The sequence below is a fragment of the Malus domestica genome, chromosome 13, assembly GCF_042453785.1.
Source record: "Malus domestica chromosome 13, GDT2T_hap1".
NCBI lineage: Eukaryota > Viridiplantae > Streptophyta > Magnoliopsida > Rosales > Rosaceae > Malus > Malus domestica.
In genome coordinates this window covers 32,278,140-32,350,228 of record NC_091673.1, presented here as the reverse complement: position 1 = coordinate 32,350,228, position 72,089 = coordinate 32,278,140, and the positions used below count along the sequence as shown (strand labels likewise).

General features: G+C 38.6%; 1 protein-coding gene across 1 annotated transcript; it reads left to right on the top strand.

Annotated features, from left to right (window-relative positions):
* Window positions 1-40,291: 40,291 nt before the first annotated feature.
* Window positions 40,292-42,840, top strand: LOC139190939 (uncharacterized). Its single transcript, XM_070811431.1, has 4 exons — window positions 40,292-40,502; window positions 41,342-41,558; window positions 41,757-41,887; window positions 42,722-42,840. Exons 1-4 carry the CDS (start codon window positions 40,292-40,294, stop codon window positions 42,838-42,840), a joined length of 678 nt encoding a protein of 225 aa, XP_070667532.1.
* Window positions 42,841-72,089: the final 29,249 nt, after the last annotated feature.

Genomic DNA, 72,089 nt, shown 5'->3' with positions numbered 1-72,089 from the left:
CGTGTAGTGACACTAAGACAAGTATGTAGGTGCTCATTATGAGAATGAGTTCACTGACACAATCAAATGAGAGTACTTGCATGGAGGTCTACTCACATGTCAAGCAAGTAACTCTACTGGTTGGAATAATGTAAGTAATCATTTGACCTGAGACATCATAGTTGTCTTAGGGATACGTTGCTGATCATTTGATAATGAGACGTGACCACATCTCATCTTGGATGTGTTCTATGCATTGTTGGGGTCAGTGATTTATTCTCAGAGGCATGTGAATGATCAACAACGGATATCTAATCCTCATTATGAGAGGATGAATACTCTAAGATATGATTCAGGAATCTTCGGCCGAAGTATTGAGCGTAATGATGGAAAGTGTTCCTATACAACTCAATAGAATCATATAACTTGATATAATCACATTGGGGGTTTGATATTAAATATCCATACCCTAGTAATGTGATTGTGAGTATTGTATTAGAGAAGGATTGAATTACATTGTAATTCCAACTGAATAGGTTCTCCGAACAAATTCTACATTAGCTTGGGTAGCCATGATATATGGTTAGGTGTCACTCATGGCTTGTGAGTTCTTCTAGATGATTAAATAAGTATTCATCAAAGAAGAAGGATAATTAAAAGTAAGTTTTAATTCACTAAGTGATTGGATAAATAATAATCAATTGGATTGATACCAATCACCTCACTGCCTTGCTAATTAGAACCTAAAATGATTTTACACCGAAACACCCTTGTGGTGAGACAACTAAAGGATGATGGAATTAATTAATTGGATTACTTAAGTGTTATGATTAATTAGAAAGTCTAAAGAAATCATATAAACGATAAAAGATCGTTTAGGACTTAAAGAAAAGTTCGGGTTCATTCAGGCCCATTGGAACCAAACGAATTGGGTCCTTTTATTCAAGCATAGAATGACTTGAGATGATGAAAGCCCAAAGTCCAAACCCACATTAAGGGGGCCGGCCAATCAAAGTGACATTAGGGTTTTTTGTGTGTTCTTTTCATCTAGAGAAAACAAAAGTCTGTCTCTCTCTACACACCATATAGCTGGCCACCATAAGGGAGAAATAGCTAATCATCTTTTCTCCTTTTTGGTTATTCCAACATCCATCTCACTACACTAGTGGTTGTGGATCTTTAGAGGTCTTCTACTTTGGAGACTAGAGGAGAATCAAAGGAGCTCTAAATCTATCAAGGTGGAGGAAGCAAGGAAGGAGGCTAGACTCAAGGAGTTCCAAGAAAAAAGAGTTTGGATGTGGTCCATCCTTGGTCTCAAGTCTAGATCAAGAGGTATAAAACTATACCTTCACTTTGTTCTTCAATATTTTCATAGATGCATCATATATGAACCTATGCTTCTTGAAGGGGATTTGCATGACTATAGCTTCGATATTATGTGATAACATGCTTCTGTTGCAAATGTATATAAATTTTGAATTGTATATGCATGCTAGTCACTAGAAATCCCACATAAATCTCATTATTTCCCTTCACATGGTTGGGATAATCCAAGTAGTCCCTTGACCTGAGGCATCATAGTTGTCTTGTGGTTAGGTCCTTGATCTTTGACTATGTCAAAGTCACTCCATCTGAGGGTGTCCACAACATAGTTGGGGTTAAGCCACTTAGCCATGGAGGCAAGTGAATGGGCAACAAGGGATCTCTAACCTTCAAACTGTTTGAGGGAGAATACTCTATGATATGATTAAGAATCTCTGGCCAGAGTATGAATGAGATTTAGGAAGTCGTTCCAAATCACATTCAAGGTAATCATATAAGTAAATGAATCACATCGGATAGTAGACATGAATAAACTATCAAACCAAATAATGTGGTCAAGAGTATTGTATTAGAGAAAGACCGTATTGCATTGTAATCCTAAACTGAATAGGTTCTCCACCTCTTCTGATTAGCTTGGGTAACCATGACATACTGCTAGGTGTCACTCATGGTTTGTGGAAGCCCTAAACGTGTATAATCACTAAAGGGATAATTGAAAGTAAGTTTCAATTCACAATCGATTTGAAAGAGTTCTAATCGCCCCCTGCCTCTCTAAAAGGAACCTAATGGATTGTACATCGTGTAAGGTAGAGATTGAAGAAACAACAGAGATGAGTAAGGATAATTAAATGGTTTAATTATTTATGGCTAGGATTAATTAATATGTTAATTAATGAAATGAATAAGTTGGTTATAGACCTCGGGTTAGTTTTGGGCCTCAAGGCCCAATGGGATTTGAATGTCAAGCCCATTAACTCAAGTTGTATGACAACTTGAAACCACAAAGGGCTTGAAAACCCAATGAACCCTTAAAGGCCGGCCATATAGAGAGGGGTAGTGAACTTTGCTTAATTACAAGATTGCCACTCCATTGTGAGGTGGTATAAAGGCAACTTTATAGCCATTTCATCCTTAGGGTTTATTTTGGAGAAAAGATGAGAACACAAGCTCCCTTTTCTCTCTAAGAGGCGGGCCACCCTAGAGGATTTTAGCTAGCAATCTTACTTCCTCTAGGTCACTCATCTCTTCTTAGAGGTTCTCAACTTTGGGAACTTGGAGAATCCTTTCATCCATCCTTATCCAAGAAATCCATCGAGCTAAGAAGCAAGGAATGAATGCCCTCTCCTTGGGTGATTACCCTTTGCTTATGCAAAGAGGAATCAACAAAGGTATAAAATTTCTCAACTCACTTTGTTCTTGAGTTGAGTCTTCGTTCACATAACTACTAGGCTTTGAATTTCATGGATAATGTTTTGTTTTTGAGTGCATACAAGCATGATTCCGACTTTAATTGTTAATTGCATGTCATAGATGTTGCTCAAATGAACATGTTTTTCACAAAATTTCCTTCACCAAGTAAGATGTCGAACATGCTCTGATTTAGACTTAGAGTATACCAAAATATCGTCAATAAAGACAAAAACAAACCTGTCCAAATATGGCTGGAATACTCAATTCATTAAATCCATAAAAGTTGCAGGTGCATTAGTTAACCCGAATGGCATCACAAGAAACTTATAATGAGCATAACGAGTCCTGAAAGTTGTCTTAGAAACATCTTCACTTTTAATTTTCAATTGATAATAACCAGACCTCAAATCAATCTTAGAAAACACACAGGTGCCTTGAAGCTGATCAAATAAATCATCTATATGCAGCAACGGATAACGGTTTTTAATTGTTACCCGATCCAATTGCCTATAATCAATGTATAACCTCAAAGTCCCGTCTTTCTTCCTCACAAATAACACCAGAGCTCCCGAGGGTGAAGTACTAAGCTGAATAAAACCCTTATCAACTAATTCTTGCAACTGAATCTTCAATTCCCTTAATTCAGCAAAAGCCATTCGATAAGGAGTTAAAGATATAGGATTAGTACCTGGAAGCAAATCAATGGTGTACTCCACGTCTCGGTCTGGCGGCAATCCAGGTAAATCATCAGGGAATACGTAAAGGATATGCTTGACTACTTGCACATCCTCCATACTGCTAGAAACATTATCATTCAACACTACATGAGCCAAATATCCCTGACAACCTTTCTCTAACAACTTTTTAGCTTTTATGGCAGTAATAACACCATGCCTTACCCCACTACGCTCGCCCACAAAAGTAACCTCATATAATCCAAGACGATGAAAAGTAACTGTTTTCCCGTAGCAATCTATATTGGCACGATTGTAATGCAACTAATATGTGCCCAAAATCACATCAAAATCCACAATATCTAATGAGATGAGATTAGCTGGCACAACTACATCCTCCACTAAAACGGGACATCCTGGATATACACAACTAACATAACATATATCCCTTTTAGGCATCGCAAACTCTAAATCATATTCAAGAGGTGTAGGATGAGGTTGTGTCAACTAAGCAAACGTATGAGAAATAACAGAATGCGTAGCACCACAATCAACTAATACTCTAGCAAAATGACCAAGAATATTCAACGTATCCATGATCAAATCAGGATTATTCTGAGCATCTTGCAATGTCATGTGGTGTATACGTCCTTAGGCTTACTGTCGTCCCCCACGACCTCTGTTATTTGACCATAACTGCTAGATCCTGAAACTTGCTGGATCGGAACTGATGGTGGCAAATAAGGTTGCTGGGGCTTCTACTGATTCTTAGGACAATGCATAGCCCGATGCCCCATTTGACCATAAGTAAAACATCATCTACTACCCTGCCTGCAATCCCCAAAATGTCGACTATTACATCTACAACAAAACGGACAACCAGAACCACCAGAATCTCTCTGCCTATGAAAACAAGGACTTCCATAAAATCTACCACCCTTCCTTTAACCAGTGGAACACCAACTCCCATTGGAAGAATTGGAACTAGCTCTACCTTTCTTAAAGCTCTGAGTCTTGTGAGGTCTCAAAGATGATTGACCTTTACCTGTATCATCTTTCTTTTGATTTCCATCCTTTTCTTCCTCCTCACTCTTACTAGGCATATTCTCTTAATCTTCAATTCGTAGCAAAATCTCATAAAACTCTTGGTAAGTAGCATAGGAAGCTGTGATCGCACGTCATTTCTTTCGAGTACCCAACCTAAAACGACGGAGCATCTCAACTGGATTAGCAGCAACCTCTGGGTGATAGCGAGATAAATTAGTAAACCTCCTGTAGTACTCATTAGCTGTCATATTCCCCTGTTTTAGGTGCGTGAATTCTTGCTTCTTGAGATCTATATATTCTGGATGAATGAATCTCTTCTGAAATAACTGCTTAAAAACTTCCCAATTAGCAGCTTCCTTTGGTGACAACTGATAAAACTCTTGTCTCCACCGGGATACAGGCTCCTAACGTAAAAACTAGGTAGTCATCTCAACCCACCTATCCTCCGGAAGATTTCCCTGTCTATGCATCAAACGGAAAGTCTTCTCAAAATGATTAAGCCATTTCTCTGCTCTCTCATGTCCTTCATTACCCATGAAATTACTTAACTTCAAATTATACATAGTCTTCAGGGGAGTCCTCTGGGGAGGGCGAAATGATGACTAAATAGCATTAGCTATAGCTTCCCCTAACTGAGCTATATTAAGGAAACTAGACTCAGCTGAAGGATGTGGCTTTCTACGAGGCAACATGGTTCTGACAAAAGGCACCAAGATAATTAGAACATTCACAAGATATGCAGAACTGCCAAACCTAGGCTCTGATACCAAACTGACACACCTCGACCTAAATCGAGGCATGCTAGCCGTCACGTGAGGGTGACATAGCCATGTGCACAATGCGGAAGCAAAATTAATATAAGGAATGCAAATAAACAAAAACCAAACCAACTAGAGCACTAGATAAGAATAAGGGCAAGACAAAGTTAAGTGTGATTGCACAACCAGAGCATAAGTAGCCTAAGTGCAGTCCAGCAGGACGAATACTAATTATACAACACCAGAAGGTGTGAGTGGCCAAAACAAAGCTTTTCAAAACTATTATACTTATCAAAAGTAGTAACACCTCGCTGTAAAACTTGTATAATTCCCAGAAAATAGCATGCATGTTTATATTTCAAAACCAAATTCAAAATAACAATTCCACAAATATAGCTTGTCAAATCTCAGCAAGAAATAAGTAAGCCACTTGAAATAAACCAATACGAAATGGTATGCCAGCCGGAGTCACCTAACGCGACCTATACGGCTGGATCTATAACTCATCAACTAGTTCTCTGCACACAAGTCGGAACCACCTAATGTGGTATGTACGACAGGCTTGGGTGTAAATAAATACACTCAAGTGCTATGGTCACGTGAAGGCTGTGCGAAGTATCGCAAGTCACCTACGAGTTGGAACCACCTAAAGTGGTCTGTACGATAGGCTAGCACCTGCCTTGGATCCAAGGTGAGCGTGTAGTGCTAGAGGTGAATGATCACGTGAAGGCTAGGCCATGTCCTTGGGCAGAGCACTAACACCAGGGTGCAGGATAATAAGCTCGAAATATATCTCAGCACTATTATACTCACTACCATCACTACCATCACTACCATCAATATACTCAACTGAAGCTTACCTGAGCGTCCGCAGTATCGAGCAACAATATATATAAACATACTAATGCACAATTAAACATAGAGAGCATTTGACATGGCATTTCAAAATGTCAAACCATTTAATTAACTTTTCTGGGAAAAATACCAAGTGTGTGTATATATATATATATATATATATATATATATATATATACTGAAAACCAAAAGCCCACTCACTGGTATGTAGAAGGGTAGTAGCCTCCGAGTCTCGCTTGACTGCACTCTTCCTCAGGATAGGTCTCACCTATATGTGAAACAACTATTTAAACGTTATTTTAAAGCACATAACCAAAACTAGGTAATAACTTCTCATACATTGCTTGATTGGGGTGTTTGAATATATAACGTGGCCTACTCAGCCTCAGGAACATCCTTATATTTTTAGAAAAATTTTCCGATCACCCACCCGCCGTCACACAATGGCCAAGGCACGTGCTTAGCACACCAAGCGGAACAGTTAACGCCATTAGGGAATATTCTGTTAAAATATAGAATATGCCGTTAAAGATACCTGACACCGTTAGAATATTCCGTCAATTTTGACCAAATATTCGCCTCCTTCTTCCTTGGTTTGCCGGAGTCCGGCGCCGGCGCCGCTGCGATCGTCGGTTTCTAGAAAAACTTCATACCTTAATATCTCATCCAATTGTCAACCAAACTTCATGAAATTTGTCTCAAAACGAAGCTCTAAATGAGTATAACATATTCTTAGCTTTCTAAGATCCAAAAAACCACGAGAAGTGGTATGAAATTCCTTCACTATTCTGGCTAAACCTACAACTTTGCAAACCCTTGTAATCTGACGTTCAAAACTTTCCAAAATTTCTCCCAGAGCTTCATAGAGTAGTTCTAAGACTTCTTCGAGCCTCAAAACGCCATGAAAAATACACAACCACCACTAAGCAACAAAGCCCTCGTCGAAGGTTATGGGTTCTCGGGTTTTTCGAAGTCCTCATGTTCCAACCAAAGGTACGATTGTGATCCTGAGCTTGCAAGGAACCCAAAAATCACGTCCACAACCTCAATCCGTGCATGAAATGGTTGGTTGAAAGCTTGTCCGTACAATTGTACAGAAATGGAAAGAAGTCCGAGAGGGAAGGAGAGAGAGAGAGTCAATGAGAGAGTGGGTGTATGTGTGTGTGTGGTCCAGGTTTGGCTACTCAAACAAAACAAATAAAATTTTTAAGTTTCAATTGGGTCCAAAAAGTTAGGAAGAAAATGAATTGGTCCAAAACCATAGCCCATTTACACACACACAACTCAATGCTCAAGGGTATATAAGTCATTTCACACCATCGATAAAATATTTCGAGACGGGTTGTGACAAACTTTATTTAATGGTTAGAACAAAATTCAATATCAAATGAGCTCAATAAAACTTGCCCAAACAAAGTAATTTATCAAACTTCCAATTTTACCCTTAACATCAATTTTGGCCCCTAATGTCAAACCCTCACTGTTGGCTCTACCTCTCATCAAACCTTGTTGGTGTTTACTTCAGCTTCGTGGTTTTCAACTACATGGCTTTTTTCAACTCACAACAAGAAAACCATGAAAACCTTGCTTTTCAAGTCCATGGTATTTTCTTATATCTCAAATTCTTTTTTTTTTTTGTTTGATCTTATGTTTGATGGAGATGTTGAATACAGGGTGGCTCGATATGATTATCTTGGGTTTCTCCTCTAAAGCTTCATAAAACTCCTCAACACCACAATTTTTTCTAAATTGCTCGAAATCAATCGACAACACCGCCATCATCCTTCATATGCACCAAATGCCATTCCAATTACTAAAAATGCAATTGATGGCCAATACCAAGTAATAGGTGTAATCAAATTATATATTTTGTGTGGTTTAACAGATTTAATAGAAGGAGGAGGAGAGAGAAACAAGACCTGGGAAAGGAGAGCCTGTCCTGGAGTCATGGGGAAGAAGCCAATGAGCGAGTATGTGAGATTGAGCCATGGCTTCCAGTCGTCGAGCTCGATTTGCGCAAAGTAGAAGAGCCAAAGGTGTGCAAATTTCCCCACAAAACCCTTTATTTGTTTATGGCACACAGAGAATCAAGCTCATCAATTTAAAGGTTTTTTTTTTTCTAATTTTTTTAAAGTTCTAAAACCATTTGTCTTCAAATTTGTAAAACCCACCATCAATTTATTTTATATTATTTTCTATGCAATTTCTCTATTGTGGCTGTGATTTGACTTTTGAATCTCAATAGATATGCTGATTGCAACTTGATTAGAAAATTAGTCTTTAATTTTCTTCGAAATACGAAGTGTATTCCTCTTTGTTTTTCCGTTATTCTACTGGTATAGATCCTCTAATTTAATTTATTTTTTTAAAAGCAGTTTGAAGGAATTAAAATGTCCTATTTGGAGTAAGTGATCCTAGTTTAGCAAATTGGCAGCAACCTGAACGAGATTGCATGCCTCTCACAGCAGTGCAACTTGGACCGATTTATCCTATATGAATTGCTTTACAAATTGTCATATTTAGAATCCAATATGTCCCTAGCTATTCAAATTATGTGTATTTGCAATTTGTAAAATTGAAAGCCCCTACATAAAAACTGTAAATTAATAGAGCATTCAAACAAATCAGTGAAAGATACACATCCTATACTTTAACATTAGAGTAAAAATTATTTACTTATTTGTCTAGCATATGAGCGCGTTGCGTTCGTAATTGAAAAAAACAGTTAATTATAATTCAAAAGAATCATATTCATAAGGAAAATTTGCATCAATGTCAAATTTAAGAAATAGCGATAATATCAATGTTCAGTTTCAAAAATAATGTAGTAGCCATGTTTATTTTCAGAAATAGTGCACTACCCATGTTTAATTTCAAAAATAGTCAGTTTCAGAAATAATGAACTACTCATGTTTAGTTTTAGAAATAGTGCAGCAACCGTGTTTAATTTCAAAAATAGTGCATTACTCGTGTTTACTTCACGCGCCGCCATGCGACCCTGTGCTCCAGCCACGTGCCACCATGCACCGCCGCGGTACCGTCGTACTCAACATCGCGATTTGGTGAGTAGACGCGTCGTCAGAGCCACGCACCGGTGTGGTGAGGTTAATAAAAATTAATGGAATGTACCTCTATAGTTCGAAGATTCCGTTAGAGTTAACGTAATTTTAGCTCCTGCCGTCAAAGTTAACGGTGATCGTCATTGGCCGCCGAAACTACAGAGAATAAGCCAGAACATTGTCAAGGCCTCCCCGAGCTCGATTTCAACGATTTCACAGTCTAAAAGCAACTCAAAACATGAATTAAGTTCTAGGGGATTACCTAAATTCAAATTTGGACCAATTGCCTCAGATTTGAAAGAAGTTGGCCGGAGTTCCTCGCGCATATTCTGGAAAAATGCACCGAACAAATGCATGCATTTGAACAAAGATTTCAAGCGTGATTTTTAAGTTAACAACCCTTAAAAAAGGATCAAGAACTTACCGAAGTGAAATGTGGGAGATTTCACAGAGAATTGAACCTTGAACTCGCCGGAGTTCGTCCGTTTACTCTCGTCGGAAACAAAAAACATGAACGCAATGTGGATGCTGAGGTTAGCACATCAATTCATTCCCAAAACCTCATGAATCTTGTCACCATAAACCAAGAAATGGAAACAAGAGGAGGAAGCTCCTTAGCCGCCTTCGAACTCGACAATTTTCACCGGAGTTCATCGCCGGAGTAGAGCAAACATGCATAGAGAGTTAATTCGTTTTAAACCCATAGATTTAAGTATGAAAAGCACCAAACAAAAATGTAGGTGGTAAAGATATTTACAGATTTAGAAATGAGTTTCACCTAAGTTCGAGTTTATGAACTCAAGCTCTTGGCTTTAAAGGTAGATCACCCCACGGTGCTCCGATGGTGCATGCAAGGGCATCGCTAGGTTCCTTGAGTCTTAGGAAATCCAACTATGTAAATTTTGAGGTCGATTTGTGAGGGAGATGGGGTGAGGGGTGAAGCTCTTGGAGCTTAGAGAGAGAGTGTTCGAGACTTAGAGAGAGAAAGAGAGAGAGAGAGTGTGTGTGTGTGATGTTCGAGACTTAGAGAGAGGAAGAGAGAGAGAGAGAGTGTGTCTGTGTGATTTCAGAAATAGAAAACTTCATTTTAATCCCTAAATAAGATTGCTTTTTCAATAATACCGTATGTAAGATTAAAAACTAAAAATAGTCCTCCATGTCAGATTATAGTATTCCATGTCACATTTAATCATTTTTTAATAAATTTATTGCATTTTTAGTTTCCCTATTTACCCTTATTACTCTTTAAAACCAATTAGAGAAACAAATATATAATTAATTTTTCAAGAATGCTTAATTAACTAGATCCATAATTAACATGTTTGTTATAACATAAATCTCCATGTGTTATTCCAATCAAGGAACCCATAAAACTCAGAAACCATGATCAAACAAAAAAAACCATAAAACTTACAAACCAAAAATCTTGTTGTATTCGGAAGAAAGGAGAAAAAGGGGCTTTTAGATGCCAAATTGAAGGTGAATCCAAAGATAAATGAAAAAAAAAATACAAATTGAGAAAATAGAATGTGAGATCACAACTTAATTGATCGTACCGAATTAATCGGACATACACTATATAGTACCTAACCGACAATACCGAATGGATAAGACCTAATTGATAGTACCTAAATGATTAAGGTACATTCATATAGGTACTATGATTTAGGTGCATTCATATAGGTACCATGATTTAGGTGCATTCATATAGGTACCATGGTTTATGTGCATACATATAGGTACCATGGTTTATGTGCATTCATATAGGTACCATGGTTTATGTGCATTCATATAAGTACCATGGTTTAGGTGCATTTGACTTGGTACTATGATTTATGTGCATTTGACTAGGTTATATGATTTAAGCACATTAGGACATGGTTTAAGTGCATTCGATTATGTAAAATATATGATTTAGCTATTTATATTTCCTCTGTGCTTGTGATAATGAATAATTTGAATTAGGTATTTGTTAATTCTTGTAACGTATCACTGATATTTTTTTGAATTATGTTTATCATTTTAGAAAGTCAAACAATAATCAATTCCAAAAAATATGGAGCAAATTAAAATCAAATATTTAATAGGGGCATTATAGGAACCCAAAAAACGCATTAAATATTTCAAAACAAGAAAATATAAATTTTAATATTTATGCTGACATGGAAATTTAGTCAAAGGACTATAATGAATATATAATCTAACATAAGGTTTTAATTGAATTTCAATCTTTATTAAGGATTAAAATGGAGAAACCCCTTTCAGAAATAAGAAGGGAGAGAGAGGCTGGAGTGGGATAACCCTACTTAAAATTATTTTAAGTGAAATTACATATTTGCCCGTCTATTTACTTTTAATTAAAAATAAGCCCTCGAGGTCTCAATTCGTAATTTGTTTTCGAAGTAAAACTACCGTACCAATATAAATTTATGAAGCTTAAGAAAGTATGAGGATAGAATTCTCGAGTCGAGGCTTGATAAATTAATTAAGACACCCACTTAGGGCAAACTAGTCGTTTCACATGTCTTGGGAATAAAATACAATATTTTAATAACAGGAAGGCTTAACCTCTAGACCGTAGAGTTTGTCACAATGAAGCCCGGTAATGAGGCAAAAGTCATTTTTTGTGAACCAAGTCACTTCACAGCCTATTAAATATATGAGCCTTTCTAAGTTTTTCACCCCTTCATTAGCCATCTATGGAGCGAAAACTCATGCACCAATCGACCGATGAAGTCCAGTTTATCGACATGCTGTAAGTGGTCAAAGCATAATGCCCTAAAGGTAGCAAGTTGTTCATCATTAAACTTTTGACGCATGACTCTTAGCACATGACTTGCTTGAGATAGGTTGTTAATCGTTCCCCTACACGATTCTTCCTCTTTTGTTGCTAGTTGAACTCCTTAACTTGCAATCTCTTGTACGCATAACAATATAAACATTCAACACAAATTCAACAATACATACCCTTAACACAACCTATCAACAAGTTTTCATAACAACACATCCACCGTGAACAAAGCATACATAAGCAATATCCAGTTAATCCATATAATTAAAGAAGATTTCATCAACACAAAACCCCAACTCAACAATATAACTTCAACAAAACAAAAGTTAACGACATAACCCTTATACACAATCTCTCAACAACATTTCATCCTATATTGAACCCAAATTTCCCAAAAATTCCACAAATATCCACCACTTCCACTAATTTCATCAACGAACATGCGTAATCAACCTTAAACACTACTTAACTAGTCAAAATTAACAGAAATAACAAATTTTAATTCTAGGGTTCCATTTTCAAAACTCACCAAATTTGAAATTGACTTCAGGGAACCAAATTTGACGTCGGTTATCATGCAAGAACTATGAACTCAACCCGAATCAAGCAAGCACCACATTCTTTTGTGCAACCAACTGCACACCCTCGAACCAAACTCGCCTGATTTTCGTTGTGTGGAAAAGTGAGGACAGAGATGACAAGCACATCATAACTACGACTATGTTTCGAATGACAAGGAAATTTTAAAACTAGAATGAAGTTTTTTATGGAAAGGAACTTCCAAATCGCTCGCAGGAGATGGAAAGTTTTGGACGTTAAGAAGGTAACTGTTGTCAGGGAGAAGTAGAGTTTAAATTTTTAAATTTTTAAACTATTGTCGGATATGGTTTTGAATTAATGAAGGGTCATTTATGACATGGTTTACCATAAGCTCATTTTGATAGATTTTGATTTCAACCATTAAAATTTGATCCAACGAACCTAATTCGATTTGCAAAGTGCTGTCCACACCTTAGAAATGGCGGGAAAAAAAAGTTTAGTAAAAACCATACATATAAAAATGACTAGGCACTTACTTTTATGAAAAAGAACGTGCATATTTGAGAGAGAAATCTAACAACCAACTCCAATTTTATCAACTACACCTACAAGAGGATCCATAATTCCAAATTATGGGAAATAGAGAGAATGAGATGATGATGCAACAAAGAAAGTACGCCATATGATACAAATATAATATAAGAAACAAAGCCCTATGGGCTCCAGCATCAACCACGTCTAGAAAAGCTTAAATCACAAACTCCAAATAAACAATTAACAATCCATCCTGACCATCTTACTTCATATTGGGGAAATTATTTTCTACTCTTTATGCATATATTATAATCCAAACAACTATTTCTCTCAAGCTATCTAACAATGAAACAAATATTTCTCGAGTTATCTAATCATGAAACAAAAGGAGTGCGAAAATCACTTCTTAATTAAAACACAATTAACACAAAACTTTAGTAGCGTAAAGTTATAACTAAATATTGCATTAAAGTGACTAATTTAATGAAGGATGAGGAATGTTTGACATTTGGGGTTTCATAAATGAAGAAGAGGTAAGCTCAAAGCTTTCAAAGACACTCTCTCTAGAACAAATTCTGCAACCCAAAAGAAACCATAAGCAAAATGTTTTATGCAAAATGAATGTTTCTTTTTAGATAGCAAGGACAAGGACACTTGTCAAGCTAGAAAAAAATTTGGGTAGATCAATGGCTAAAAGCTGGTAACCAGCAAAAAGGTGCCAACAACCATGTGGGTTGTCTTAATTTGTGTACCCAGATCAAAAAAGTCAACGAGCAAAACAAACGAGACAACTTAAACTAGTCAGAATGTATACATGAAATGCACATGCATGACCAAATCTTTTGGGGTGAGATGTGCCACAACCTTGGACGTATATTCCCAGTAGCAGCAACCCATAATTAGAAAATAGCCTAGAACTAGGTTGAACATGTGGTACAATTACAATATTGACAAGAAAAGCCAAACATTAAAGTTTAGACTTCACAAACTCCCCATTTGGCTTTCCTTGACAAAATACACCAAACCTATTGTTGGATATTTGATTGGGTATTTCAAAATACAACTCATCAGTCAAAGCAATTCATTAGTCATGTTAATATTATTCTTAATGATTTCTTTTTATCTTAATTTCAGTTTTATTTGCAAACCAAAACTGATGTATTAAAGGAGTTTAATGTTGGGGCACTTAAATCACATTTTATCTTTGAAGATTCCAACTTGATTAACCCATTAATTGGGCAATTATTTAGTATAACATTTTACACCGTTTTGATTTCTTATAAATATTCTCTTCTATTCATTTTCCTAAAATGAGCTCCTTGTTTGCCATCTATCCATTATTGATTCTTCATTCTTAAAAGTAATATCCTTCAAGTTTTATATACCAAAGGAAAATCAAGTTGTTCACCCGATCCAAGTATTGCAAGTGTATGCTTACAAGGATCATAGGTTGTTGTATCCTCGAGGGTAGGGTGCCATAACCTGCTGCACCGAGACATTGTCTTAGAGGGGCAAAATCTACTCCTAAGGACAGTGATTACACGCCTTAACCTAAAATCTTGTTCTAATCAAGCATGGACGAATATCATTTCTACCCTACAAAAGATAAGTATTTTATCGCATTTGGTTTATTTTATTTGATAAATTATGGTAATAATATTGTAATATACTAATATTAATTTTATGCGATTTGTTGTAGGAGAAGTAGCACCCGTATCTCTAATATTTCCAACAACTATAACTAATTTCATTCTCCCACACTTAAGAAAAAGAACAAGGACGAATCCTGTAAATGAACAACTCTTGACAAGAACAAGTGAAAATTATCATGGGTAAAAATCTTGCAAGGTATGTAACACAACTAAAAATGTTTCTCCCCCATTTTGTCATGGTAAGACAGAGTGTAGGAGGAATATGGCACGCAATTTCCAAAAAGGTGGCAACTAACACAAAGCAAGAGCAGCAATAACATAGCAAATAGGAATTAGTAATAGAACAAACAAGCAAGCCCAAACAAAGTGTAGCAACAATTAGACTAGTAACAAATAAGCACAAGTAATTGAAGCAACTCCCCCAAATAGGATGCATGCGATGGAAATGAACACTCCTAGAAAAGATGCTCTTCATATAGACAAACTCTCCCATAAACCTAGACACAGTTCAAAACAAGCACTAACAAGGATACCCTTAAAATATTTCACTTTTCTGACAAGGGATAGTAAATCAGCAGAAAATGAAGACATCCATTACAAACATTTTTTTTTGCAAAAGCATAAAACAATGTACCCTAACATATTTGTGCAAACACATGGAAAGGTAGAGATCAAGATGACAGTTGTAATCTTTGCACCAATAAACAACAGCTAAACCATAAGCCATGAAGGGGATAAGAGAAAAAGTTTGAATATCTATGCTTCCAAGAGACATTGATGAGAAAAGTGTTTGACAATGCAATTCTCAAAAGACAACTTTTTAAGGTCATACAAAGACAATAATACGGAGATGAACACTTGCTCAAGATGCATCTATGATGTATCAAGGTAAGGAAATAAAATTGATGATAGCCATCTTGAAATCATAGAACCAAGCACTTAATCTGAGAAGCAATTTCAAAGCTAACCAAGCTTTTAATAATCCATTGGCTTTAAGAAACAACACTTCCTACATAATATGAACAAAGGGCAAGACAAGCAAAAAGCAAGACACAAGCCTTGGAAGAAAAAAGAACTTTGGTGAAGAACTTTGAGTGAGGCACCAATTTGAGAAATGCCAAGGTCATTAGAATGAAGGTGAATATTTGATGACATACCACTTGATTTTTCTAAAATTTGAATCCATGACCCGCGGAGGGGATCTTGAAGCACAACCTCATGACATTGCATGGAAGACTAATTCTGATAGGCTTTTCCAAATTTTTTATGACAATACTTTTCTTTTTGAAGACACCTCTTTCTTACAACACTATCCCATTAGAATTTTATTTTATTGTTTTGATTTGGGGAGAGGGCAAAAAGAAGATGATAATTGACACTTGGTTTAGATTATAGAGTAAGTAAAGTTACCACCACTCAATTAGGACCAAAGCAACATTAAATTCAACATTACCACCAGATTTGAATGAGTGAGAAAATGATTTTTCAGATGCCATCTAAGAGAATAAAGAGAATCTTTGACATCACAATGAATAATTACCCAAGGTTAATCCATGAAAATCTATCAATATATGACAGTAAAGAGATGCACACATAGAGCAAAATGACATTATATCTAATTAGTTAACTGTCTAAACAAAAATATGCATAGAGACTGGACAAAATATTCAACTCTTCGAAGCAAAGCTATACAACCTATTTAATTCACATCACAAAGACCAATAGACCGTCGAAGATCTTCGTACCTTCAATTATCTAGGGCTTTAGTGAAGATGTTAGCTATCTATTTTTCAATTGGCATAAAGCTTAAGGTAAGAACATTACCTTCCACAAGATCTCTAATGAAATGATGTCTTGTATCAATGTGTTTGTTCCTGAATGTTGGACAGGGTTCTTGGAAATGTCAATAGCAATCATATTATCACAATAAACAAGAAAAGTGGATTGAGAGATACCATAGTCGATGAGCTTTTGCTGCATCCACATTAACTGAGTGCAATAGTTTCAAACAACAACATATTTAGCCTCAGCTATAGACAAGGAGATTCAGCTTTGCTTCTAGTTATGCCAAGCTACCAGATTATTCCTAACATAGAAGGCCCCCCCAAGGTACTATTTCAATCATCATGCACCCAGCCCAATAGGCATCACTGTAGCCAGCCAAGTTTGTGTTAGTGTCATGAGTATACTGTAGCCCAAAATCAGTAGTCCCTCTCACATATTTGATAACTCTCTTGACAACCAATAAATGAGACTCCTTGGGACAAGTTTGAAACCTAGTACACACCCTCACAGCAAAGGCAATATCAGGTGTACAGAGTTTGGTCAAGGAGAAAAGAGTAAAGTCCCAATCATGCTTTTGTACAAAGTTTGGTCAACATTCTTGCCACTTAAGTCCTTGTGAATTTTGGGACATGTACTCATTGGTGACCTATTAGCCTTTGATCTTTCAAGATTGGATTTCTTTACTAGATTCTTGGCATACTTGGCTTGAGAGATGAAAATGCCATCAACTTTTTGCTTTACTTGAAGTCCAAGAAAGTAGTTTAGTTCTCCAACCAAGCTCATTTCAAACTCATTAGTCATCATATCAATGAATTGCTTCACAAGAGGTAGAGCCAACAACAATATCATCTACATATACTTGAGCAATCACAACATGAGACGTCACCTTCTTCATAAATAGTCTTATCAATAGAGCCACGAATATAACTGTGAACACGAAAATTTCCTGAAACGAAAGCGACAAGAACAACGTGCACAAATAAATATTTGTATTTGATGATTTTGGGTTACAATCTCTCTCTAATTTGATCCTCTGATTCGATCTCCGTAAGGTGTTGATTGGTGGGTGTTTCGTTGATCCAAGGGCCGTCGAGGCTTAATCTTGGATGAACAGTTGGAAGTTTCTTCAAAGGGCCGTGGGCTTGATCTTTGAAGGTGGATTTGAGCGGATCTTCAAGGGCTTTTGGGCTTGATCTTGAAGAAACAGTGATGAACAGATCTTCAAGTGCTTTTGGGCTTAATCTTGAAGAACGGTTGGATGTGTGGATTTGTCGACGTTTGTTGATCCAAAGGGCCGTTGGGGCTTGATCTTGGAAGAACGATGAACGAAGAACACTTTCTTCAAGGGCCGTTGGGGCTTGATCTTGAAGGTGGATGATTGTTGATCCAAAGGGCCGTTGGGGCTTGATCTTGGATGAACGGATGATGAACGATGGTGCTTTCTTCAAGGGCCGTCGGGGCTTGATCTTGAAAGAGCGATGGACGAAGAACGAAGAACGAAGAGAGCTTTCTTGATTCTTCGGGAACCTGGATGCTTGAGAGCTTCGGAGTTTCAGAGCTTCAGAGCTTCAAGGTGTAATATGAATTGGTTCCCCTTAAATGAATGAAATGGGCTTGTATTTATAGAATTTTCCAATGCCTAATTTTGAATATAATATCCCAGATAAAATAAGTTGTTTCTGCCAGGTGTTGACACGTGTCCTATTTGATGACTTTTCCAACTCATTTCAATTTTCGTTGAGTCACACGCTACGTGTAAAATTTATGTAATACATGAGCGTTGACACTTTGATTTATCGGTCAACATTTATTTACGAAATTTCGATGTCTACAAATGCCCCCACTTCAAGGCACGTCGTATACATGTGCTTGTCACGTGTAGGAGATGCGTTTTGAAGTCCCTTACTGTAGATGTCGATCCAAGGGCCGTCGAGGCTTGATCTTGAATTGGGCTGGAGATTTCTTCAAGGGCCGTTAAGGCTTGATCTTGAATTGGGCTTGAGATTTCTTCAAGGGCCGTCGAGGCTTGATCTTGAAGGTTGAAATTGGACCACAAGGAGCTTCATGTGGTAGATGGTCTATGGCTTTGGTAGTGGGTGAATCGACACGTATTTTGTTGCGCTTTGTTGACTTTCCACAGCTTTGGTCTTGAACTGGGTTGAAGGATTTTCTAGATTCCTCCAATTGTTGATTTTCCACAGCTTATTCTTGAACTAGGTTTTGATTCAAGGGTGGTAGACACTTAATCTTGAATCGGGCTTGTGATTTCTTCCAGGGCCGTCGAGGCTTGATTTTGAATTTGGCTGGAAGCTTCTTCAAGGGCCATTGAGGCTTGATTCTTGAAGGCTGACTCGAACACGCGGCAAGCAGGCACGAGGTGAAGGTGACGACTTGTTGCTTTGTTCAATCTTTCTAATTCACACCTGAGTAGTTTGGTCAACGGTATGATCTTCGAGATTGATGGGCTCTTCTTCCAATTGGTGACTTGGTCTTTAAGGATTTGATTCAAGGGTGGTGAATCGGCACGTGCAGCCCACAACGCCTAGTAAGTCGACCCAAGAATTTGAGGGTCAAAACGAGTTCACCGTCCTCAGGAAGATGCGGCATCTTCTCGAGTTCTTCATCTCAGACTCTTTCTGCTGAGTTGACTGTGCATGCTGCATTCTTCTCTGCTTGTTTCTTTAGGCAGATGTGGCAGCTTCTCGAGTTCCTCAGTTCGGACTCCTTCTGCTGAGTTGATCGTGCAGACCGCATTCTTCTCTGTTTGTTCCTTCTGCACCTTGTCTCCACATGCTGCAAGGTATCATTTTCACTTGCCTTATCTGTCCTCCAAGCAGATGTGGCAGCTTCTTTGAAAGTATAGCAGCAGTGGAAGGCGAGTACTCGAGAGCAGTGCTAGGTAGGCAATCAGGGAAGGGTTCCAAGCAGTCGGTTCCTTACCCGAGTTTGAGTGGAAGTTCCGGCATATTGTTTTCTTTATCCTTGTCTTTGTAGGTAGGAACAAGGACAAAGGAAATGACAGGGAGAGTGCATGATATGAGATACTCTTGCTTTCTACCCTGGTGATATGAGATACTTTTGCTTTGGAGTCATTGGCTTGCAGAGGTACCCCAAGGAATAAGGAACACTGAATGACTCGAGAGGCTTCGTTGGGAAAGCATCTTTGGACATGAAGAAAGACTCTGTATGTCTGCCTTGCTATGGAAGGCGAAGGTAGACAATTATAGGAAGTTCTTTGATACCTGTAGAGGTACTATTCTTTCACTCGTGTTGGCAACCAATGCATGATTGATCTATATGGCTTCACGTGCTTTCTTCTTTATCAGAAATCTTCGACAAATTGTCCGTAATTTCCGCCAAGCTGAGTGTGCATGTGACAGGTGTTGACGCGGCTGAAAAAGACTGGCGCCTCTTCGATATCTGGGATCGGCGCTTCGACAAATTACCCGTGATTTCCGCAAAGCTGAGTTTGCGTGTGATGGGTGCTGACGTGGCTGAAAAAGACTGGCGCCTCTTCGATATCTGGGATCGGCACTTCGACAAATTGCCCGTGATTTTCGCAAAGCTGAGTTTGCGTGTGACGGGTGCCGACGCATCTGGAAAAGCAAGATGCTTCTCCGATTTCTGAGCTTGCCTCTTCGATTTTTGAATGGCCTCTTCGAATTCTGAGCTCGCCTCTTCGATCTCTGAAATCCTGTCGAGTGCTGATTTTTATAGAGGCATGCAGTTCGTTTCAAAGCACACTTGAATTTTCGCTTGTGAAAACTCCCCTCTTGTACTTCTAAGATCTTGATTTGTCCGATCTCTTCTTCCTTCAACACTTTGAAAATGTCTGGACCCTCCGACCGTCGTTTTGACTTGAATCTTAGTGAAGAGGCAGTCCCACCTTTTCCAGACAACATATGGCGCCCATCCTTCATATCCCCCACTGGTCCTCTTACCGTTGGGGATTCGGTGATGAAGAATGATATGACCGCTGCGGTGGTGGCCCGGAACCTTGTCACTCCCAAAGATAACAGACTACTTTCCAGGCAGTCTGATGAGTTGGCTGTTAAGGAGTCCCTGGCTCTTAGTGTGCAGTGTGCGGGTTCTGTGTCCAACATGGCCCAACGCCTATTTGCTCGAACCCGTCAAGTTGAATCGTTGGCGGCTGAAGTGATGAGTCTCAAACAGGAGATTAGAGGGCTTAAGCATGAGAATAAACAGTTGCACAAGCTCGCACACGACTATGCCACAAACATGAAGAGGAAAATTGACCAGATGCAGGAATCTGATGGTCAGATTTTACTTGATCATCGGAGGTTTGTGGGTTTGTTCCAACAACATTTGCCTTCGTCTTCTGGGGCTGTACCGCGTAATGAAGCTCCACATGATCAACCCTTGGTGCCTCCTCTTCTTGGAGTTCCGCTAGTGGTGTGGCTTCAAATAGTCAACCTTTGGCGCCTCTCATTTCTGGAGCTCTGCCGAGTGGTAAGGCGGCACCTGATCGTCCTTGAAGGTATGTATAATGCAAATTTATGTAAAAATTTCCTGAAAAATAAATAAAATGGACCTTCTATTTCTCTCTATGCATTTGTTTTTGTTTTGTTTTTGTTTTGTTTTTTTTTTTTTTTTTTTTTTTTTTGGTGCTGGATGCACCAAGTTCCATCATTTTTTTTTATTATTATTTTTTTTATTTTTTTTATTTTTTTATTTTTTTTTACAATTTTTTTTTTCTTTCTGCACATGGTGCCCATGCACCACCAGAAACTTTTGATCTGCCATGGGGCTGTACCCCATCTTTGATCTACCATTCCACCATTCCTCTTTTTTTCACGTGGTGCCAGATGCACCATCACCTCTTTTTTTTTTTTTTTTTTTTTTCAATTGTATTTCTTTCTGTATAAATTAGGATGGTGGGTAGAGGAATTTGCAGGGAGCGGAGCAAGGAGGCCGAGAAGACGGTGCTTCGAGCTTCACGACCGGCTAGTCGTTTGACGGCGGTCTTTGAAGTTGTTGGCAGCTGCGAGGTAAGAGACGGAGGTGACCTTGATGTCGGATCCAGCTAGAATCCAGAGCACAGCCACTGAGCCCAACCACGGAGCACAGCCACTGCACACCCGTTGTACTGCCACCGAGCACAGCCGCCGTACACCCATCGCACTGCCAGCATCTTCACTGCACTACCATCTATACTGCCTGTTGAACTTGCTGCACTGCCTTGTCGTCCTTGCACTGTTTCCTTGCTGCACAGCATCGCCGTCCTCACTGCACAAAGCTTTGCACAAAACTGCACTGCCCTATCTCGCTTGCTGCTGCACCACTGTACCTTTACTGCACCCCCACTGCCTTCCCCGCACTGCTGCTGCATCACCACTGCAAGGGGAGAGACAGATTGACAGCGTTTCCGAAGCTTCTTCGCCACCGTCAACAGCGCCAATCTTCGCTCTCTTAGTTCGGCAAAAGCTTCAGGATCATTTGCGAGTCCAATGACCGAGTCATGAAGATGGAAAGCATGGATCCTACAGCACCAACCCAAGTCACAACCTCAAGCCGAGTCAGAGACACCAATCTAAGTTACAACCTTCAAGTCCAGTGACTGAACTTGAAGATGGAAAGCATGGATCCTGCAGCACCAACCCAAGTCACAACCTCAGTCTTGCACTTCTTCCTTCTTTCGACTAGCTGTGGGAGACCAACCGAGAGAAGCAGCAGCAGTGATAACACCAGCTACAACAGCAGAATTCCGGTACTTGTCAGTCGATACCTTGGCAGTTGACGCTCCAGAGGAAGAGGCATTTGGTTTGGCATCAGAGACTGAGCCTCCTGAGCTTCCAGTTGATAGATCTGCTCGTTCAGAAAGCGGCAACTGTTAGTCGTTGATCCTGATCGTTGGGTGCGGTAACAGCACCACCGTTCTGGGGCGTCGTCGAAGTCTCCGGGTTCAATAGTGGCGCGAAAATCGGACAGGAAGTCGGCAAATTCAGCGCCATTTCTTGCTGGGTTCCTCAAATTGAAGCCGAAAGCTTCAAACTTTTAGCAGATAGGAGTCCTTTTTGCTGGGTTCTGGATGCATATCAGTTAAACGACGTCGCAGCAGCACCGGACGACGACTTGTCGTAGTTGAAGTGAGAGTTGGATCCTTTGCTTTTGAGAAAGAAGAGTGGAGAGTGCGGCTTGATGGGTTCGGACTGGTTGGGTCGAGCGGCAAAGGATTGGTTAGCATTTGGTCACCCATTCGCCGATCGAGTTGACATGTCAGCTGTAATGGGAAGTGGCAACATGCCTTCTGAATTGACGAGGTAGGCCTCTGCTCCGGTTCTCCAGTCATCACCCAGTCGCCATTCATCAGCGTCTCAAGCGCAGACTGGGTCTCCTGCGCTTCTGCTGAATCTGCTGTCGCTGCTTCTCGGCGAGCTCATCATCCACTGCTGCGGCGGCTGCTGCTGCCGATCGGACGGAATCTGTTGTGGTATGGACTGAGAGAGCTGGGCCTGGGGGGATGAGGTATGGACTGAGAGAGCTGGGCCTGGGCTGCATAGGCTTTGGGCTTCACAGGCACAATCAAGTGCCTTCTTGCTGAATTTATTTATTTTTTTATTTTATTTTTTTTTTGTAAATACATAATAACATATGTATTTTTTTTTCTTTTCTTCTTTTTTTGTAAATACATAAAACATATATCTCCCTTTTTTTTTTCTTTTCTTTTTTTTTTGGTACAAAGAAATTGTAATAGCATTAAAACTTTTAATAAAATTTTTATTCCTTATTTTGGTGTGACTGAACTCAAATTTTGAATATTCGAGCTGCCTACGTACCCCTCCAAAGAAGAGATCAAGTCGTAACGTAGTTCAAATACATACATATTTTTTTGGTATTTTCTTTTTGTGCCGTTTGTAGTTTCAACTCGTGCAGGCAAGGAGCGTTGGCGTCGTTTGCAGTTTCAACTCGTGCAGACAAGGAGCATTTGGTGCCGTGTTGCAGTTTCAGCTCGTGCAGGCAAGGAGCTTTGGGTTGTCGCATTTTATGCTCGTGCAGACCAGGAGCGTTGGTGTTGCCTTTTATGCTCGTGCAGACCAGGAGCATTGTGCCATGCAGTTTAGGCTCGTGCAGGCGAGGAGCATTTATGAATTTTGTCAAGCAATCCGGGAGAGGCGTTCCTCACAATTTTCATAGCAAGGAGCTTTGACCGCATGATTGAAGAAGTCTTCGGGCAAGAAGTCGCGCATCGTGATGGCAACGGACGATTTTTGTGTCGCAATTTCATCATCTTCAACACATTCACGTTGCTTTGAAGGTTGACAAGAGCTGCTTTGCCCCCTTTCCGATTGGCGGACTTGTGGAGGAGACGTATGCTTCTTGTGCAATTTCTTAGGAGTGACTTGAGTCCATCCTTCTACTTTGCTTGTCTTGGAGGATGCCCCCAGCGGTTGAGGTGAAAACTTTGAGTCGGAAGAGCCAGAAGTGAAGGTGGTACAGTTTGACTCCCCCACATCGTCAAGATCTAGCTCGATGATTCCTTTCTGAGCCAGCTTCATGATGAGATCTTTCAGCACGAAACACTTTTCTGTCGGATGACTGACGAAGCGGTGGAATTTACAGTATCTTGGACTGTCAGTACGATTCATCTCTTCCGGCCGTCTGCACTCAGGCAAACTGATCACCTTCTTGTCCAACAAGTCATCTAGCATGGCAACCACATCAGAGTCGGGGAATGGATAAGTCTTCTCCTCAAGCTCATTCAAAGTGCGTCTACGCGTCTCTTGATCACGAAAAGCTTCGGTTTGAATCGCCTTGCCTCGTGTGGATATTTTGACGGGAGATGTGTTGACCGTCATCGCTTCCTTGGTGGGTTTCCATGCAGCCTTTTCCACCTTTGTCCCAAGAGCTTTGTCGTTCTTGTAGTCGGCGATCGGTTCTTTCTTCCCATGATGGGCGATGCTCAACTCCATGTCATGGGCGCGAGTGGCCAATTCCTCGAAGGTCCGCGGTTTAATGCCTTGAAGGATGTATTGCAAACCCCATTGCATGCCTTGGATGCACATCTCGATTGAAGAGGTTTCCGAGAGCCTGTCTTTACAGTCGAGGCTTAGAGTGCGCCATCTGTTGATGTAGTTAATGACTGGCTCGTCCTTCCACTGCTTTGTGCTCGTTAGCTCTAGCATGCTCACAGTGCGGCGGGTGCTGTAGAAGCGGTTGAGGAATTCCCGCTCCAATTGCTCCCAACTGTTGATGGACTCAGGCTCTAGGTCCGTGTACCACTCAAAGGCGTTCCCTTTCAGCGAGCGCACAAACTGCTTGGCAAGGTAGTCCCCTTCGGTTCCTGCGTTGTTGCAAGTTTCAACAAAGTGGGCAACGTGCTGTTTCGGGTTTCCCTTTCCATCGAATTGCATGAACTTTGGCGGTTGATAACCCCTCGGCATCCTTAAGGCGTCGATCTTCTTTGAATACGGCTTTGAGTACAACCCATAAGTATTTGAGCTCCTTTCGTACTGTGCCTTGATGGTGTTGGTGATCATCTCTTGCAGCTGCTGGATAGAAAGAGATCCCATGAGTGCCGCTGCTTGGTCTGGCTCGGGCTTCGCATCATTTTTCTCCACCTGAGGCTCATCTTCTGGGTTAGGGTTCTCGTCATCCTGTGGCTCCAGTCGGCTGACGAGTGTAGCGATTTGCAAGTCTTTTTCTTCCACAGTTCGTGTTAGCCTTGCGATTGCTTCATTCATCTGAGCCAGTTGTTCTTCAACGGAGGTAACGCCGATAGTCATGACTTGTGCGACCAATAGACGTGACTTTCCTTTAGACATCCAGGATGCTGATGAAGAACGTCGTTGGCTGCTTTGGGATGTCATCTTATGTGCCTCAGCATCATGCTTCGGTGCCCCCAGCGAGGTCAGGTTGATGACAGACTCACACCTTGGATGCTCCCCTTGCTCTTTTAGCGACACCAATTTTGAAGTGGCATGTTGAGGAACGGTCGTGGCGCCAATGGATGGTCCATTTGCGGCAGAAGTGCTTAGGATCCTTCCCTCAGTGGTTGCAAGAACGGCTTGTCCCTTGCTTGATGCCATTGACTTTGAGGTGTGCTTGGATTCCTTGAACGGAGAAAGAGATGAGAGGTAGAGATTGTCCCACTGGGCGTGCCAATTTGTGAACACGAAAATTTCCTGAAACGAAAGCGACAAGAACAATGTGCACAAACAAATATTTGTATTTGATGATTTTGGGTTACAATCTCTCTCTAATTTGATCCTCTGATTCGATCTCCGTAAGGTGTTGATTGGTGGGTGTTTCGTTGATCCAAGGGCCGTCGAGGCTTAATCTTGGATGAACAGTTGGAAGTTTCTTCAAAGGGCCGTGGGCTTGATCTTTGAAGGTGGATTTGAGCGGATCTTCAAAGGCTTTTGGGCTTGATCTTGAAGAAACAGTGATGAACAGATCTTCAAGTGCTTTTGGGCTTAATCTTGAAGAACGGTTGGATGTGTGGATTTGTCGACGTTTGTTGATCCAAAGGGCCGTTGGGGCTTGATCTTGGAAGAACGATGAACGAAGAACACTTTCTTCAAGGGCCGTCGGGGCTTGATCTTGAAGGTGGATGATTGTTGATCCAAAGGGCCGTTGGGGCTTGATCTTGGATGAACGGATGATGAACGATGGTGCTTTCTTCAAGGGCCGTCGGGGCTTGATCTTGAAAGAGCGATGGACGAAGAACGAAGAACGAAGAGAGCTTTCTTGATTCTTCGGGAACCTGGATGCTTGAGAGCTTCGGAGTTTCAGAGCTTCAGAGCTTCAAGGTGTAATATGAATTGGTTCCCTTAAATAAATGAAATGGGCTTGTATTTATAGAATTTTCCAATGCCTAATTTTGAATATAATATCCCAGATGAAATAAGTCGTTTCTGCCAGGTGTTGACACGTGTCCTATTTGATGACTTTTCCAACTCATTTCAATTTTCGTTGAGTCACACGTTACGTGTAAAATTTATGTAATACATGAGCGTTGACACTTTGATTTATCGGTCAACATTTATTTACGAAATTTCGATGTCTACAATAACCATGAGTGAGAAGATGAGAGGACAATCTTTCATACCGTAAAGAGCCTTCCTTAGTTTGTACACACCATTTGACTTGTAAGGATCCTCGAAGCCTTTTGGTTGTTCCACATAGACTTCTTCATTAAGATACCTAATAAGAAATGTTGTTTTGACAACCATTTAAATAGTTTCAACTTTAAATGGCATGCAATAGGACAAAGAAGTTTGACAGATTCAAGACGAGTAACTGGAGTGAAGGTTTCATCAAAATCAACACCTTCAAGTTGTTAGTATCCTTGAGCAACCAGTCTGGCCTTATTTCTGATCACATTTCTTTACTCATCAGAATTGTTCTTGTAAATCCACTTAATGTAAATAACATTAGTGTTCGATGGATGATAAATAAAGGACCAGATTTCATTCCTCTCGAACTGATTCAGTTCTTCCTACATGGCCAAAATCCATTCCTCATCAATTAAGGCGTCTTTGATGTTATTAGGCTTTATCTTAGACACATAACACACATTGGTAACTTCATCAGCAATTTGCCTTCGAGTTTTAACACCTTTGTCAACAGGACCAACTATTTCTTCATCTTGATGATTGATGGCCCACTTTGCTTATCCTTAACTAGGACATGAGAATCTTGGTCAGTTCTTGATTCACTCTTTGTGTCACTTTCTGACAACTCACATGACTCAACAGAGGCATCACTTTTATCCTTTAAGGGAGGAGAGAACAAATCAACATTTTCAACATCAGGATTATGAGAAGTAATGGAGTCATCAATTTTAACATTTATAGACTCCATGATGGTTTTTGTTGGAAGGTTGAAAACCTTGTAAGCCCTGCTGGTGTTGGAGTACCCTAAGGAGATACCTTCATAACTCTTAGTATCAACCTTGGCAAAGTGTTCTTGGTCTCTCAAAATATAGAAAACACTACCAAACACTCTGAAGCACTTCAATAAGGGCTTTTTACCTCTTCAGAGTTCATAAGATGTCACATCAATGCCTGGCCTGAGAAACACACGATTGGAAATGTAGCAGGCAATATTCATGGCTTTAGCCGAAAAATGTTTTGCTAGATTCTTGTTATTCAACATCAACTTAGTCATCTCAATCAGGACATGATTTTTCCTTTCAACAACCCCATTTGTTGATGAGTAATAGGAGCAGAAAATTTATGTTTGATACCATTGGTTGAACATAAATCATTAGATAGAGCATTCTCAAATTTTGTACCATGATCAGTTCTAATCCTAACAAGAGATGGATAACCATACAAAGACTCATTTAGCATTACTTTGTACACAGTGGGAAACTATTCAAAAGTATCTAATTTTTCCCTTAAGAAATACACCCAAGTATACGTAGAGTACTCATCCACAATTACCATAATATGCTTATTCCTTCCAATGAACAATGTATAGATTGGACCAACAAGATACACATGCACCAATTGTAGAGGCTTGGAAGTTGCAATACCATTCAATCTTTTGTAAGCTACTTTGGTATGCTTTCCTAACTAACAAGATCCATAAACATAGGAGTTAGAGATTGAAATATGAGGTAAACCCCTAACAACCTCACGATTAGAAGTTAATATGACTAAGTCTTCTATGCCATAACACATTGTTGGTGTATTTCATTAATATATATATATATATATATATATATATATATATATGATGTTGCGTGAAAGACATGTCTCTTGGATAAAGGGAGAAAGGCTGCAGTGATATGCCTTTTGGCTGCAGGCTGTGCCTTTTTTTGATTAATTGGCCTGTCTCTTAGATTGAAGAAGCATGGCTGCAGTTGTCTAATGAACAATAGGATTGCATCCTATCGAAAAAATGAAAGGATGCAACAAGTTGTCTTTCAAAAAATAAAAGGATGTAGCAGGTTGTGTTTTTTGATTAAGAGATGCATCCATTTGGTGGAATTGATGCAGGAAGTCATGACCTTTTATATGCACACTTTGATCCATCTTCAAAGGGTTCCATAGTATCTATAAATATCCCATGTTAGCTGCATATTTGGATATACAATTCTTCAAACAATATTTTCTTATCCTTTTTCTCTGCATCAAAATCATACAGTTTCCTTTTATAAGATTTTAAGGGAAATTCAATTCTTGCTAAACTAAAATTCCAAACTTTATTGTATCCTGGAAGTGATTTGCTTTAGACCCGTTAGCAAACTCATATTAGAGTGGGGGTAAATATCACTTTAAGGAAAGCGTATTAACGTGCCTCAAAGTCATTTTTCTGTCTAATTATCAACCTTATTCTTACAATCTTAAAGTGATATTTGCAATGGAGAAGATGTCCAAAACTATGGCTTTGTTTGCAATGATTGACGGTGCTTATTGGAAACTCGACAAGTTTGATGGAACCAATTTCATGTGCTAGAAGGACAAGATACGCTGGATGTTGACGGCCCTGAAAATTGCCTATGTTCTTGATCCAAATCTGCAACCAATTCCTGAACCTAATAATGCAGATACTGAACAAATTATTTCCAACAGAAAGAAGCATGAAGACGATGAATTGATGTGCAGAGGACATATCCTTAATACTTTGTCGGATCGGCTCTACAATTTATTTTCTACAACTCAATCTCCAAGGGAAATATGGAATGCTCTTGAAGAGAGGTATACATTAGAGAAAAAAGGTACCGATAAATTTATCGTGTTTAAGTTCTATGAATTCACTATGATTGATGGCAAATCCATTGTGGACCAAGTTCAAGATTTATTACTTTTGGTCACAAAGCTTCGTGAAGTCAAAATAATTGTTCAGATGCATTACATGTAGGGGTTATCATGTCAAAATTACCCCCTGGTTGGAACAATTATAGAAAGAAGCTTTTGCATATGGCAGAAGATATAAGTCTCCAACATCTCTTGAAGGGGATCCAAATTGAAGAGAAAACTTAGAAACGAGAAAAATATTTTTCCTCACAAGACTTCACTAAGATTAATTATGTTGAAATGAGCAATAGTAAGTTCAAAAAGAACATAATGACCCTAGTCAAATGTCATTGTTGAGTCAAGAGATGTAGAGTTCTTTGAGGATAAATTCTATAATGACCCTAGTCCTAGTTCAATTGAAAACATAATCAACAATCACTATCGAAAGAAAATCCCAGTTCAGTTTCTGGCACCAAAAAGAGAAAGGAACTGGAAGAGGCTCTAAAACGTAGGAAAAGTCAAAGGGTCAAAAAAGAAAAGAATTTAGGTTCTGATTTTATATCTTCTGAAGCCATTTTATTTTTGGAGGAAGGAAATAGAGAAAAGGTTCTACATAAAATACCCTTCATTTTAAATGTAGAAGGAGATCATGTAACTTTAAAAGAAGCAATGACTTCTAGAGATGCTGCTTTCTGGAAAGAAGCTGTAGATGATGAGATGAACTCATTGTTATCCAACCAAACATGGAATTTGGTTGACTTACCACATGGATCTAAATCAATTGGTTGAAAGTGGGTGTTTAGAAGAAAATATAATACTAATGGTTCTCTGCAAACCTTCAAAGCCCAATTGGTAGCCAAAGGTTTTAAACAGAAAAAAGAAGTTGACTACTTTGACACCTATGCACCAGTTGCAAGAATCACCTCTATTAAAATCATACAGTTTTCTTTTAGAAGATTTTAAGGAAATTTCAGTTCTTGCTAAACTAAAATTCCAAACTTTGTTGTATCCTGGAAGTTATTTGCTTTAGACCCGTTAGCAAACTCATATTAGAGTGGGGGCAGATATCACTTTAAGGAAAACGTATTAATGTACCTCAAAGTCATTTTTCTATCTAATTCTCAACCTTATTCTTACACACACTATCATCATCAATTGCTTTATTGCACTTTGAGGAATCACCAACCTTTGAGGCATCAAGAATGTAACAATTGTCTCCAGATCTTGGAAGAACCATAATATTTTTTCCATGTTCGTCCACAATTCGATAGCCTTTCTTTTAGAAGAAAACTTCATCTACCACTTCATCACATAGCTGGCTAATATTGATAAGACTTGACTTCAACCCTTCCACATAGCTAACATTCTTAAGTTGAGGTAGACCATGAATATTAACCACTCCATTTCCAGTGATTTAAGACTTTTCTTCACTACCAAAAACAACACCACCACCATTGAAAGGTGAAATAGATTAAAAAATAAAAAATAAAAAAGCATCCTTGTCCCTAGACGTGTGACGAGAAATACCACTGTCAAGATACCACATATTTGGTTTAGTGGCTCAGAGAGCATTGAGAACAACTAAGCATCTGTTAGAGACTAATGGAATCTATTTGGAGTAAGGTTTCACACATTCCACACTGGATGACTGCACTATTTAAGCAATTCTGTTGACTTCATTGACTAGTCGACCTACCTGATTCTCAATGTATCATTCTTCTTGGAGTAGAGTTTCCTACACTTTGGACGAATATGGCCCAATTCACCACAATGATGGCATGTAGGGATGAATCTAGTCTTCGAACTTAGATTGACTTTAGGTGCTACATGAATAGATTTTCTCACATATTTTGATTTGGTACCCATAGAGCTTAAGTCATTTTCCGTGTATCCAATACCACTTTTATCACCATAAGGTTTCCCAAAATTCAGCATCTTGTCTTTTCAACCCCAATGATAAAACAAATAACCTTGTCATTTGCCTCATTTGCCTCATTTGCATCTTGTCTTTTTATCTTCATCATTGTGAGAAAAATCCTTCTCATTCAACTCTTGGACATGTGCCTTAAGCTAACCAATCTTTTCATCCAGTTCAATTCTGACCAAACGAAGAGATTTGTTTTCTTTCTATAACTCAACAACCTTCTTAGTCAGCTCAATTTTCTCAACTTTGTAGTACAAGTCTCATCAAATAGAGTATCATACTTAATGCACATCTCCCAGTGTCATTCAGCACCAGATAATCATCACTTGGAGACAATTCTTCTATTGGGGCAACAAGAGCAACAATTTTTTCTTCATCATTTGACGACTCATCAGAATGCACAGATCCTTCACCTTCACTTTCACTCCAAGTAGCCATCATTACTTTGTCCGTTTTCTAACTCGACTCCCTGTTATTTGCGCACTTAGTAGCATGATGTTCACTTTCACCACAAGAAAAGCAGAGACCAAATTCTACTGAGAAAGTTTTATCCCTTCTACTTGTAAATATTCCTTGTTTTCTACCAAAAGTGAACTTTTCATGTGATTGGTTATTTGAGTTTCTAGAAGACTCCCCAACCTTTTTTTATCTCCTTTCCTTTATTGTTGAGCTAGAACACAAGGCATATTGATAGACTCAACATGCTCAATACTATGAAGGGCAACATCTTTCCCTTTATAGCATCATCATTTTCCATATCTAGCTCAATGGCGGAGCTAGAAAATTTTCACCGGGTGGGCTAGCTTAAAGATTTAAATCTTTATGAACAAAGAAACTTAATACTGAATCCTTTAGCTTAAGACAATTTTCACAATTTTCACAAGGTGAGCCAATGAAAAACTGGACAACAACTTACCTCTGATTCACCTTAAACCACCGTAACTAATTGAGGCATGCAACGGGTGATTTTGGTTCCTAAGACGAATGTTAAACAACTGGTTGTAACAGCAAGATCCGATCGCCAGTGTTCGGCCGGAAACAGCTCGCTGGATTTCGGGCACCAACTTAATAATCGAAAACGGCTGAGAATTTCTAGAAATAGATTTGAGGGTTAAATTGAACGTGAGAGAGGGTTTTTTTATTAGTTGGTTTTTTGGTTTGTAGTCGCTGAAAGCTATGAACTCGTCGCCAGCCATAATGGTGAGTCGTGGAGTGAACAGCGAGAGGGACGGGCGAGAAAGGTGTAAAAGAGAAGGGAAAAAATAATGTGTTTATACATTTTCTCAAATAGTGGCACACTTGCAATAACAAAAATTAAACAGAGGCAAAATTGTCAGTGCACTGTGCTTATGAACAGTGAATCAGAGTGTTTTCATTTTTAGTATAGATTGAATTTTGCTTCATGAAATAAAAGAATCATGCAGTCACATGTGGAACAAAGAACTATTCCATCAACGAAAATTGCCAAATGGAAGAGAGCCAATATAATTAATACAAGGAAAATGGGTGTTCAAAGAAAATGAAAAATGGGTGTGCAAATAAAAATAAATTCATAACAAGTAAAATAAGGGTATTCTTAAAAGTTTAGTAAACTATTTTTTATGTTAAAAAAAATGTGTGAGAGAAAATTTGGTATATAGAAAAATAAAGATGTTCAAAGACGAAACTTGGATGTACATAGTCAGGATTGCACAATATCAGTGTTATTTAGGGTAAGTGTTCAAGCCCAGTTTTAGAATTATAATCTGTGTTGTTAAAATGGGGCCTTATGTTAAACTAGGCCTGGTTAGGGGCAGGCCGTAACAAATTAGGGTCGGAAAGAGTAGCCCTTACTAAGTTGATCCCAAGTCAAAACGCCGACAACCAACAAAGATGTGATAAACTCGACCCAAATTGAGAATGAGGTGATGACGAGCACCATCTGAGCCTGAAAGTCGTCATCTACGTAGTACACAAGGAAAGAATTTCAAAATAATACACATCTAAGTATTGAAGTTGTGTCCTAAAATGTGAATTTTGTAATATTAATATTATGTATATATTGATCTTAAAAGCTATTAAGCCTAAAGATAGCACACTCACATTTTCGAGGCACATGATGCCTATAGGTGTGTAGGTAAGGTTTGCTATTTTCGGTGTTGTTTTCAGTACAACTATTTTAACTTCATTTTATTATGTACGTACTTCGACATTACGTTGTTATACATCTATTTTTCTACCTGATGTTTTATAAAGGAATGCATATTTTAGTATTGTACTAAAGGAGAAGGAAAGTTTGAGTTTGGAGGCATGAAAGAGAAATCACTGCACTTTGATCGCGACGGAATGACATTCTCTTTTATGCAACCTCTCTAGCTTGATTTTCTCCTTATATATATATATACATACATACATACATACATATATATATATATATATAAACCTCTCTAGCTTGATTTTCTCCTTATATATATATATATATATATATATATATATATATAAACCTCTCTAGCTTGATTTTCTCCTTATATATATATATATGTATATGTGTATATATATATATATATATGTATGTATATGTATGTAGGTATATGTATATGTATATGTGTATATATATATATATATGTATATGTATATACGTATATAGACTTTTTCCTATCTTCTGGAGTACATTATGTTTAGCAAATGATAAAACCCATGAATGAGGTCCCATAACTATTGAAAGTCCAGGGATTATACTCCAACCAAGTGATGGAGTCAGAAGCATCTGAGCCCTTATCATTCAGGCTAGATGGGGAAGACTAGTCGTGGGTTATATTCACCCACCTGCCCGAGGGCCTTAGCCCGAAGACTTAGGCCATATCAAAGATGGTTGGAGACATGGGACCCATCCTGAAATTGAATGTGTTGGTCCATTGTTCCAAAATAGAAGAGTTGTGGTCAGGAGCTCGGGCTTGGCCATCACTGTGGTTTTGGAGAGCATTATTAGCTCGTAGATGCCATTGTTCATCACTTCTTCTTGAAAATAGGCTCGAGCTCATTCACCCACTGTGCCCAACCCTCATCTTTCATCAAAGGGAAGCTTGTTTGATGGGTAGGCCACTTAGAGGTTGAGATGCTAGCTTTAGTCGAATATGGGTTGGGGTGAACCAATTTGCCTTGGGCATATTATTTTCCGCAACAATTGGGACCTTGGAAATCCAGGAAGGTCCCAAAGAGTGTACTCCCCCTTCCTCGAAGAAGAGTGAAGTATTCAAGCCTGCTCGAAGGCGATGAAGGTCGTTGAGCAAATGGCGCATGGTGACAATCCCCTCGCTAGATTCACAAGAAGAGCGAGTAGTATTGGGAGCCATTGGATGATTTTTGGAAAGAAGATCAAAGGCAGAAAGCAAGAAAACTGTGAGAGCAAGAGAATTCTGAAAGCTTGAAGAATTAGAATGGCTAAGGTATTTGGCCGAGTGGTTTAAGTGAAGATTATATAGTAAGCAGCTAGTTAACGTTGGAATTCGTGGGTTGGTGCAAAGGTTTGGTTAGTGTAAGGGTTTATGCGAAAACGGCTGTTTAAAATGGTGCAAGTCCCGAGTAGAAGCATTCAGTACGTTTTAATCATCATTAAGGCCTCAGTTTGCAAACTTAAAAATGATTAAAGGGGGCACTGTTTGGGTTAATATTTGAATATTGGGCTTAGTAGAAAGAAAGCCCAAAGGCGCTAAAACAGGTCGCATTTGCCTGAAGCCCAACCTTGAAGCCTGATGCGGATTAAAAGCCTTCTCGGCCAAGACATAAGCCATATGTTTATGACTGAAGTGACAAGTGATGGAGACCAACCTACTACCAGCTAAAAAGCACCTTCTAGTGGCACTACAAGTAAAAAGTTGATGACTCACTACCCTTCAAAAGCTTTCAGCCAAGAATAAAGCCAAGAGCAGTCGGGTTAAACTGCTTATAAAAGGGAGAAGAGACAACAGAGACAAGGACACTCAACCAATAAAAAAAACAACATATAAACTCTGCTCTCAAGCCAGATTTGCATCTAGAAAAGCTGAAACCAACTTAGATTTAGTCTTTTTAGTCATAGTCCCCTTAGAAAAGTTATATTTTGCCTAGTTTAAAAGCTCTCCTACCTTCCCTAGTGTTGTAGTATCGATTCCCTCATGCAAAACCTGTTTACCATCCATCACTTTTTAGCTCACAACCTCTGTAAACACAAAGAGAAGTGGCTGTAAGAGGTTCAACCTTGCCAAACAAGGTGAAATCTTGCCCGAGTCTCTTTGTTTGTCCTCTAAATTAGTAGATATGTCGCCTAAATGTATTTTTCAACATGTATGCAACTTATTTCCAATTATTTCCTACTTAAGAGTCCCCTTTGCATTCAGATCTGGTGAACTCAATAGATCTGCTTTCATTAAGAGCAACCTGGGATCAAAAGCATGGTTTAAAGGGATCTAAACTCCTTTCTTTCTAAACATACAAGATTATGAACTAAAAGTCGTTACTTACAAGACAAGAAAAAGAACTGAATACAAACTTAATCCATCAGTGACAATCATTTGATAACAAGAAGTTTGAGTAACTTAGCATACAAGTAATCGACTTAAAACACACTTATTCTACATCTGCTATACTGAGATAGTAGTGACACGCCTAGCTTGTTGTTAGTTTTGATTGTGAGCATCAAGACCTATACCTAAAGCCCCAAATCCACCTTTCAAACTAACTTCAAACCCATCTTACAGTACACCAAGTAGCAAGAGCCCGACAACCAACATTCAACAAAAATGCCATTCACCCTTGGGGAGCTGTGCGAGGGGCCATCCATCTTTGCCTTCGAACATAAGGTGTGCCGAAGCCTTGCAAGGGGAATAGCGTTGTCGTTAAAATTGTGGATTACTGTCCTCTTGGATGCCGAGGAACCATCGATCTTTCTCAAGAAGCCTTTGCTGCAATTGCTAACCCCAACGCCGGAAAAATCAAGATTCGTTATACACAGTAAGCGCACACACACACGTGTATCTATATATATATATATACCAATCTATATAATTTTGTTCCTTTTAGTTAGTAAAATTCATCATAATTAACCTCAGAGTATGAATTGAAATTTTACTTCGTCTCGGCTTTGTGGTGAGTATGCAGGGTTTGAAGCAAGCACGCTCTCCAAGAATGAATAAAGTAGTCATTTAGACTAAGAAGGTCACATCATATTCTCCAAGGACCACTTGTAATAAAACCTATTAAGTAATTGTGTTTCACAATTTCAGACGTGATGAACTAATGTTATGAATATTTGTGTTTTTATATATTCAAAAAGAGTTTAAATATTATTTTTCATAGTACAACATTTGCATGCACTTTCTCGAATATATGTATATATATATATATATATAGAGTAATGCTGCCCACACATGCATTTTTAATTGTGATACGTCATTCTCACTTTTCGGCTATCACATTGGATGTATAGCATTATTTAAATATATGTATTTGATAATTAAAATATGACTTTTGTAACATCCCACATCGTCCAAAGGAGTGAATCTTGTAAGCCTTATTTGTATATTCGTATCTCTACCAAGCATGAGGCCTTTTGGGAGCTCACTAGCTTTAGGTTCCATCGGAATTCCAAAGTTAAGCTAGTTCGCACGAGAGCAATCCCATGATGGGTGATGGGTGACCCATTGGAAAGTTCACGTATGAGTTTCCAGAAACAAAACCTTTATGGTGTGGTCGAGGCCCAAAGTGGACAATATTGTGCTACGGTGGAGTCGAGCCCGGGATGTGGTGGGGGCCCAAGCCGGGATGTGACAATTTGGTATTAGAGCCAATCCTTAGCTGGGTGTGTGCCGACTAGGATGTTGGGCCTTTAAGGAGGGTGGATTGTAACATCCCACATCGCCCAGGGGAGTGGATCCTGTAAGCCTTATATGTATATTCCTATTTCTACCTAGCACAAGGCCTTTTGGGAGCTGATAAGAGCATATTTATGCGACTGAGTTAGCTTGTGCTCATGCATTTATGTTGTTATTCCTTAGTTGTTTTAGTGTTTAAAGTCATTTTTGTGCAATTTCAGGTTCTAAGGACAAAGTATGCAAAAATGTACATTTTGGAGCCTTTTGGAGCAATTTTGGGTTTGGAATAAAAATCACATGCTTGGAACTAAAGGAATGGACGAAATTGAAGACCTAAAGATGAGGATTCCTACTTGAAGTAGGAAAGTTAAGCCAATGTTTCCTATTTTGGTTTGATCTTTCCTAAATCCTAAATGTCCCTAAGTTCCAGCAACATTGAAGGTTTCACATGCATTTTAGGACACAAATTAGGGGTTCCTTGTACCATAACAAACCTTTGCTGTGCACTCCATCCATGTTTAATTCTTGCATCAATCATCAATTCACTTTCACCTTTGAATCATTTACCACTCCATTTTACCCATCCTTTGCCTTGCACTTCCTCTATAAAAGGAAGTGTGTGTGACATAAATTGAGTTCATACTTTGTTAGATCATTCACTCCCATTTCAACACAACCTTTATCCAAACACATCCATTCATCTTCACATCCATTCCTCCATACAAACAAACCTTCAAACACTCACCAACATCTTGTGCTGTAGCAAAGGAAGGGAAGGAAAGTGTTTGGACGTGCTTGCTGTCCAACTTGGATCATTGGAGCGTTTATGTGTTTTCTTTCTTTCGTTTCTAATGTTTAAATTCATTTCCTTTCGTTTTGTTGTAAATTTGAGTGGCTAAACCCGTCTTGGCTAAGGGTGATTTCAAAGCCATGATTACGTGTGCAATATAATTTGATAAATTCTAGTTATGAACTCTTGAATCATGAATGCAATTGGCTTAACTATTTGATTGATAACTTATTTGTATTCGTTAATTAAGGGTCGACACTTAATTGGCATGCATAAATCCATTGCTAGAATATAAGGAAGTTTCATATAATCGTTACAAACTTATATTCACATGTAGTGAAGGTCGCTTATAAACGATCGCGTTAAGTTCAATTCCTAGCATGAGTGACATGATGTCATAGTTGCAAGTGCTTTGTCAATGCTTATGATTTTCATTAAACGTAATGATCTTTGATTGTATCTCTATTATGATGTCATGTAGGGAACTTTAGAAGAATGTTTTGGGTTGTCGAATGATGTCATCCAATCCAATAAAACAAGGAAAATCTGAGAGTTAACTAGTGATGTCATGGTTAATTTGGAGCATTGTCATTCATAATTCAATGAAGTAGTAACTGGAAATCGAGTTATTTGCATACATGTCATGTGTGGAGAAAAAGCCTCTAGCTATCCTATCCATCATCTTATTTCTCACATTCGTTTTACAATCTGTCTAGTATTTCGTACTTGTTTGTTTGTTTCAACTTCATCCAAATCAAAACCCCCCTTTTAGTTTCTTGTTTCAAATTGTTTCAAATCTGTTTTAGTTTGTGTTTTTAAGTGTTTTGATTCAAGTAAAAGTCAATTTTCGTCCAAAGTCATTCCTAGTGTCTAGTTTAAGTTTATTTGGTTGTTTTAAGCTGTTTTGAGTGTTTTAAGTTTGCTTTGAGTCTTGTGAGTCTTGTTAAGTGTTTTTAAGTTTAGTTTTATGTTTTTGAGTCAGTTTAGAGGTTATTAGCAAGCCCTCCTAATCCCCAGTCCAGAACGATCCCTACTTATACTTGTACTACAATTGTCAAAAGATGGTTAAATTTTTGTGTTAAGATAATTTTCGCATCAAGTTTTTGGCGCCGTTGTTGGGGATTAGCATCTTTTCTAATCCCTTATTATTTCTTTTTGTTTATTTTCATGTATTTTTGTTCTTAGTTGCTTATTTTACTTGTTTTCTTGTTTTAGGTGGTTTATGACTCGAAGTTCTCAACCTGTTCATAAGCATATCTTTGAATTTGACGACGATATTGAACGAACTTTGAGACGAGCAAGGAATCAACAAGATCCCCAACCATCTCAACCTGCACCAGATCTTGAAGAAGACAAAGTAGAAGAGCAAAAAGAGGCCACGGCAAGGACTTTTGAAGATGTCCAAAATATGGCAGTAGACAATCGAACAATCAAGGAGCTTTCCGCTTTAGGATTGGACAATGCTCTGCCGTTATGCATTCAATATCTAAGGGCGGCCCAAAACAAGACCGACGAGTTCGAATTAAAGTCTAGTTTATTGCATCATATTCCTAAGTTCCATGGGTTGTCCATGGAAGATCCTAATAAACATTTGAAGGAGTTCGAGGTTGTTTGTTCGAGCATGACCCCTGTGAATGTTGATGGGAGCATTCTGAAAATGAAGGCTTTTCCCTTTTCTCTCTTGGAAAAGGCTAAAGATTGATTGTATGAGCTAGCCTCCGGAACTGTCACATCATGGGACAGTATGAAATGGGCATTTTTGGAGAAGTTTTTCCCAACTTCTCGAGTCATTCTACTACGCAAAAGGATTAGTGGTATTCAGCAAAACCAAGGTGAATCTTTTCCCACTTACTATGAGCGTTTTAAAACCCTTGTTGCTTCATGTCCACAGCACCAGATGAAGGAGGAGCTTTTTCTTCAATATTTCTACGAAGGGCTGCTACCAATTGAACGCCAAATGTTAGACGCCTCAGCGGGAAGAGCTTTGGTGGATAAAACACCCATGGCTGCCAAGACTTTAATTGCTAATCGAGCATTGAATGCTCAACAATATAAAGGCATTGGTCAAAGAGACAACCCACGGCAGTAACAAGTTAATGAGGTAAGTGCTATTTCCGAACTTCAAAATCAAATGGCTAATCTTACTACTCTTCTTTCACAGGTGGTTGAAAAACCAAAAGAACAAAGTGTAGCTGCTTGTGGCGTGTGCTCAATGAATAGACATCTCACGGATAAGTGCCCTCAATTGATCAAGAACGGAGGGTGGGAATCTGCCAACGTCGTGGGTTTTGGGAGTCAAAACCAACCAACGAATGATCTGTTCTCGAATACATACAATCCAGGTTGGAGAGATCATCCAAATTTCAAATGGAGGGAGCCCCAACAAACCCAACAACAAAGTGCATTCAGACAACAACCTCCGGGATTCTATCAAAGGCCGTATGCACCCTCACAACCCCAAACACAACCTACCCAAAATAACTCAGGTTCGTCTTTTGATAATACTCAAGTTATTCAGTTACTAACTATGTTGGCGAAGGGTCAGGAAAATCAAGCCAAAGATATGCACAATTACGCCAATGAAGTGCAAAATTAAGCTCGAGAGGTGATTGAATTGAAGAGACAGATGGGACAAATGGCTGAGTTCATGGGGCAATTTAGTAGAGAGCCAGGTAGGTTACCTAGTTCGACGGATGTGAATCCAAAGGGAGGCTTCGAATCTGCCAAAGCCATCACCTTGCGAAGTGGACAAGAAGTTGGATCTGATCCCAGCCCATCTAAATCCAATCAAAAGAAGGACGAACAGATGCAATCTGAGGAGAAAGAACAAGGCCTGCCCTCGGCAAGCATTGAGCAATCATTGCCGCAACCACCTACACACCCTAATTCGACCACTAAGAAAAGACTACCTTCACCTTTGGTACCTTTGCTTATCGACGCATGCCATTTGGGCTATGCAACGCACCAGCCACATTCCAAAGGTGTATGGTAAGTATTTTCTCAGAATTTGTGGAAAAGATCATTGAAGTGTTTATGGATGACTTTAGTGTCTTTGGTGACTCATTTGATGCATGCTTGAATAATCTTACTCTGATCTTACAATGATGCATCGAAACTAATCTTGTCTTGAATTGGGAAAAGTGTCATTTTATGGTAAAACAAGGTATAGTTTTAAGGCATATCATATCAGAAAAAGGGATTGAGGTTGATAAATCTAAAATAGATCTTGTACGTCACTTACCCTCTTCCATTTCGGTGAGGAAGGTTCGTTCCTTTCTTGGCCATGCAGGATTTTATAGGAGATTCATCAAGGATTTCTCAAAAATCGCCCAACCCCTTTGCCGTTTACTCCAAAAGGAAGTAGCCTTTGAGTTCAACAAGGAGTGTGAAACCGCTTTCAAAACCCTCAAGGACATGTTGACATCGGCCCCCATCATCTTGCCACCAGATTGGAGCCTTCCATTTGAGCTAATGTGTGATGCATCTGATTATGCCATTGGTGATGTTTTAGGCCAAAGGAGGAACAAACAGCCCCACGTCATCCACTACGCTTCCCGGACACTAAATGATGCTCAATTGAATTATTCTACCACTGAGAAAGAACTTCTTGCAGTTCTATTTGCTTTAGATAAATTTCGTTCATACTTACTTGGCACTAAAGTGATTGTATATTCTGACCATGCAGCGTTGAAGTACCTCCTCACCAAGAAAAAGGCCAAACCAAGGCTGATTCGTTGGATGCTCCTACTTCAAGAGTTCAACATTGAAATAAGAGACAAAAAGGGGAGTGAAAACGTGGTGGCTGACCACCTTAGCCGTTTGGTGCACGAGGAAGACTCCTTACCCATTCTAAAGACCTTCCCTGACGAGCAATTGTTGTCCCTAGAGGTAAGTGAGCCCTGGTATGCTGAGTTGGTCAATTATTTGGTCACAAAACAAGTTCCTAGCACTCTAGATAAATACAAGCGTGATAAACTCATAAATGATGCACGATTTTATGTGTGGGATGATCCATATTTGTGGAAGTATTGTCCTGACCAGATTATTTGTAGATGTGTGTACGATTCCGAGTTTAATTCAATTCTTGCATTTTGCCATAGTTATGCATGTGGGGGTCATTTCGGCACCCAAAGGACAACCCTTAAGGATTTAGAGAGTGGTTTCTATTGGCCTACATTGTTTAAGGATGCTAGAACATTTTGTATAACTTGTGATAGATGCCAAAGAACAGGTACAATCGGTGCCAAAGACTAAATGCCACAAACCCCCATCTTTAATGTGGAGATCTTTGATGTATGGGGTATGGATTTCATGGGACCCTTTCCACCCTCATATGGTTTTACTTATATTTTGCTAGCCGTTGATTATGTGTCGAAATGGGTGGAAGCCAAAGCCACCCATACTAATGATTCAAGAGTGGTGGCAGATTTTATCAAGGCTAACATTTTTTCCAGATTTGGCATGCCGAGGGTGTTCATAAGCGATGGAGGCTCCCACTTTTGCAATCGCACCATTGAGGCGCTGTTTAAAAAGTACAATGTGAAGCATCGGGTTTCCATGCCATACCATCCTCAAACAAGTGGCCAAGCCGAAGTTTCGAATAGAGAAATCAAGCAAATCTTGGAGAAGATTGTTGGGCCAAACCGGAAGGATTGGAGCTTATGTTTACATGATGCACTGTGGGCATATCGCATTGCCTACAAAACACCTCTGGGGATGTCTCCATTTCGACTAATCTACGGCAAGCCATGTCACCTATCTGTGGAATTGGAGCACAAAGCGCACTGGGCTGTGAAAACATTCAATTTGGACTTAGATGCTGCTGGAATGAATAGGAAGCTCCAACTGAATGAACTTGAGGAGATATGGAACAAAGCCTATGAGAATGCACGAATTTACAAGGAGAAAACAAAGGCGTTTCATGACAAAATGATTCGAGGAAAAACATTCTCAATTGGACAGAAAGTGCTACTATTTAATTCCCGTCTATGATTGTTCCCTAGTAAGTTACGGTCTAAGTGGATTGGGCCATTTGTTGTCACTAATGTTTTTCCCCATGGTGCAGTCCAAGTTAAAAGCTTAAGGAACGACGACGAATTCAAAGTGAACGAGTATTGCCTGAAGCTATACTATGAGAGTGATGTGGGGCAGATACTCAGTGTCGTGGGCCCTATCCAAGCTTAGAAGGAAGTTTCGTCTGGCTGCAAGACGTTAAAGCAAGCGCTTCTTGGGAGGCAACCCATGTTTTAGGTTCCTAAAAACCTTCCCTTTTCTGCAATTTTATTTTGCCATGATTGTCATTTTTATTTGTTGCTTGTTTAATTGTTTTTGTTGTGGGTTTATTTTTGAAACATTGACAGATATGCAAGGTATTTTACATTAAAATTAGTTGAAAATGAATAGGAGGCAGAAAAATACAAGAGGGAGCCTTCACAAAGGCTGCTTAGGAAAAGTCTCAGTAGTCGGCGGAGCCACAGAAGGAGGAGGTATCAGAGGTTGATCATTTGGAGCTTCACTACGCGGTACAGTCCTAGAAGACGAAGGCAAATGCTATTGGAACAAACCCACAAACCTCTGATGATCAAATAAAATCTGACCATCAGATTCTTGCATCTGGTCAATCTTCCTCTTCATGTTTATAGCATAGTTATGTGCAAGCTTATGCAACTATTTATTCTCATGCTTGAGCCCTCTAATCTCCTGTTTGAGACTCATCACTTCAGCCGCCAATGATTCAACTTGACGGGTTCGAGCAAATAAACGTTGGGCCATATTAGACACAGAACCCACACACTGCACACTGAGAGCCAGAGAATCCTTAACAGCCAACTCATCAGACCGTTTGGAAAGTAGTCTGTTATCTTTGGGAGTGACAAGGTTCCGGGCCACCACCGCAGCGGTCATATCATTCTTCATCACCGAATCCCTAACGGTAAGAGGACCAGTAGGGGATATGAAGGATAGGCACCATATGTTCTCTGGAGAAGGCATGGATGCCTCTTCACCAAGGTTTAAGTCAAAACGACGGTCGAAGGTGTTGGAAATGTGCCCTAAAGCCAATCATATGATGATACTTTACGGACATTTCACATGTTAAACTAATCTAGTTTACATATAAAGGGCATAGATTATTGTTTGAGCTGTCTCATATAAATGTTATATGCTTAAACGATAAAGTCCAAGGAATATGTGATTGGGAGAATGTAATCTAATGAAGTTAGATTCATGAGACCATTCTTTCATAGACACATCCTAAATGTTCCTGATCATAGGATTGCCAATTGGGCATTGACAGTCCGTCAAGATCGGTACGTGCTATGTCTTCTCTCAGGGAGAGTGACTAGTCTCGAGTCATTGGTGTGTGTGACATCAAGACAAGTACGTAGGTGCTCAGTAGAGAATGAGTTCACTGAACGCGATCAACGAAGAGTTCTCATATTCATGTCACATGAGAACTCATGTTTGGGATAATGCAAATTAGTCCTTTGACCTGAGGCATCACAGTTGTCTTGTGGTTAAGTCCTTGATCTTTGATTATGTCAAAGTCACCCCATCGGGGTGTCCACGGCATCGTTGGGGTTAAGCCACTTAGTCATGGAGGCAAGTGAATGCGCAACAAGGGATCTCTAACCTTCAAACCGTTTGAGGGAGAATACTCTATGATATGATTTAGAATCTCTGGCCAGAGTATGAATGAGATTTAGAAAAGTCGTTCTAAATCACATTCAAGGAAATCATATAAGCACACGAATCACATTGGATAGTAGACATGAATAAATAAACTATCAAACCAAACAATGTGGTCAGGAGTATTAGATTAGAGAAAGACCGTATTGCATTTGTAATCCCAAACTGAATAGGTTTTCTCTACCTCTTCTGATTAGCTTGGGTAACCATGATATGCTGCAAGGTGTCACTCATGGTTTGTGGAAGCCCTAAACGTGTGTAATCACTAAAGGGAGAATTGAAAGTAAGTTTCAATTCACAGTCGATGTAAAATGGTTTTAATCGCCCACCGCCTCGCTAAAAGGAACCTAATGGATCGCACACCGTGTAAGGAGGAGATTGAAGAAACAATGGAGATGAGTAAGAATGATTAAATGGTTTAATCATTTATTTATGGCAAGGATTAATTAATATGTTAATTAATCAAACGAATAAGTTCGTTAAAGACCTCGGGATAGTTTTGGACCTTAAGGCCCAATGGGCTTCGAACGTCAAGCCCATTAACATAAGTTGTATGACAACTTAATGAATAATAATTCACAAAGGCCCAATTAGTCCAAAATATCCTAATGGCCGGCCATATTGGTTAGGGTAGTGAACTTGGACTTATTTACAAGTTTGCCACTCAAATGAATAAAGGTATAAATATGACTTTATAGCCAAAATTCAAAAAAGGGGTTTGTTTTGGAGAAAATTGGTGAGAACTTGTCTCTCCATTTCTCTCTAAAGAGGCCGGCCACCTTGGGGGGTGCATCTTGCAATCCCACTACTCCAAGGTCACTCATTTCTTCTCCAATCTCTTCTTGGTGAAGAGACTTAGAGGTTCTCAATTTTGGGAACTTGGAGAAACCTATTCATCCATCCAAATCCATAGATTTTAGATGCAAGGAATGAAGGCCCTCTCTTTGGGTGATTAGCCTTTGCTTATGCAAAGAGGAATCTACAAAGGTACAATTTCAACTCACTTTGTTTTGAGTTGAGTTTTGGTTCACCAATCTACTAGGCTTTGAATTTCATGGTTAATGTTTTGTTTTTAAGTGCATGCAAGCATGATTCCGCCTTTAATTGTTAATTGCATGCTTATTGATGTTGCTTAAATGAACTTGTTTTCACAAAATCTTCCTTCAAGTGGTATCAGAGCCTAGGTCTAGTAGTTGGTGAATCCTTTTGTGTTTTGTAGTTCATAGTTTGTGATTTAAAAGTTGTAATTGTTACAAGCTTTATTCTTGTTTCTTTGAATGTAAATTTTGTTAGAAAATTTGCCATCTCAAATGTTGTAGATGTAGTTCATATGAGCATGAATATTGGAGCTAAAATTTGGTACCATGACTTTGGGGATTTTCGGCCAAATCCAAAGGGTGGATTTTTGGGTTCTTGTTTGACTTGTTAAAAGTGTTTTCAAGTGACTTTTGGAACCCCTATGTACCCTAGTTTGGTTAGATGTTATTTCCCTAAAGTTTGAATGGTTTTGGAATGTTTTTGGGTGGAAAAAGTTCATGGAAAAATTTTGGGTTTTTCATGAATGTTCTTCATTGTTCTTGACATTTTTGCCAAGAACAAAAAGGTTTGTGTTTTGATTCAAAGTTTTGATTTATTTCATAAAGTTTATGTTTTATGTTTTTCAAATGTTTTAATGCATTAGACATTTATTTGAAAGGTGATGGAAATGGTGATGGGTGTGTAAGGATTAATTCCCTTTCACACACACCACTTGCACCACTTGTTGCTTTATGTCTAAAACTCACAAATCAACACACACATCACTCTATCCTCTTCCAAAACCGGCCACCCCCTAGTGGGGGTACTTTTGGGGCCTTTTATGCAATTACATAAAGTTTTGATACTTTTGTGTATTTGCACTTTGGCCCAAAAGTTTACGTTTTTACGTTTAGGTCCAAAAACGCTAAAGGACAAATTGTTTTGCTCCTTTAATGAAGTTTTTGCATTGATTAAATTTTGGGTTCTATTGTAATTACATGAAGTAGTGGACTTTTGTGTCTTTACAAAGTGAACCCAAAAGTTTTGCAATATAGCCCAAAAGTTGAGGTTAATTGCTTTATGGCCCAAACTAGGTAGAGAACAAAATTGTTTTGTCTCTTTAAATGAGAATTGGATTTTCATTTTGTTTAGCTCCATTTAAATCAATTTTATGGATACAAAAACCAAATGAGAATGTTGCATTCAATTTAATTAGTTAAAGTGTTAATTAATTAAAGGGTGATTATGAACCTAAGCCTAATATAATTGAGCTATGTGAAAAGCCGTTTCAAATTTGTTTGAACCATGGGAATGTGTAGATTAGATTTTGGTTGTAATTTGATTTGATCAAATGTTGTAAAAGGGCTTAAGCTCTTCTTTACTTTAAAGTAATTTGTTTTATGCAAATGTTGTAATGAGCATAAGCTCACCTTTACTTTGAAGTACTTCTTTCTTGCTTTATATGATATGCATGAAAATGAAGTAGTTGGGTCCAACGCCCCTAAGACAACACGCCTTAATGTGATTAAACGCGTAACTAAAATCAATCACCATTCCTAGACCGAGATTCAACACAAGGCTCGTGTTGAATCTAAACAAAGGTTCATAATCATCCTAAGGCCCTAAGGCAACTATATAGTCCATCAAATGAATGCAAAGGTTATGTTAGTAGTATCATATACTCTTGCTTTAAAAACCGTTTTATAAGCATAGTGGGAGTATTATATACAACTAAAAACAATCAAATGGACCAATAGTTGTAATAGGACCAAAATTGTTTTAATAGAGATTAAAATGTATGTTTATATGTGATGAGACCTAAAACCCTCAACCAAACCATTATTAAGTTGATAAGCGTGAGAGTGCTTAGAACACTCTTTCGTAGGCCTTCCACCGTGGTGGGATCCAATCGTTTATGACTTGTACACCGGCTTCACCCTATCATGGGGGAGTACAAAGTGCATGCTTATACTCAGGAGGAATCCATAAACATATGATGAGGTTGATGTAGGCAACGAGGATGGCCAATATCATATCATTGTGAGGCTATTCTTGAACCCCTTCATGAACTAAGCATGGTGGGAATGACTTAACTAAGTGCAATGGAGCCAATATCATATCATTGTGAGGTGACATTCTCTAGAGGCCAAATAAGATGGGTACTTGCATTAGTTGCAAATGAGTAAGCGTACTCTCTCATTATTATTAATGCTAGCCAATATCATATCATTGTGAGGTGGGCTTGGTAGTAGTGAGCCTCCCATACCCTACTAGGAGTTTCATCCAAAACTCTCGAATTCCAATGAGGGATATGGAATTTGCCAAAAATAGTGGGTGGTGCTATTTGATTTAAAGACCCGAATCAAATGGCTTAAAATCAATCAATTTATATTCGTTATGTATTTGTTTACCAATATATTTGCAAACGCTATCCAAATCTTGACAAAGAAAAGCCGAATGCTTTAGTTTCCGGACTTGGTAACACAATCCCAAAGATTGTCTTAAATGGATTGTATATGTACCTAAGTAGTCTCATCCTCAAAATCGTTCTATTGGTAATGTATCATTGAAAGAACATGTTAGATAAGTCTGTCATGAAGAGGACAACACAAACAACCAATGCTTAATCCTTTGTTAAATGAACAAAGGAACTTACGAAGATTAGCATAATGACAAGGACACTTTTAGTGTTATTAGTTCTTCACTTACAAATCGTTGTATGAAGAAATAATAGTTGCTTTGAACAACCCTTAGCCAATGCAAACACTAGTGCTTGTTTCTTTGTTAAATGAACAAAGAACTTGAGAAGAGAGCACAAAGGCATGGACACTTAATGTGCCATGATTCTTCACTTACAAATTGTTGTATGAAGAAATGAGAGTTGCCTTGTACAACTCTTGAAGGTTTGTAATTATGTTTAGAACATAATGGTTGGTTGACAAAAATAGTCCATTAACATGGACTTATGATGATTTTGAATCATTGAGTGTTGAAGTGATAAACCACTTAACGAGACGGAAACTAGGCAAGGACTTCACCTTTATGTCCCTATCCTAATGGTTCACTAAGTTTATTGTAAACTATGTAGTGAACAATAACCACATGCTCTCCAAAATGTTTGATGTGTATATCACAATTGAAATAAGTTTCAAGAGAGATAGTGGGAGTTTAGGGACCATGACTAATGTAGTCAAAGGAGAAGTCAAATGAAGAAGATAAAATTAACTCCAAGGGAACAAACTTTCTTTATGAAAGGATGGACATTGGAAGGGGTATTTGCAAGAAATGTCTTGCAAGTGTCAAGAACACATCTTTCGAAGGTGTTGTAAAATGTTCTTGAATAGTTCAAAACAGTTGGTTCTTCTACTTGAATGCTTGATTCCGTATTAGTAACTATGTTTTACAATCGTTGTAAAAGTGTGACTAATAAGAAGTAGAAGATATATGAGAGAAGAAAAGGTGCTTCACATTCGGAACGTGAATAAAATATAGATCTCTGCGAAAGCAGATAGTACTTACTTCCTCATATGAACTACCAAAGAAATTGGAAAAACCAAAGATTGTCTTTACATTCCAATTTTAAGGAACTAAATTCCGTCACTATGTGAAATGGATAAATGTTTTGTTTGACAAAACATTGTTCTTTATTAATCAATGATTGGATTATAGTAATCTAATTGATTGTCTCTATAGTAGAGATGATATGGTAGTGTTAACTATTTAGAATATAATGATGCTTAAAACCCAAAAGGTTGCAAGGTAGTGACTAATCCCAACTAAAGTTGTGATACCACTAAAACATAAATTACGAGTTGGTCGTAGATGGATGCTTTGGATCGTTAGATCCGGATCCAATACCTTCTTGTTAAAATTGTATAGAGGCGAAATGTTCGAATCTTTATTCTTTTGGAAAGAAGAAAGAATCACAAAGTTGTTGAGGTTAATTCACTTAGATGTTAGTGGCACTTGTCCACAAACATAATACTACTCATGTTGTATGACATTCACCGAAGATCACTCTCGGTTGGACTATAGTTTATTTTGAATAAACACAAGTCCGAATACTTTGCAAAATGTTTCAAAGAATTCAAGTAATGTAAGTTGATGAGTAAGACGTCTAAAGTAATTACGTCCTTAGATTTGATCCAAGATAAGGTAACACTTTAAAACAGTTTCCTTGAAAGATATCAAGGAAATAAGCATCATAAGATAATAGATTTCTCCATAAGGAGAAGAACGAATCGAATAAGATTTAGTTCGTTAGATGTTATCTATTACCCATATATAGGATATATACTTCTAAAAACAATATGATTGTAAATTAGAAGATCTTCCAAATTTTTCATGACTCCATAAGATGTAGTTGGAAAGAAAGACAAATCTTAAGCATGTTAAGATTTGGGGTTGTGAGCTTATAAGCAATATTTGTTTGATAATAATCTTGTGGGATATCCTTAAATTAACTTTTGGATATCGCTTCTATAAACCAACTAACAAATGTTGTTTTGTTGGGTAGTTCATTGTAATCCTACAATGTGATTTGCCTAAAAGCAAATGAACGTGAGATAGAACTCAAAGAATGGGTTCTTTGAGAGACAAGATAGTAATCAACAAATATAACAACCTAGTTCCTATACCAAAAGCTTCAAGGTAGTCAAGAAGGATTTATAAACCGTCTCAGTTGAATGGTTTGAACTTTATGACTATGTCATAGAGTTACACCTCTTAATTCGAAAGAAATAAGAATGAAAATCCTTATGACTACAATGAGTGCATATACGATATATACTCAAGGAAATGGTAAAGTACCATTTAACCCGAAATAATGAAACCTTCATAAGCTAATTGGTAGCTTAAGGTGACTACAATCAAAGAGATTGGTTGACTTTGAAGGAACCAATTTTGATGTAGTCTTAGTTTCAATTAATTCGAAGAATGCTAGCTACAACTAAATGGTGATTCAATGTTTGGACATAATATGGGTTTTCGAAACCATTATTAAGATAGTCTTGATAATATATGTCTAAAACTATGAATCACAAGACATGTAAGTTGTAGAGATCCATCCATCATGGATCTTAGCAAGCTAGTGGGAGCTATAAGCGTCTTATGAGAGAAAGGTCAAATCGTTTGATTTCTCATAAAGATGTAAATGAATCTTTTGTTTACTAGGTTTACAAAAGATTAGTGGGAGTTAATCATATTCCTAAATTTGTATATATATATAAATATATATGTGATATATATGAATGTATATATGATATATTAATTTTGGAAATGAAAAGAATATTTCTTCGTTAAAGTTATGACTTTAAACATTATATGAAGATAGAATGTATATGGGAGACATAGTCTATATACATGGGATGGAAATCTATATTGATAGATTTCAAGATATAATTTGATTATATCAATCCCTAATAATAGCCAAAAGTTGCTAGGAAGTTTCTCATATGATGATAAACTTCAATTAGAAGGATGACTCTAGTGTGACTAGCAAGTTGCCCTTCTCAAAGGGAACGTGCCCCTTTTGACTCCCAAAGAAATAATGCGTAAATAGAATCCTTTATGCATAAGCAGAAGGTGATTTATGTATTTCATATTGTATGAAAAACATTGATATAAGTTGTACCTAGAACGGTACAAGACGATATCAATGCAAGCCTAGGATCAGAACCATGGCAACTGTCAAGTGAGTCCTTAAGTATTTAAGAAATACTAAAGGATAGATTCCTCAAAGAATGAGGAAGAATTAGAGTAACGTAATGGAAGCGTAAATGTATTAGATTATGAATCTAATCCATCATTGGATGTTTCTTCATTATGAATGAAGAGATAAACAGATATCTCTTTATTATGACTAAAGAGATATTTGGATGGAAACATTAAAGTAATGACTTTAGTGTGTTCCATTATGAATGCAAAATATATTGCCATAAAGAAGCTTACAACAATGTTGTTTGGATGGGAAAGTTCATTTATGAACTCTCTATTCGGTTCCAACCAGAAAGTGTATGACACTAATGGGGCGATAGCTCAAGCCAGGGAATCAAGGTCTCATCAAGATCCGAACTCAAATGAGAGACTGAACCACATGATTGAGAATTATGTATAATGGTGACGTCGTTATTCTCAAGGTTGCTTCTATGGATAACATATAGATATCCATTGCCTAGGCCTACTATTCAGCCATTTATGAAATGACTACAGAAGAGGTATCATCACTGATGACTAAGCTGATTGGCTCTAGTGCAAGTGGGAGATTGTTGGAAATGTGCCCTAAAGCCAATCATATGATGATACTTTACGGACATTTCACATGTTAAACTAATCTAGTTTACATATAAAGGGCATAGATTATTGTTTAAGCTGTCTCATATAAATGTTATATGCTTAAACGATAAAGTCCAAGGAATATGTGATTGGGAGAATGTAATCTAATGAAGTTAGATTCATGAGACCATTCTTTCATAGACACATCCTAAATGTTCCTGATCATAGGATTGCCAATTGGGCATTGACAGTCCGTCAAGATCGGTACGTGCTATGTCTTCTCTCAGGGAGAGTGACTAGTCTCGAGTCATTGGTGTGTGTGACATCAAGACAAGTACGTAGGTGCTCAGTAGAGAATGAGTTCACTGAACGCGATCAACGAAGAGTTCTCATATTCATGTCACATGAAAACTCATGTTTGGGATAATGCAAATTAGTCCTTTGACCTGAGGCATCACAGTTGTCTTGTGGTTAAGTCCTTGATCTTTGATTATGTCAAAGTCACCCCATCGGGGTGTCCACGGCATCGTTGGGGTTAAGCCACTTAGTCATGGAGGCAAGTGAATGCGCAACAAGGGATCTCTAACCTTCAAACCGTTTGAGGGAGAATACTCTATGATATGATTTAGAATCTCTGGCCAGAGTATGAATGAGATTTAGAAAAGTCGTTCTAAATCACATTCAAGGAAATCATATAAGCACACGAATCACATTGGATAGTTGACATGAATAAATAAACTATCAAACCAAACAATGTGGTCAGGAGTATTAGATTAGAGAAAGACCGTATTGCATTTGTAATCCCAAACTGAATAGGTTTTCTCTACCTCTTCTGATTAGCTTGGGTAACCATGATATGCTGCAAGGTGTCACTCATGGTTTGTGGAAGCCCTAAACGTGTGTAATCACTAAAGGGAGAATTGAAAGTAAGTTTCAATTCACAGTCGATGTAAAATGGTTTTAATCGCCCACTGCCTCGCTAAAAGGAACCTAATGGATCGCACACCGTGTAAGGAGGAGATTGAAGAAACAATGGAGATGAGTAAGAATGATTAAATGGTTTAATCATTTATTTATGGCAAGGATTAATTAATATGTTAATTAATCAAACGAATAAGTTCGTTAAAGACCTCGGGATAGTTTTGGACCTTAAGGCCCAATGGGCTTCGAACGTCAAGCCCATTAACATAAGTTGTATGACAACTTAATGAATAATAATTCACAAAGGCCCAATTAGTCCAAAATATCCTAATGGCCGGCCATATTGGTTAGGGTAGTGAACTTGGACTTATTTACAAGTTTGCCACTCAAATGAATAAAGGTATAAATATGACTTTATAGCCAAAATTCAAAAAAGGGGTTTGTTTTGGAGAAAATTGGTGAGAACTTGTCTCTCCATTTCTCTCTAAAGAGGCCGGCCACCTTGGGGGGTGCATCTTGCAATCCCACTACTCCAAGGTCACTCATTTCTTCTCCAATCTCTCCTTGGTGAAGAGACTTAGAGGTTCTCAATTTTGGGAACTTGGAGAAACCTATTCATCCATCCAAATCCATAGATTTTAGATGCAAGGAATGAAGGCCCTCTCTTTGGGTGATTAGCCTTTGCTTATGCAAAGAGAAATCTACAAAGGTACAATTTCAACTCACTTTGTTTTGAGTTGAGTTTTGGTTCACCAATCTACTAGGCTTTGAATTTCATGGTTAATGTTTTGTTTTTAAGTGCATGCAAGCATGATTCCGCCTTTAATTGTTAATTGCATGCTTATTGATGTTGCTTAAATGAACTTGTTTTCACAAAATCTTCCTTCAGAAGGGGCCAGACATTTTCAAAGGTGTTGAAGAAAAAAGAGGTCGAACAAATCGAGATCTTAGAAATGCAATGAAGGGAGTTTTTATGGGCAGAAATTCAAGTGTGCTTAGAAACGAACTGCTTATCCTCTATTAAAATCAGCACTTGACGGGATTTCAGAGATCGAAAAGGCGAGCTCAGAAATCGAAGAGGCCAATTCAAAAATCGAAGAGGCGCTAGCTTTCTCAAAAGCTGGGCTTGCTCAGAAACCACGGGCCATCCTCTATTCCAGATTTGTCCGCACTTGTCACATGCAACCTCTGCACTCGACAAAGCTCATAAATCGAAGAGGCAAGCTCAGAAATCGGAGAGGCATTTGCTTTTCCAGACGTGTTAGCATCTGTCACATGCACACTCAGCTTGCGGAAATCACGGGCAATTTATCGAAGCACCGATTTCAGATATCGAAGAGGCATTTGCTTTTCTAGATGTGTCAGCATCTGTCATATGCACACTCAGCCTTGTGAAAATTACGGGCAATCTGTCGAAGATTTATGGGGAAGTAGGAAGCACGTGAAGATTACTATTCAATCATCCAACGATTGTCGACAAGAGTGAAATAATAGTACCAATTAATAATTCAGATAAATATCGACCTTCAACCCCCATTGCAAGGCAGACATACATAACCCTTCTTCATCTCTGAGAATGCCTTCCCAACAAAGCCTCTCGAGTCACTCAGTGTTCCTTATTCCCTGGGATACCTCTGCAAACAACCCATCAAAAGCAAAAGTATTTCATTTCATGAAGGTTGAAAGTAAGAGTATCTCATATCATGCTTTCTCCCTGTCCTTCTCCTTGTCGTTGTTTTCATCAGTGGGACAAGGAGAAAGAGAGTAATCAGCCAGCACTTGGTATCAATCTTCCGATCTGGAACCGACTGCCTGGAACCCTTTCCTAATTGCTTACCTAGCCTTGCTCTCGAGTACTCATCTTCAACATCTTATGCTTCCTCTTCGTCTACCACTTCTGCCTGGGGAACAGATATGGGAAGTGAAAATGATACCTCGAAGCATGTGGAGACAATGTGCTAATTCATCCTCAGCTAGGGACAAGGAGAAAGAAAGCAAATGGTCGGCATTTGGAAAGATTGAAGAAAGAAACAGACCATCACCTCTACCTCGTGCCTGCCTGCCGTGCAGAAGACACAAGCAAAGAAGAATGCAGACTACACAAACAAGGAACTCTGATATTCCTCACTCAGAATTCCAAACTAGTTAGAGATCAAAACTGTTGAAAGTCAACAAGATCATCTATCTCCAAAACCAGATTTGAGTTCTTAAACTCTACTCTGTCTGGTTTTTACTTTGCTATACTTGTCATGTTTATTCATTGTTTGTTTGTTTGCTTGTTTTTGTGTGATTTTATGCTTGAAACATTGAGGACAATGTTTGATTTAAGTGTGGGGGGGGGGTAACCAAATTGATTTGCATGAAATTCGTTGGAGTTTATCACCCATTACTTCTAATGTTGTTCCTTGCTGTTTTTAAGTGTTTTTAAGCTGTTTTGGAGTGTTTTAGTGTGTTTTGACATAAAAATCCAAAAATCTCATAAAAATTTGAAAAATTGTTTTGAAAAACCCAAAAAGAGTTATTTTTGTGTGTTTATTTGTGTCTTAGGGTACCTTCCAACACAATGATGAGGATTTGGTTTTTAATTACATGACTGTTGAAGAGAGTTATAAGCATGGATGAAAATTTGATTTACTCTTTGGTGTATGCTTGGTTGTGGTTATAATTTATGAATTCACATGCAATCATAAAGGAAAAATCAATTTTGTAACATGCTTGAAGGAAGGAACTCAAATGAACGCTACAACCTTGTGAGACTTGAGCCTAAACGTTTATTTGGAGAGTTAATAATCTGTGCATCATTGTTTTCCAAAGTCGTTGCATGATCTCATTATTCTTTGCTTGGTTGCTACTTAGAAGGCGTTTCATCATTTAGTTCCAAATGCTAGAACTCATGCCTATTTCATTCAAAGCATGCTATTGATTTGCATAACACATATTCAAGATGAAGTTGTGTAGTGACCACCAAAGCCAAATTGTCGTGCCCCTATTTCATTATGTGTTTAAGTTTAACCCCGTTAAGCCTATGTTCTTTGTTAATCCACACTATCCTTACCTAGCCTAGTTTTAGGACCATCCATACCCTTGTTCTTGAAGCATAGTAAAGCATAACTTAAAATGAACTCTTTTTTTATCAATGTATTGCAGAAAGCAAGTGTGGGGGAAGTGATTCTTGTGTGTGTGTGTGTGTACCAAAGTCCTTAATAAGGCACGGGTAGAAAAGAAAAAAAAAAGAGTGAAAAGAAAAAAGTTTGTTAAAAAAGGGTCCAAAACATTGAATTCGGTCTAAGTATTGCATGAATCTTCCCTTTGTATTTAAAATTTGATTCTGCATTCTAAAGTGAATTCCAAGTGTCTATTTCATTGCTTTGCTTGCTATCGCTTTAAGAACGTTTGTTATTGCTATCCTTTCTTTGTTAGCCATTACCCCCAAGCCCCGTTACAACCCTTGACTTCAATCTTGAGTGTTGTGTGTTTCAATTCGTGGAGTTTGAAATTGGTATGAGCATATGGTGTCACTGGTTCTCGCATCTAAGTAGTAGCATTCCATTCATGAAATCATATCTAAACATGCTTATTAACTCCAGAAATTGCTTTCTTTGTTATAACATATGTGAGTACTAGTCTTCCATGTTTACATCATTCTGCTCACATATAACTAGTGTAGGGTTTGTAGTCAGAAAATGTGTGTGAAAATAGAGAGTATCTTGTAAGGAATTGAGCAAATTCTCTAAGGCATGTTACTACATTCAAAATATCATTTTAATTGGTTAATTGCGAACTAGTAAGTGGTGACTGTAATTAAGTATGTGCTCAAGTGTGAAGATGACTAAAAGTTGTGGGAATGATGATTTTTAACATGTCATGTGCATTGGAAATCCCTGAGGCAAATGTTGGAAGGTTAAGTTGTGTTCTGTTTGTTTTGATTCGTTTGTCTCTTTTGTTTTGCTCGAGGACTAGCAAAAGCTAAGTGTGGGGGAATTTAATAAGAGCATATTTATGCGACTGAGTTAGCTTGTTCTCATGCATTTATGTTGTTATTCCTTAGTTGTTTTAGTGTTTAAAGTCATTTTTGTGCAATTTCAGGTTCTAAGGACAAAGTATGCAAAAATGTGCATTTTGGAGCCTTCTGGAGCAATTTTGGGCTTGGAATAAATATCACATGCTTGCAACTAAAGGAATGGATGAAATTGAAGACCTAAAGATGAGGATTCCTACTTGAAGTAGGAAAGTTAAGCCAAGGTTTCCTATTTTGGTTTTATCTTTCCTAAATCCTAAATGTCCCTAAGTTCTAGCAACATTGAAGGTTTCACATGCATTTTAGGACACAAATTAAGGGTTCCTTGTACCATAACAAACCTTTGCTGTGAACTCCATCCATGTTTAATTCTTGCATCAATCATCAATTCACTTTTACCTTTGAATCATTTCAACACCACTCCATTTTACCCATGCTTTGCCTTGCACTTCCTCTATAAAAGGAAGTGTGTGTAACATAAATTGAGTTCATACTTTGTTAGATCATTCACTCCCATTTCAACACAACCTTCATCCAAACACATCCATTCATCTTCACATCCATTCCTCCATACAAACAAACCTTCAAACACTCATTAACATCTTGTGCCGTAGCAAAGGAAGGGAAGGAAAGTGCTTGGACGTGCTTGCTGTCCAACTTGGATCGTTGGAGCATTTAGGTGTTTCCTTTCTTTTGTTTCTAATGTTTAAATTCATTTCCTTTCGTTTTGTTGTAAATATGAGTGGCTAAACCCCTCTTGGCTAAGGGTGATTTCAAAGCCATGATTATGTGTGCAATATAATTTGATAAATTCCAGTTATGAACTCTTGAATTGTGAATGCAATTGGCTTAACTATTTGATTGATAACTTATTTGTATTTGTTAATTAAGGGTCGACACTTAATTGGCATGCATAAATCCGTTGCTAGAATATAAGGAAGTTTCACATAATCGTTACAAACTTATATTCACATGTAGTGAAGGTCGCTTATAAACGATCGCGTTAAGTTCAATTCCTAGCATGAGTGACATGATGTCATAGTTGCAAGTGCTTTGTCAATGATTATGATTTTCATTAAACGTAATGATCTTTGATTGTATCTCTATTATGATGTCATGTAAGGAACTTTAGAAGAATGTTTTAGGTTGTCGAATGATGTCATCCAATCCAATAAAACAAGGAAAATCTGAGAGTTAACTAGTGATGCCACGGTTAATTTGGAGCATTGTCATTCATAATTCAATGAAGTAGTAACTGGAAATCGAGTTATTTGCATACATGTCATGTGTGGAGAAAAATGTTGGAAATATGCCCTGAAAGTCAATCTTTGGAAGAAATCTTTCAGGACAAATGAATCGATGTATGGATGATTCTTATACATCAAATGGCAAAGATACTAATTAGGACTATCTCAATAAACGATATATGTCCTGAATAGTGAATCCATGGACAATGGATCGATTGAAGAAGCAATCTAATGATGTTAGACTACAGAGACCTTCTTCACATAACCATTATGTCCAAAAGGTTCCTGGTCGTTGGATTGTCGGAGGGATACTGACAATGCTTAGACCGGTACATACTGTGTCCGCTTCAATTGGAAGGATGGAAAGTCTCATCCCATTCGTGTTGTGACACTAAGACAAGTATGTAGGTGCTCATTAAGGGAATGAGTTCACTGAACACAATCGAATCAGAGTACTTGCATGGAGGTCTACTCACATGTCAAGCAAGTAACTCAAATGGTTAGAATAATGTAAGTAATCCTTTGACCTGAGGCATCGTCGTTGTCTTGTGGTTAAGTACTTAATCTTTGATTATGTCAACGTCACTCTAATAGAATGTCAACGGCATAGTTGGGGTTAAGCCACTTAGTCATGAAGGCAAGTGTATGTGCAACAAGGAATCTCTAATCCTCGATAAGAAAGGAAGAATACTCTAAGATATGATTCGGGAATCTTCGGCCGAAGTATCGAGCGTAATAAAGGAAAGCGTTCCTATACGACTCAATTGGATCATATAAGAAGGAATAATCACATTAGGGGTTTGACATGATATATCCATACCCTAATAATGTGATTGAGAGTATTGTATTAGAGAAGGATTGAATTACATTGTAATTCCAACTGACTAGGTTCTTCGAATAAACTTCTACATTAGCTTGGGTAGCTATGACATATGGTTAGATGTCACTCATAGCTTGTGAGTTCTTCTAGATGATTAAATGTAGTCGTCAAAGAAGAAAGGTGAATTAAAATGAAGTTTTAATTCACTAAGTGATTGAATTAAATATAAGCAATTGGATTGATGCCAATCACCTCACTGCCTTGCTAATTAGAACCTAAAAGATTGTTCACCACAACACTATTGTAGTGAGTAACTAATGGATGATGGAAACAATTAATTGGATTAATTATGTGTTGTGATTAATTTAGAAAAGTCTAGAGAAATCATAAAAGCGATAAAGATCGTTTTGGGCTTAAAGAAACGTTCGGGTTTAATTAGGCCCATTGGGCCTAAACCCATTGGGCTTTTATTCAAGCATTGGATGACTTGAAATAATAAAAGCCCAAAGCCCAAAAACAACACAAGAGGGCCGGCCATATTATGTGGGTTTTGGAGAGATATTTAGTCAAGTGTTGACTAGGTTTTCTTTTTGTCTATATAAGCAACTTTATAAGATATTGTTCATTAGGGTTTTTGTGTGTTAAAACAACAAAGAGGCAAAAGAAAAATAGCTCTCTAAACTACACAAAGGCCGGCCACCAAAGGGGGTTTTTACTAACATCTCTTACACCCTTTTGGTTATTCCTTCATCCTTCTCACTACACTAGTGGGTGAGGATCTTTAGAGGTTTCCTACTTTGGGAACTTGAAGAGAACCTAGGAGCACTCATTGTAACAAAGTGGAGGAGGCAAGGAGGGAAGCTAGGCTCAAGGATTTCAAGGAGCAAAGGGCTTGGAGGTGGTCCATCCTTGGTCTCAAGTCTAGATCAAGAGGTATAAGACTAACCTTCACTTTGTTCTTGATTCTTTAAAATGTTTTGATGCATTATATATAAACCTATGAACCTTGAAGGGGATTTGCATGACTATAGCTTTGATAATATGTTTTAAATGCTTCCGCTGCTTTCGTATATTAAATTTGATTTGAATATGCATGATAGTCATTTTGAAATCCCATTCTAGAAATCTCATAAATTTCCCTTCAAAAAAGCCTCTAGCTATCCCATCCATCATCTTATTTCTCACATTCGTTTTACAATCTGTCTAGTTTTTCATACTTGTTTGTTTGTTTCAACTTCATCCAAATCAAAAGCCCCCTTTTAGTTTCTTGTTTCAAAGTGTTTCAAATCTGTTTTAGTTTGTGTTTTTAAGTGTTTTGATTCAAGTAAAAGTCAATTTTCGTCCAAAGTCATTCCTAGTGTCTAGTTTAAGTTTATTTGGTTGTTTTAAGCTGTTTTGAGTATTTTAAGTTTGCTTTGAGTCTTGTGAGTCTTATTAAGTGTTTTTAAGTTTAGTTTTATGTTTTTGAGTCAGTTTAGAGGTTATTAGCAAGCCCTCCTAATCCCCGGTCCAGAACGATCCCTACTTATACTTGTACTACAATTGTCAAAAAAGGGTTAAATTTGTGTGTTAAGATAATTTTCGCATCAGGAGCTCATTGGCTTCGGGTTCCATCGGAACTCCAAAGTTAAGCGAGTTCGCGCGAGAGCAATCCCATGATGAGTGACCCACTGGGAAGTTCTTGTGTGAGTTCCCAGAAACAAAACTGTGAAGGTATGGTCGGGCCCAAAGCGAATAATATCGTGCTACGGTGGGTCGTGCTACTTAATTTTTTTACTTGAAACCCAATATAATTTTTTTATTAAACAAACTCCGTGTGACACACTCCGACCCGAAATATCCACCTGGACTCCAAATCGAGTTGTGTTGACCGACATTCGAAGGGTGGCGAAGCCATAAGTGTAGTGATGTGGAAAATGTGCATAAATTTAAACCTAAAAGTGCCTAAATATAAGTTTGTGAAGGAAATTTCGTGAAAAACATGTTCATTTGAGCAACATCTATGACATGCAATTAACATTACCCATGAAATTCAAAGCCTAGTAGAAAGGTGAACCAAGACTCAACTCAAGAACAAAGTGAGTTGAGAGATTTTATACCTTTGTTGATTCCTCTTTGCTTAAGCAAAGGCTAATCACCCAAGGAGAGGGCCTTCATTCCTTGCTTTAAATTACATTCTCCTAATTACCCAAGAACAAAGTGAGTTGAGAGATTGTAATCTAACTTCTTTAAATTACATTCTCCTAATTACATATTCCTTGGACTTATCGTTTAAGCATATAAGATTTATATGAGACGGCTTTAAAACAATAATCTTTGCCCTTGATATTAAACTAGATTAGTTTAACATGTGAAATGTCCGTAAAGTATCATCATATGATTGGTTTTAGGGCACATTTCCAACAATCTCCCACTTGCACTAGAGCCAATCAGCTTGGTCATCAATGATGATACCTCTTCTGTAGTCATTTCAAAATTGGCTGAGTAGTAGGCCTAGGCAATGGATATCTATATGTTATCCATAGAAGCAACCTTGAGAATAACGACGTCACCATTATACATGATTCTCAATCATGTGGTTCGGTCTCTCATTTGAGTTCGGATCTTAATGAGACCGTGATTCCCTGGCTAGAGCTATATCGCCCCATTAGTGTCGTAGTGTCGGTACACTGGAGACACTTTCTGGTTGGACCCGAATGGAGAGTTCATAAATGAACTTTCCCATCCAAACAACATTGTTGTAAGCTTCTATATGGCAATATATTTTGCATCCATAATGGAACACACTAAAGTCATTACTTTTAATGTTTCCATCCAAATATCTCTTTAGTCATAATAAAGAGATATCTGATTATCTCTTCATTCATAATGAAGAAACATCCAATAATGGATTAGATTCATAATCTAATACATTTACGCTTCCATTACGTTACTCTAATTCTTCCTCATTCTTGAGGAATCTATCCTTTATTATTTCTCAAATACTTAAGGATTCACTTGACAGTTGCCATGGTTCTGATCCTGGGCTTGCATTGATATAGTCTTGTACCGATCTTGGTACAACTCATATCAACGTTTTTCATACAATATGAAATACATAAATCACCTTTTGCGTATACATAAAGGATTCTATTTACGCATTATTTCTTTGGGAGTCAAAGGGTACATTCCCTTTGATAAGAGCTACCTCCTAGTTTCACTAGAGTTGTTTTTCTGATTGAAGTTTATCATCATATGAGAAACTTCCTAGCATCTTTGTCCATCATTAGGGCTTGATATAATCCAATTATATCCTGAAATCTATCATTATAGATTTCCATCCCATGTTTATAGACTATGTCTCTCATATACATTCTAATGTTATAGAATGTTTAAAGTCATAACTTTAACGAAGAAGTATTCTTTTCATTTCCAAAATTAATATATCATATATGTGTTAAATTTTAGGAACATGATTAACTCCCACTAATCTTTTGTAACTTAGTAAACAAAAGATTCATTTACATCTTTATGAGAAATCAATTGATTTGATCTTTCTCTCATAAGACGCTTATAGCTCCCACTAGCCTGTCAAGATCCATGATGGATGGATCTCTATAGCTTACATGTCTTGTGATTCATAGTTTTAGACATATATTATCAAGACTATCATAATAATGGTTTCGGAAACCCATATCATGTCCAAACATTGAATCACCATTTAGTTGTAGCTAGCAATCTTCAAATTAATTGAAACCAAGACTACGTCAAAGATGGTTTCTTCCAAGTCAACCATTTTCTTTGATTGTAGCCACCTTAAGCTAACAATTAGCTATGAAGGTTTCATTATTTCGGATCAAATGGTATTTTACCATTTCCTTGAGTATATGTCGTATATACACTCAATGTAGTCATAAGGATTTTAACGACTTCCTAAATCTCATTCATACTCTGGCCAGAGATTCTTAATCATATCATAGAGTATTCTCCCTCAAACGGTTTGAAGGTTAGAGATCCGTTGTTGCGTATTCACTTGCCTCCATGGCTAAGTGACTTAACCCCAACTATGCCGTGGACACCCTCTGACAGAGTGACTTTGACATAGTCAAAGATCAAGGACCTAACCACAAGACAATTATGATGCCTCAAGTCAAAGGACTACTTTGCATTATCCCAACCATGAGTTCTCATGTGACATGAGTATGAGAACTCCTCGTTGATCGTGTTCAGTGGACTCATTCTCTATTGAGCACCTACATGCTTGTCTTGGTGTCAATCACACCAATGACTCGAGACCAGTCACTCTCCCTGAGAGAAGACACAGCACGTACTGATCTTAACGGACTGTCAATGCCCAATTGGCAATCCTATGATCAGGAACGTTTAGGATATGTATACGAAAGAGAATGGTCTCATGAATCTAACTTCTTTAAATTACATTCTCCTAATTACATATTCCTTGGACTTATCGTTTAAGCATATAACATTTATATGAGACGGCTTTAAAACAATAATCTTTGCCCTTGATATTAAACTAGATTAGTTTAACATGTGAAATGTCCGTAAAGTATCATCATATGATTGGTTTTAGGACACATTTCCAACAGTTTGGGCTTGTGAGCAGGAATGAACCCATTTCAAACGTGATGTCAGAGCATAAGTAAAATATTGTAAGGTAGGATAAGAATAATACCCTCAAAGGTAGCCACCAATACCGAGATTTGCCAAGAATCCTCGTTGACACGAAAGCTCAGCACTAAAAATCTGGAGGGGCGAAAAACAAGGGTGAGTGGGCCTGAAAATAAAGTTTTATAAAAACCTTTTGAACACATTATAACCCCTCGTCGTAAAACAAGTATAGTTTCCAAAAATATACATACTACGTATAGTATGAAAATACTTACCGTAGCCTGTAAAATATCAAGATACCAATACGGTACAAATCCCCGTACGTAAACACATTATGTCAATAACCACATAATCTAGCATAGGCAATTTTATCAAAACGAGTGGTCATCGACATATGCTGACACACGAGTTCATGCAGGGGTAGTCTGACATGAACAAGACTGGGTGTAATAATGATAACGCTCTAGTGTTACAATCACGTGAAGACTAATGCTATTCGCGGTCACATACGAGTTGGAGTTGCCTATTGCAACTTGTACAACAGGACTGGCACCTACTTAGATCCAAGGCGAGCGTGCGATACAGATGTGAACATACACGTGAAAGACTGACCCTGGCCCTAAGCAAGCACTAACACCGGGTGTAACAAATGATGAACAGATAACACAAATATAGTCATGTCATAGTGATTCGATAGTTTGAATCAACATACTAACATTCATAGCCCTAAATATAATTATGGCATCAAATAAACATACGCATACATGTGCATCCCATAGGATGTAGCATATTTCGTAATTTCATCAATATGCTAAATCTTGTAAGTATTACGCTAAACTAGGCATATTGTAGGGAACTCTTTATGAAATGTACAAATGGAAAATAACAGTTATATATATACTATAAAAAGGAAAAGACCCACTCACTTGAAGTCCGAGCTACAATTCCCTAGCATGAATATCGAGGTGTCACGAACGATCGTCGCCTAGAACAAATATCAAATCACGTCTAAGAATTCTTACCGATAGAACACGTAACTTACATAAAACAAATCCCCAAGGACATTCTAGAATGATGTAACTCATTGACTAAAAGTCAACCGTCGGTCAAATGTCAACGGTAGGGTCCACAACCCTATGTAACTTGATCCGGAAGATCCGCACCTTGAATTTCCAATCCATAACTTCCCAAGAGTTTCAATAAGCATCTAGAACGACATCCTAAGGTTTTGGAATGATCCAACAGTCGTATCTCCGCCAATCGCTAAAATTAAGTAGCATCCAACGTTTAGATTTACAAACTTAGAAAACCCATCCGGGAAGATCCATACGCCATATTCTTAATCCTTTAGTTCCTAATATCCTTAAATATTATGTACTACTACGTATTAAAGTTTGGTGACGATCCAATGGTCGGATCGTTGAGTCATATAATAACCAAGTGGCAACCCTTTACAGAAATATAACCAAACAACGCAATTTCATCAATCGGATGTCTAATATGGAATCGGGGCACCCATTTTAGCCTAGGGAGGTCAAGTGGTGCCTCTGCCCACGCAACGCCGCCACATGCCGCCCCTACTCGTCAGAAAATTCAAGTATTTCCAAAAATTTTCAAATTTTACAAGAATGAATATCTCGACGAGTAGAGCAAGTTTTATAGTTGTGGCCAAGTCTAATTTGGCCGGGAAAAGCTCTAATTTCCCTCGAACTCGTCGAAAACACTAGAAAGGGTGGCCTTCGATTTGACTTCTCTGGTGCTCCACCGCCTCCAAGGTTGTTTGGGATTTGTTCCTGTGCTCAAGGAGAGCCTAATAGTGGTGATGGTTGATGAAGTTGGCTTCAGGAATGGTGGACCGCCACCATGGGACCTTAGGCCCCGTCGTCGCTGCTCATCTCGACACGGGCCAAATCTCATTGTATTGTGGGTGCAAAATGAATGACAAGGAGCGTGATGATGTTTTCAAGTGGTGGATATGGCGGTTCAACTAGAAAAAATGGCAGGAGGAAGCCGGAATCAAACTGGGTTGAAACTGGGTTGGTGGTGGGTGTACGTGTGAACAGGAAAGGCTCATTCTTACTGATTGGCTGCTGCCCTCTTTTCTCGAATTCTGATTGGTCCACCACTCTTTTATCTGATTGGTCACTTAAACAATAATCTGATTGGTCTCTTTCCCACAAGGTGGGAGTTTAATTAATTTCTAATCTAAAATTTAATAAAACGACTTCAAATGTTCGTAACTATATCGTTAAAACCCAGATTCGCAAATGGCTTTCGCCTATACGCTCATAGTGACAAGTACTATGAGGATACGCTAAAAGAATAAGTCATACGTCTCTCTAACCGATGGTCAATGAAAGTCAAAATATTTGCCTCTAGGGGCATTTTTGTAAAATCACTAATTTAAAATTTATAAAACTTAAAATTAGGGACAGGTTGTCCCACAATGACTGTGATCCACGTAAGTAAATTTATTAATTATGCTTTGCTTAACACTTTTTTATGTCCAAATAGTAATACCCCCATGACAACATGGTGTACACAATTAATTTTAGGGAGTTTTAATGAAAAAGTATTGGACTAACTTTAATTTAACGAAAAACAACATAGACTATTATTTAACAAAAATAGCTTAAACTTTAATGAGAAGGATTTAAATTTAATAAAAAGGACAAAATTTTAATATAATAAAAAATAAAATAAAACATGGTCCCGTTGGCAGGTTTGAGCTTTATCTTGTTCTCATGGAAGATGCTGAATGTCTCTACGAAGTTGCTAATGTGGTATGACCAGTGCTTGTCCATCACCATAATATCGTTAGCGTAAACCTCCTTGGTTACTTTGATTTGCTTCTTGAACATCATGTATACTAGTCATTGGTAAGGTGGTCCTACGTTATTGAGACCAAAATGCTTGATTATGTAGTAATAGGTGCCTTGCTCCATCATGAATACAGTATTCTCTTTGTAAGGTTCATACATGACAATCTTATTGTAGCCTGGGTATGCATCCAAAAAGCAAAGCAATTGGTTCCTGGATGTCGAGTCCTCTAGTAGGTCAGTTTGGGGAACCACATACGGGTCTGTAGGGTTGAGGTCGGTGTAGTCCATACATACTCTTCCTTTGCCATTCTATTTCTTCATCATTAGCACAATGTTGGCTAGAAATGTTGAGTGTGCCACCTCCTTAATGAAACCGACCTCTAGTAACTTGTTTATCTCCACCTCAATGATTGGTACTTACTCTAGATCGCCAGTTTGGCAGTGAGGTCGTCATGCAGCTTGTAGCAAGCTATCTCGGGATCAATGCACGACATATTAGATGGTTATCAAGTGAAGACATCACGATTTTCCCTAAGGAAAATGGTGAGTTTTTCTTTCTTCTTTGAGCTCAGACATGAGTCAATTTTAGTCATCTTCTCCAGTTGGTTGGAGATTAAGAACGATGTACTCGGCATCTTCCTCTAGCTCCTATCCTATATCGTCTACCAATATGGTGACCTGGACGTCATCTTCTTGATCTGCCTGCTGTATTTGCTATTGGGTAGAGGTAGAATTATCATTTTGTACCTCAGCTGCTATGATCGAGGTGAAAACTTCTTCTTCGATTCCTTTAAAACTTGCACGGTACATCGTCGGGATATGGCTTGGTCAGACTTGATCTCTCGAGCTCCTCATCCTCAACTCGATAGATGTCGTAGCTCCAATCTTCACGAGCCAGAGTCGGCCCCCAAGATCCTATTATGGGGAGATAGGTTGCTACCAATCATGAAGGTCTACCATGAGACAATTTGAGAAGTGTGCATGTCAAGTACGATTGTGTCGACGACAATTAAGGTGAAGCCATTGAATCCGGTCAAGACTTTCATGCAGCATGATTGTGCTTTCGAAGCCCATCCTTTGAATCATTGAAAGTTTGAAGAATGTTGACTACGTTATCGTTGTCCACCATTATTCTATTGACCATGGCATGGGCCAGTTGGAAGAGATAACCAGGGTGTCATTATGAGGGAAGTTTACTCTTTCGGCCTCCTAACCCATAAAGCGAATGGGAGAAGTTTACTTATTGAACCTTCTAACCCATAAGGCCACTGGGGGAAGTTTACTCATTCGGCCTCCTAATCACTATTTATTGTTTCACGTGTATAATCAATAATAGAATCCAAGGAATGTAATCAACCTAAGAAAGAAGTGATATAAGTAAGTTAGATCAACAAGACCCTTCTATTATGTTCATTCCTAAAACATTCCTAGCCATAGGATTGTCAATTAGGCATTGGCAATCTGCTTAGGCTAGTATGTGTAATGTTAACTCGAGCGGGAGTATGACTAGTCTCAAGTCATTTAATGTTAGACACTAAGGCAAATACATAGGTGCTTAAAAGGTTGTTGAGCCCACTGAACAATGATCAAAAGAGAGCTCTAAAATACATATCATGTAAGATTTCATAAGTTGTAATAATGAAAAGTAGTCATTTGACCTGATGCATCATAATTTACTAGTGGTTAGGTCATTGACCTTTGACTATGTCAAAGGCCTTCCACTGAGGGTGTCCACAACATTGTTGGGGTCAAGCTACCTAGTTATGTAGATATGTGAATGTACGACATTGTTGGGGTCAAGTTACATTGTTGGGTTTGTTCACACATATGCATTTCATGCTAATATTTCTAGTTCATTCTGTCAAGTGGTTCTATCTTGTCAATACTTCTCACTCCTTTCATGTGAAATGGGCACACACTTTAAGACAACCTATATGGGCCATCTGTCAACTTTTTCCCGAGAGTGGATTTTGACCCTAGATCTTTCCAGAATGTTTTTGCACATGACACATGGCTTTTTGGTCCCCTTTCTTATTTGAAACTCAGCCTTCTTTAAAAGCAAAATCCAGTTTTTTTTTTTTTTTTTTTTTTTGTCAAACGATAGATTTTGTTAGATTAGCTAAAATTTGGACCATTTTTTGATTCATGCATATTATCCTTGCGCAGGGGCTAGGGATGGGCAGCGGTTATGGCGGACGGGTAACCACGGTTATTTACCCATAACTGTTTATGTTCATACCCGCATAACCGTTTACCCGTTGGGTAATTGCATAAACGGTTATACCCATACCCATAGCCGTTTATAAACGGTTAACCATACCCATAACCGTGTACCCATTTAGCTATAACCATTTGCCCATTTTCCTATTTTTGAACCCATTTATCCTTTTTGCCCATTTACCCTTTTTTCACCCGTCTACATTTTTTTTTTAGCAATTTGAAAATTACAAAAGAAAACTTTGTCATAATTTTAATTTTTTGACAATTAAATACCGTTATAGGATCATTTTAGCATGCATTTCCCTATTTTAATCATTTAAGTCATCATACAATTCCAGTAATTGAAATAATAATTTACGAACGATATTTTTCTACTATTAGGAAACAAAGCAACCCAATGGAAGCCTCTATGATTCTTGCAATTGCAAATTCACTTGGAGCACCATAGTTGTCCCTACCTAAGATTAGTAGAGCCTTAATGGCTGCTAAGACTCCATGTTGAGTGCATAAAGTTATACTTTTATGCCCTCTTTTGCTTAGGTTTTTGACTTAAAATCTCTATGCATCACAAGGTATTTTGTTGTTTATATTGTATTTCAGGATGAAAGTAAGGGCTTGAAGAAATCATCTTATTTTGAATATCTTAAGAGCCTAGAATGGATAGTTTGAAGCCCAACTCACTCAAGACTAGACCATAGCCCACAAGTGACCCAAGATCCGCCAGAAAAGGCCATTGCAGAACAGCCAACTTGAGGAGAACATACACAGATGCTGAAGGAAAAAGAGGAGAAGATACACAACATCAAAGAGAATGAGAAGTCATTCACCTTGAGTCGTTTCTAGGTTCTAGCTTTCCTAACTTTTTATGTATTTTGTTATGTTTTTTATTTAGGTTATGGATACTTAGGGCTGCTTTGAACCCCAGACATGATTGAATTAATGTTGTTTGTACCATACTTGACCAATCTCGAAACTACTAAGCACCGGTCAACATTATACCGTCAAGGACCCAAAAGAGTTTCCCTCCAACCAGGAGGCCAATCACAGCACGACACGTGTCGACATCAGAAGCCAATCATAGCGCGACACGTGTCAACATCAGAAGCTAATCACAACACGACACGTGTCAATGTTAGAATGAAACTAGAAACTCTCTTCTATAAATAGAGATCATTCTCTCACAATATTTCCTAATGTCATTTGTACTAAATCATTCACTAGTACTCATTAAAGGAGAGCTTGAACCTATCTACTTGTGTAAACCCTTCACAATTAATGAGAACTCCTCTACTCCGTGGACGTAGCCAATCTGGGTGAACCACGTACATCTTGTGTTTGCTTCCCTGTCCTTATCCATTTACTTACTTATCCACACTAGTGACCGGAGCAATCTAGCGAAGGTCACAAACTTAACATTTTCTGTTGTACCAAAGTCTTCGCTGATTTTGTGCATCAACATTTGGCGCCGTCTGTGGGAACGACACTTATTCCCACTCTCTTCAACTTTGTCAAGCTAGTTTCCACCATTCGTACACTCTCTTTTAACCAGGCATCCCTCTCCAACATGGGGAGCGAAGGAAGCCACAGCACACAGAGTGACACCCCTCTTGCCCTAGTGCGAAGCAACGAAAGAAGGAAGGAAAGAGGATTGCTCTTCAAGCTAAAGTCGATGAGCTAGAAGCTCAAAATACCAAGATAGCAATGAAGAATGAGGTCCTCCAAGAGCAGTTTGAAAAGCTCTTTGAGACGCTCCACGAAACTATGTATACTCAAACACGCGAGCTTGTTGCCCCTGTGAACATCAACCATCATCTGGGTGCCCCCCAACACGGAGGGTCACCTTCCTTCGACATGGGTATCCCTAATGAGGAGCGAGCTAATCATCAAAACATTGATCAACATGAGACTTCTCTCAACCCAGTTGCTTCGACCCGAAGCAGGAGAAGTGGAGGAAGACACATTCTTGCAGAAGGGTTGGAAGGATCGAAAGCCATTTATCGTGACTGCTGAGACTTCCTATAGCAACGTCGAGAGAATCCCCTCCACATATGCTCAAAGATCAATGATCTAAGGGTTTCTGAAAGACTCGGTTCCCTCTTATGACCCAGGCCAGCTGCCAATCTAGGGAAGGAACGACATGTCCTAGAGGAACATAAAGGTACAGGGGACTCTGAGGTATTCCGACAGACTCGCCCTAGAAGTCAGTACGGCGAGTCCAAGGAAAAATCACACGCCTTTGCTCAAACTTTCCTACTTCCAAGAGGCGATGGAGACTTACGAAAGAAAATCCCAGTGGTACATGACTCCACACAAGACCCCCTTGTCCAATAGCTCATTGAGGAGTAAACAAGTTGAAGGTCGAACGTCAGGCCGAGATGCCTGACTGGAACCAACCCAGGCCTAGCCCTCTCATAAGGAGGATCCTTGACACCCCCTTCAAGCAAAAACAAAACAAAAGCTTGGTTTACAACTCTATGCTGGAAGGGAGGACCCAATTGAACACCTTAACCTCTTTGAGTCCACCATGGCATATCAGATGCACACCGACGAAGAGCGATGTCTTCTCTTCCCCTCCACCCTCTCTGGTGGAGCTCTAAACTGGTATTGCCGTCTTCTACCTGAGACAGTAGACTCATTTGAGGAACTGAGGAAACTGTTTTTCTCTCAACACATCTTCCAAACCGATCGCTTGCATACTGCAGATGACTTGTACACTATTCACTAGAAGCCGGACGAGTCACTACGAGAGTATGCTGGTCGTTTTAGCCATGAGTATTCTCGCTGCGCTAAGGCAGATGACAAGACCGCCCTCAAGGACTTCACAGCAGGCTTACGTGATTGTTTCTTCAAGTATATGATCAATGCCAACACTTGGAAGACTTACTCTGAGGTGATGGCACAGGCTTACAACCATGCTTCCGCCGAGGCAAGGACATATCAAGGGAAACCCCCCACAACCACCGCTTATCAGCAAGTAGGGAGTGGAAGCCAGATCCAACCAAATGAGAAGACCTCGACCTTCCTAACGGCAGCGGTGCCTCCCCTGCCTTACTTAATACTTTGCCAATTCAACAGACATATCAATCTCAGGGCAAAAGGAAAGATTTCCATCCACACCAGTCTCATTTTAGTAAAAGGAGTAAGAGACACTACCACGATAACCAAGGCTATCGCCATGATAATCCCCGACCCTAGGCAGTCAACACAGTGGGTCAAGCATATGTCAGGATAGCCCTTACCCCGAGGTATGAAGCATACACACCTTTGAACGCCATATGTGTGGCCATTTACCCCAGCATAACACACTTGATACCAAAGTCAAAGCTGAGGCACCCGGATTACAAGCCCACGAAGAACACAGGCACGTTTTACTGCTACCACGAGCATAACGGCCATAACGACGAGAAGTGTATCACCATTCATGATCATATTGAAGCTTTGGCACGTGAAGGAAAAATTGATTAATTCCTCCCTTCACCCTCCAAGGGGTAACCGTAACCAACGCCAGGTAAATGTGATATATTCCATAAGTGGTGGCACACCCATATCTAAATCTTCCAACAGGGCCATGAAAAATAGTGAACGAGCTTTAAGGTCTGGCCACCAAGTGTTTCACGTGGAAGACATCAAGGGAGGCAAGTATCAAAAGCCTAACTGGGATCCAATATGTTTTTACCCTGAAGAAGAAAGAGGTATCATCTACCCTCACAATGACCCACTGATTGTGGAAGCTCACATAGCCAACTTTGAAGTACGATGAATCCTGGTAGACACGGGGGCTTCAGTCAATATCATGTTTG

Bases quoted from the DNA above. Each gene is read 5' to 3' on its own strand.
- LOC139190939 (XM_070811431.1), top strand. From the start codon at position 40,292: ATGGCTGAGTTCATGGGGCAATTTAGTAGAGAGCCAGGTAGGTTACCT. The intron at 40,503-41,341 runs GCATTGAGCAAT...CTGACCATGCAG, and splicing joins ACAAGGCCTGCCCTCGGCAA to CGTTGAAGTACCTCCTCACC. The intron at 41,559-41,756 runs GTATGCTGAGTT...ATTTTGCCATAG, and splicing joins CTAGAGGTAAGTGAGCCCTG to TTATGCATGTGGGGGTCATT.